The 51,118-nt window shown below is 48.2% G+C and overlaps 2 protein-coding genes across 2 annotated transcripts; both read right to left on the bottom strand.

Moving 5' to 3' along the window:
* Positions 1 to 11,830: 11,830 nt before the first annotated feature.
* On the bottom strand, positions 11,831 to 30,848 carry ACTR5 (actin related protein 5). Its single transcript, XM_037501626.2, has 9 exons — positions 30,450 to 30,848; positions 29,140 to 29,369; positions 26,878 to 27,047; positions 23,766 to 23,983; positions 22,931 to 23,113; positions 19,258 to 19,374; positions 18,396 to 18,535; positions 17,276 to 17,408; positions 11,831 to 13,965 (listed from the first exon to the last, which is right to left on the bottom strand). Exons 1-9 carry the CDS (start codon positions 30,846 to 30,848, stop codon positions 13,708 to 13,710), a joined length of 1,848 nt encoding a protein of 615 aa, XP_037357523.1. The 3' UTR covers positions 11,831 to 13,707.
* A 6,036-nt stretch (positions 30,849 to 36,884) lies between these two features.
* On the bottom strand, positions 36,885 to 41,589 carry SLC32A1 (solute carrier family 32 member 1). The gene is made up of 2 exons (XM_037521422.1): positions 40,966 to 41,589; positions 36,885 to 38,808 (listed from the first exon to the last, which is right to left on the bottom strand). Exons 1-2 carry the CDS (start codon positions 41,356 to 41,358, stop codon positions 37,621 to 37,623), a joined length of 1,581 nt encoding a protein of 526 aa, XP_037377319.1. The 5' UTR covers positions 41,359 to 41,589; the 3' UTR covers positions 36,885 to 37,620.
* Between the last annotated feature and the right edge of the window lie 9,529 nt (positions 41,590 to 51,118).

Raw genomic sequence — 51,118 nt, 5'->3', positions numbered from 1 at the left:
TCCCTCAGCGCTGAGTTGTAAAATATTCTGTAACTCCACAGCCCAGGTGGCTGCCAGAGCTCACTGCCGCGCACTGCCTGAGGCAAGAGAGGAAAGGTCTTTCTAGATTCTAGAATCTAGGCCTGCAAGATAAAGAGGCAAAGCCTGGTGCAAGAAAACACAATATTTACCCCAGAACAACAGGTTGGTTGAGGAAATACTCAACTTCTGAATTATTAGGAAAATGCACATTAAATATCTAGGAGGTAAAAAATTGAAGTCATCTAAAAGGCAGCAAAGGGTCTGTGGATATTGGGACAGGCCCAGCTATGAAACAGAAACCCCTTGAGGTGGGGAATCGGGGGGCAAATACCGACACAATCACTTTGGAGAGATATTTGCCATTATTTAGGCAACTTTGCTTGTCCGGTGATTCAGCAACTCCACTTGTAGGAATATGCAGCTTGGAGAAAATTCCCCACCTGGGCAGGTATCATGATAAGATTTGTATGATAAGATTTGTATCATCCTGGCAAATGCTTACCCCTCAATGAATTAAGGGGTATTTTAACATGATGGAATTCTTAACAATAGGGACAATGGGCTGAAATAAAGCTGCCTATATCAACACATAAATCTGGGAAACACAGTGTGCGTGGGGAGAAGCAAGTTGCAGCTGGACACACTGATGGTACAGACACTTGGGGGTGCAGCAGAAGGCCTGGCCCCTGGGGATCCGGATTCAGATCCGCGTGCCTTTCCTACCTGCCCGGCTGCACTGAGGGATAAGCTGGACAGATTCCTCATCCTCCTGCTTCTGGGAGGGTATATCCAAAGGGGCACACAGCAGGCATCAGAGGGAGGAAGACAAGAGTCCCCGTGAGCTGGCGGTGCCCCTCTCTTGAAGGCCACAGCTTCTGTGCTTGGGTAACTGCTGACAGGCAAAACTAGCAGGCAAAAGATAAACCTGAGACATTCAGCAGGGGAAGGGATGGGAGAGGGACCAAAACAGGGGTGGGAAGAGCATGAGAGACCAAGGTGAGGGTGCACAGGTGACTTGGTGTTGGGAATTTTATGGGGACTACACCTGAGAGGAGAACTCAAACATTGTATAAAAATGAACATATAGTACAGATAATTTTTTTTTTTTTTTTTAGTACAGATAATTTTTTTAAAAAAGAGGCTCTTGAACACAGTGGGTCTTGCATTGTTTCTACTGACCACCAGGTGGCAGCAACAGCACTCCATCCAAGTTGGGGAGCACGCAGAGAGAGGGCTGTGCTGTTTGTGGGAGCCAGGCTGGTGATAGCTGCTCTGCAAGACCCTTTGGGAGTTACTGTATAACAAACTACCCCAAAATGTAGTGGAATAAAATGAATTGTGTGGGTACAAAATTTGGAAAGGGACATCTGTCTTTGCATGCCTTGGGCTCACTCCCGCTTGGGAGCAGGCACCATCTAAGAAGTCTCATGGATCTGACCTGGGGAGGGGGGGCTAGCTTGGACTTCTTCCCAGCACGGCAGGGGCTCCAGTCTGACCTCCGTCAGCTTGGAGGGAGAGGATATGGACCACCACTGGGTGGGGGCACGTCAGGACCACAGTACTTATTAGCCAAGGCTGCCATGACAAAATACCTCTGCTTGGACCTCCCTGGTGGCATGAGGGGTTAAGCATCAGCACGATGAAGTAATCTGCACCTACTAGAGCACCAGTTCAATCCCCGGGCAGGGAGCTACCCACATGGCACAGCAGACCTCTCCTGTCTCACCCACTGCTCCGCTCAGCAGTGTATTTCAGTAGATCTGCCTCTTCTGCTCCCCACTTTGTCTCTGGTGAATCCTCTCTCTCTCTCTCTCTCTCTCTCTCTCTCTCTCTCTCACACACACACACACACACACACACACACACACACCCGGCACCTCTGGCCTGCACCCCAGCTCTTGTATGCATAAATAAGTAGATCTTTAAAACAAAACAAAATACCTCAGATTGAGTGGCCTAAACAATGAAAATGTATTTCCATAGTTCTGGAGGCTTCTGAAAGTCCAAGGTGAAGTTGGCAGGTTTGTTTTCTTCTGAAGTGTCTCTCCTTGGTGGCCCTCTGGCTGTGCATGCAACTCTTGTGTCCTTGGTGCCTCCAAATTCCCTCTTATAATGTTTCTAGGAATAAATATGCATTATATATTGATGGAGGAAATTATAAAGCTGTATAATGCATGACATTGAAGATTTATATTTAATAAATTTTCATAAGAACATACACAGAAACATCCCATTATCCAGCTAGATGAGTGATATGAATGGGAAAGGCTCGAAAGAAATGTGAATGACCAGAAATCAGAGGAACATTCCCTAAAACCACAGGGAGGATTTATTGATCATAAGAAAAATATTTTTAAATTGTAAATATGCAGGATTGGTCAAAGTGTGGGAGTATGTAAATTGGTATTGTTTTGAGACAGCAATTTAACAATACCTGACAATATTTTAAAATATTTGGTCCTACAATTTCCTCTTTAGTGCTGTATTCTTACCAAATACATGTGGGTGGAGGGCTATTTACTGCAGCACTATTTACAATAGAATCAATGGGAGACAGATTTATTCAAATGCCATTCAAAGGAGGAATGATTAAATAAATCATGACATGAAACATAATGGAATAATGTTCAAATATATAAATGAATGAATATATTCATTCATTTCAATATAGGAATATTCCAATATTCAATATTCAAATATCCCAATATTCAACATAGGAACTATATGAATAAAACTTTTTAAAATTTATTTATGCATACAAGAACTGGGGTACAGGCCAGAGGTGTGTGGGTGAGAGGATTCACCAGAGACAGAATGGGGTACAGAACAGGCAGATCTACTGAAATACACTGCTGAGGGGAGCAGCGGGAGAAACAGGAGAGGTCTGTTGTGCCATGTGGGTAGTTCCCTGGCCAGGGATCGAACTTGTGCTGCAGTGGCTACGGATAGCTTCATAGGTTGCTTGCACCACCAGGAAGGCCCTGAATAAAACTTTTGATGTCTGTTAGGTGATATGAAGTCCCAAATAAAAATTTAAAGGCACATTCCCATTTTTGACTAGAAGAGCCAATAAAGAAAAGATACCATCTTTCATCTTCTAATCTATAATAATCTTAATGGAATGAAAATAAGTATTCCAAGAGGATTGTTCTAAAATTTGAGAAATGGATTTGAAAGCTCATGCAGCAAGGAAAAATCAAGAAAAGTCTAGGAGAGAGAGAGAGAGATCTGAAAAGATAGATTCTGCCACATCTTAAAGTGTATTTTAAGGTGAGAGCAATAGTTCATTATGAATTCAGGAATAGATGGGGATATGACTGGAACAGATGAGTGAGTCTGGAAGTAGATCAAAAATATGAGGTCACTTAATAAATAATAAAAGTGGCATTTAAATCAGTGGAGAAAAGATGGATTACTCAATAAATTTTGTTAATACTACTGGCTAGTCATCTGAAAAGAAATTCAGCTGGAGCCGTACCACAAACTTACACCAAGATAAATTCCAACTGGATAAACTAGTGATGGTTCATGTTACAATAAAACACTCTACCACAATGAGCATGAATGAACCCTGGCTACATGCAACATGGATGCATATTAAATGCAACATTTAAGGATGTCAAAGTAGGTTGCAAAACCATAAAGAGATGGAAATATTCTAGAAGTTGCCGTGGTGGTTTCTTACAAGAGGAAGGCAGCAGCAGGAAAGACAGTGCTGGGGGCTGCTGGGTGTTCACTTTGCAACTTGCTAGGTTGCACATTTATATTTATGCCACCAGACATGTTGTCATTGGCATAAAAGGGCTTAATAGAACCAAATATATGAAAGTCTTTTTTCGTTACTGCAGAGTAAGTAAAGTCTTTCTAAGTATGACCAGAAACCCAAAAGCAATTTTCATAGGCTGCTTGATTGAGTCCATAATCACCCCCACTAAGTCAAAAGGCAAACACCAATTAGGAGATATTAGCAGCTCTTGTCACTTTTCCTAGTACAAGAGAGCAAAAGGTTGGAAGGGGTGTTTCGTGAATGTGTTATCTACTGCACACGATATTAAAATAAAGAAGGGAAGAAGCTGTCTTCATATTAATGTGGTGTGGTCTGCCAGAAATCTTGTCCTACTGTGCATATCTGCTGCTGTTTGTGTGAGGAACAGATGTCTGTGTCCCGGAGAGCCCAAGTGTCTTCTCACAGTGGGGTTCTACCTTCTGAGAAGATGGGAAAGAAGCCGCACAAACATCACGGCACTGAATGCTATCCAAGACATCACCACAGAAACAAGGCTGGAGGAGAGGACTGTATGTTTCAGTTTTTTCACGGAAAACTTCAAACACACAAAAGTAGAGGGGTATAATGAACCCCCATGGGCCTAGTCCTTGTATTCATGATAATGAACATGTGGCCACTCTGCTTTCATCCATAGCCCCTTCCCACTCCCCTTGTTTATTTTGGAGCAAATCCCAGACATTCAAAGTCAGTTAAATCTGGAAGCTTGATCAGATTCAGATGAACATTTTTGTAACAATACTTCATAGATGATGCTCAATGTTCTACTCTATCACCTTGTATCATTTCACCTGCAAATATGAGAATGCTGCAGAATCAATAAGCATTTTCCCCTCCTCTCCCCCTTCCCCTTCCCTCCCCACCCATCCTCAAATCACACCTAAGATTAAAAGCCTATCAATGATTTTTTTAAAGATTTATTTATTTATGCATACAAGAGCTGGGGTACAGGTCAGAGTTGCAGGGGGTGAGAGGATTCACCAGAGACAGAGCGGGCAGCAGAACAGGCAGACTGAAACACGCTGCTGAGGGGAGCAGCGGGCGAGACAGGAGAGGTCTGCTGTGCCATGTGGGTAGCTCCCTGGCCAGCCGGGGATGGAACTCGTGCTACAGAGGCTGCGGACTGCTTCACAGTGCGTTGCTTAACTCCTTGCACCACAGGGAGGCCCACAATGATTCTTTTGTATCATCAAATTCCAGATGGTTTTCAAATTTCTCCAGATTTTTCCAAAGGCTTTTATAACCATTGATTTATTAGAATCGGGACCCAAGCAAGGATCACACTTTGTACTTGTGCTATGTTTCAACTGTCTTAATTTACAGGTCTCCCTTCTTTTTAACACTTTTTTTAATTTGCTTGATGGAAGAAAATTTAAAAGAAGGTGGTCTTTCCCGGAGTGTTCTGGATCCTGGGTTTCGCTGAAGGCATACCCACGATGTTATTGACCTGGTTCTTTACAGATTTTCCTGATTTGCCCCATTCAGTCCTCCTTCCACCCTATTCTGCCCCTGGGAGGCTGACCTGTGTACACTATGTCAGCCAAGCTTTCTTGCTCTGCGGCTTCAGTTGGGTTTGCACAATAGGGAGCCCTGGTAGGAGTGGGAGGGAGGGAGGAAAATGAGGTCAGAGTGTTGATTTCCCTGGCTCCTCCTGGCAAGGTCGGCTTGGGTTAGCTGTGCTTCTTGACTGAAGCTGACTGTTCACTCAAGACGGTTTCTCTCCCAGTTCCCTCCCCTTGAGGTCATCTCCCCTTACTGGTAAAGGCTTTTCTGGTGCTTGTCTCAGTGTCCGGCGGCATTATCCTTGCTCTCTGCCTTCACCTTCAAAATTAGTCTCTTCTAATAAAATTAGTCTCTTCTAATTTTGCTAGTCTGAATGCACCATCCTGTCAGGACCCTAATTTATATAATGTGTCTCCGTCCGGTATTTGCAGCAAACTGGCACTGAAATCTGGAGGCTTGGTCAGATTCGGGATAACATTTTTTGTAAGAATATTTCATGGGGGCTTCCCTGGTGGCGCAGGGGTTAAAGCTTCAGCACTATCAAGCTGTCACCAGCCACTGCCAGCTATCGCCAGTCACACAGCTGCATGAGTTGGATCAGGAGTTCAAAAGTGGTGGTGTTCTCATGCAATTTGCAGCAACATGGATGGCGCAGGAAGGGATCATGCTCAGCGAAATAAGCCAAAAAGAAAAAGAAAAATACCGGATGGTCTCACTCATAGCAGGAATCTAGAAAACTTAAATAAGGGACCAGGAAAATGAACAACTATAAGAAAGCGAAAATCAAAATCAACAAAAAACTATGAACCAGAGACACTTTTTGGGGGGTGAGGGGCGGGAGGGGAGGGTCAGAATGGGGGGGTTGCAATTGTATGGGGAATATAAAAATAAAATTTATTATTTAAAAAAATAAAACACACAAAAAAAAACACAAAACAAAACAAAAACAGGGGAGGGAAGACCACAAGGGATGGTGAAGATGGATCACAGATGCCATGGTAGTGGGAGAATTATGTCAACAACACCTAAGGGGGGAAATAAAATACTGTCCAAAAATTAAAAAAAAAAAAGTGGTGGTGTTCTATCACCTTCATGTTTGGGCTGGAAAGCCTCAATAAAGAAGTTCTCTTACCTGTCTGGTTCTTGTGGAGTAGAGCTGGTACTAGAAAGGCAGCCTCGATGCTGCTTCTTTTCCTTCTTTCCCTTTCGGTTTTCAAAATAGCAAGCTGATTCCTCTAAATGAAGAACGGGGAATTCATGGCTATGAATATTGGATGCACTTGCATCCTCTGATTCTTTCTGGTGTTCCATCTGTCCCATTCCTTGACCAGTGGGAGCCACCGAATTATTTTTATATGATCCCAGGCATTCTCAGTGGTCTTTGGTAGTCTCCTTGCTTTCTGATGCAACGAGAGAATCCAGACAAATCTTGCGTATTTCCTGCCACAGAACTAGAGTCAGTCATTTCTCTAAAGACCCCCTGGTTCCTTTTAATGGGAAGTAATATTTGAGAAGGCACATGGGGGCACTAGATACTCCTTGATCATGGGCTACCCATTATATGTAAACCACATTGCAGCTAAGAAATTAATGCTTTTAGAGATGAAATCCATCATACTGATATCTGCCATTCAAATTCAAAATTTTAGAATTTTCATTTAATATTTCATTTTATATTTTTACATCTTGTATCTTAAACTGAAAATATTCATTCCTGACATTAACATAATTATTTGCAAATATGTGTATATATCTTCATAATGATCATACCAATGTTTCTGACAACATTACTGAAAACAGTAATATTTCTTTATAGTTCTTCTCTGTTCTTACACTATACCCCTCTAAAAACTACCATTCTTTTCCCACCAGAGAAAAAGGTCACTTAAAGTTATCCAATTAAGGTCCCCTAATTAAAGACTTAAAAATAAGTGTTCTCTGTGTGAGTAAGCTACAAATTCAGTATATAATTATGTTCATTGGTTTCACTCTACTTTGATTTTTAAGGATTGTGTTTTTGTTTAAAACTGGTTTGTTTCATAATTGTGTATGACAGATACATGATTCCAAAGCCTAATATGGAGAATATGTACTGTTAATTTAAAATCAGAGCCACAGGAGAGAGAAGAAGCTGTTACATAGCTCTTCTGGCTAATTCAGATAACTTACATCCTACCTTCATTTTTTTTTTTTATAAATCTTTTTTTCCCTTATATATATATTTATTTTTTAAAATAATAAATTTTATTTTTATATTTCCCATACAATTGCAACCCCCCATTTTGACCCCAATCCCTCCCCTTCCGCCCCCCACCCCCCAAAAAGTGTCTCTGGTTCATCATCCTACCTTCATTTTTAAAAAGAGATATCAAAGGAAGCATTACCACCAGGGAAACATATAATTAAGGCTACCAATTTGCTAAAGATTTTTTTATTAAGATATTAAATTTTGGAAGGCTTTTATTCTAACAACAGAGAAAATGGCAATTGGAAGTTTTGAGATTGTTTCCAGAATTCACAAGGAGCCAAACCGGGCTGCCCAACCTACACCTGTCCTTTGTCATCCAACCAGGCTCTGCTGGCAGAACCTAAATTTGGCCCTGCTCCAAAATCAGCCCTGTATTCAGAAACGCTGGCCTTTGCATCCATCTCTACCATCCTCGGTGCTTTCCAGAGAGCCACTAGGTGGCACCAAAGGGCCTGTTCACTCACCCTGTTGCATCGCCCAGAGTTTGCCACACACAGGAGGGACACTGGGATTGACTGGGTGTGCTGGGTACTTCTCAGTGTAGCTCAACAACCTTGTAGGAACTTTGCTATTGTCGGACCTAGAGTGTGGGGAAAGCTGTCAAGAAAAAAGAGGGTAGATCATCCCTCCTCCTTGGAGGCTTTGTCAATATTCTGGTCAATTTTATTCAAGCTTGCTAGAATATTTTTAGCATTTGGGTGTACCTTCTCACGTAGCTAAAGGAATGACTGACAAAGGTTGACAGAGGACAAAAGGACTTAGCTCACACTCTCGGAATGCCCTTTCATAGTAACAGTGAGCACAGGATGTGGATACTGCTGGTCCAAATGGGAGGCCTTACGGATTTAATACATATGACGAAAACCAGACCAGATTTTTCCCGAAGTGCCCCATGCTGGGGAATGATCAGCAGGAAAAGCTCCTCCCCCTACAACTAAAGATAGAGTTTCCAGATGTTCGTCCAGGTGGGGGGATGCCCATCAACCTTGTCCCCAGGCAATTCCTGGGTGTTTGCCCAGCAAGCGACAGCCTGCCTCTGCCAGGTGTGTGAAAACATTACTCAGGCTGGAAAGGGCCAAGCAGCTGGCACGTCCCAACTCTCAACTCTCGTTGTCCAGGCTGACGACTGGCTGCCAGGAGAATCCCACAGCATTTCCCCCCCCCCCCACCCGGAACATTTCCAAAAAGCTGTCTAGCAGGCGCCAGCCACAAGGGGAGACTCCTCCCACATCCTATGAAGCATTCCTGAGAAGAATATCCAAGCTGAGACCGGAGCCAAGGAAATGTCCTTCTTCCACCCCCCACTTTCCTGTACCCAAGAGTGGATGTGTAGATAAAAGGTCCTTTTTAGATTTCTCCAAATTATGGACTAGATAAGAAATATTAACAATGCATTGTGAGATTTATAACACCGCTCAGAGTAAAACATAGGACACCAACAAAGGATCCAAGAGGGGAAATTGAGTTATTTGTGGTAACGTCCTCACGTGGCATGTATGTGAGAGAAATCACTCATGGCACTGTGGTAGGTGAAAGGTGCATCAAGTAACCCCTACAGCAACCCCACAAAATACCACAGACGGAGCTGCTCCCCAATGAGGAGGTAAAATGCAATACTAGGAGGTCACACAAGATAATGCCAAGGCCATCTGAGTAGGGGTGATTCAAGCCCTGGATGGAAGCTGCTGGAGCCTGGGCTTGACTTTCCATGTTTCTTCCAGACTTTGTGTTAAGATGGCAGGACCAGAGGATGGTGTGGAGCGACCACGTGGAATGATGCACCCGCAGCTACACCCACATCCTGACATTTATCGGACACATAGCCCCAGACGTAAACCTTGTGTAAAGCCTCTGAAATTTTGATGTTGGATGGATACATTTGCGTACTTTCGTTTTTTGTGCTGGTGGATTCTGTTCATAAAGATCTTACTTGAGCTGTTGTGGAGCTTTTTTTTTTGTGGGTTTTGTTGTTGTGGTTGCTATTCTTCAGACTGGTCTATTGTTTGCTGTCAGATTTTGATAACAATATTATGCTTACAAGTAATTTAGGTGATTTGTCTTCTATGCTTTGAAAAGGCTTAAGGAACATTGGCAGTGTCTGGTCTGTAAAGACTAATAGAATTTTGTGAATTCAACTGAACCTGGAACTTGAGGCAATTCAGTGACAATTTCTTTAACTCAGCTATGGAAATGGGTCTATTTAGACTATCAGGGCCAGTTTTGGTAAATTACATTTTCTGAAGCAATTGATGACTGTATTTCATCAAGATTTTCCAGTGTATTTTCAAAGAGTTCTACAAAAAAGTTACGATTTTTCTTGTTTTGGAAGTTTTGTATATTTATGCTATTTTGATCATTTTCTTACTGTTCCATACCTGTGCTTTCTCTATTCTTTCTAGGTAGTTTTAAATTTTTGTTGGTCTTTTTCTAGTAAGTTTTCTAGCAGCTTTTAAACTGTTTTTGTTAATGTTTACCTTTTTTGTTTTCTAATTATTCAATCTCTCATCAACTTTCTAGTAGGTATCAATGTTAAAATTTGGTATCATCTTGGGCCTCCCTGGTGGCGCAAGGGGTTAAGCACCGCACTATGAAGCAATTTGAAGCCTCTGTAGCACGACTTCGATCCCCAGCAGGCCAGGGAGCTACCCACATGGCAAGGCAGACCTCTCCTGCCGCGCCCACTGCTCCCCTCAGCAGTGTATTTCGGTTGGTCTGCCTGTTCTGTTCCCCACTCTGTCTCTGGTGAATCCTCTCACCCCCCACATCTCTGGCCTGTACCCCAGCTCTTGCATGCATAAATCAATAAATCTTTTTTAAAAATTTTGGTATCATCTATTTTTCATTATTAAGTAAGTCATTTTGTCTTTTTGCTGGAGGCTCAGAAATTCTTTTTTATTAGGATGTTTCCTAGAGTTGACATAATTATTAGGACTTTCTTAGAATTCTAAGACACTTCTAAGCTAATTTCCCTCTGCATGCAGTATGCCTTTACAGTTTTTACTTTCAGGGCATTTTCTTTTGGGAGAAGGTAATTTTTATAGAATCGCCATTTTAAATAAGTTTGTTCCATTGTTTTTCTCCTTCAATTTAAAAACTCAACGTACTGACTTTTCTTCAACCATATTCAATGTGATTAGATTTCCTTTGCATCTTTCCTTAACAACTTTCTCTTAATTTGGTTTCTCCTTTCTTTACTTCTTCCAGGATAAGTATCTTGCCTGTTGTGCATCTTGAATATAGGTTTCTGGGTTCCCATCTCAACACCACCCCATCCCTCAGTCAACGATACCCAATTTCCCATCATTTCATGGTGTTCTCACACTTGCACTAGAACGTGTATTTTCATTCATGTCGGAAGGCTGCATTAGCATTTTTGTGCCTGTGGTGACTTTTCTTGGTGTTTTATTTGCTAAAACATTTTAATTTGATTTCTCTGCTTTTGGTCTTTTCTTACAGTCTCCCCATAAGGAGTTTTATTAATGCTCTTATTTGAGTAAGTTAGATTTACCTCAATGACTTGACTATAAGCAGTAGATATGAGTAAGAAGTGGGGCAGGGAGAAGGTCTGGGTGGTTTCCTTGTGTCTCGAGGGCTCCCCCACCTGGCGCTATAGTGAAATCAATTCTGCAACATTTGGCACATTTTTGTGGGCAGGCGCCCACTGATGCTCTCGCCTGGGGGAAAGGCTTTGCTGTCAACTCCAATCTGCCATTACTAGGATTCCTCCATCTTATGTCAAGGGATTTGCTTCCTTAAGCTTAACCCCTTCCCATTCAAACTCAGTGGCCAAGTAGGGATGTTGGAACAAACTACGAACCACTTGGTGCTGAAAACAATAAATATCTTCTCACGGTTCCAGATACCAAGTCCTAACTTCCTCCTGAAGTTTTCGTGGAAAACCCTTCTGCCTCTTCCCATTCCCAGTGAATATGGCTTGTGGTGGCACCACTCCAATCAACTTGAAGTTCCCTTTGCTCTGCCCAGGGCCTGCACTCTGCCAGGCCTGGAAGCACCAGTCCCACCTTCTCCTGGATGTCATCATCATGGGGGCTCCCAAATACGGGCATGTTTAGGGGACACATCCTGAGAAATGTCACTAAGCAATCTCATGGCTGTGCTATCACGAGCCAGGTGGCACAGCCTACTCACACCCAGGCTGTACACAGGCCCATCGTTAGACAAAAGGTCGTTATGTGTGACCTGTAACTGCACAAACTCTTCAGGCACTTTTCATGTGCCAGTTTCATTCAATGATTCGGCCAACTTGTGCTTAATATAGTTTGAGGCTATTTTAAGGTGTCTCAATGAACAGGGCTCCTGGCAGAGGAGGAGTCCTCAGCACGGCCTCCTGAGGTGTTCCTTTCAATGGAGTGGACAGACTGTTGTCACATTTCCTTTATTCACAGTCATTTATTTACACAACCAGTTGGTCATTCATTAAAATTCCTGAGAGCCTGCAGCACCTCCCAGATCCAGCACTGGGCTGTGTGTACTTCAAGCTGAACGAAACCTACTTCTTGCTTTTGGGGTATATGTTACAATTCAGAAGAAACCATCCCAGGGCAGAGATAAAAGCCCAGAGCATTGTGGTGGTTGGTGCCAGGGGCTGGGGATCCCACGGGTAGCCATTCCTGCCTGTGTGCCGAGCTAGGACGAACAGAACAGATGCCTGAGAAGCGCGCCTGCAAAGGTAGGTGGAAGGGCTGGGAAACAGATGAGATGAAGCAGCTGCACTCAGGTTCACTCCCCTGACCGCTATTCACATTATAACCCTCCACCTAGGTCCCCCAATCTACAGGAACCCTGAGCAGGTCCAGACTCACGCTTTTTTGATCACCATGCATCCCAGCTTACTTGCCCGCCAGGGTTCCTCCCATCAGGGGGTGACCTCTACAGCAGTCTTGACCTCCCCATGGCTGTTCAGGCTTTTGGAGGCGTTGCCTCTGGGAGAAGGCCTGGCTGCAGTTGGCACAGTTCCTCCTCCGGCAACGTGGCATGCAAACACCACCCGTGTGCAGGCTGGTCCCACCTCCTTCACACCTACCCTTTCTTAGTAGTGGGTGCTGGTCACAGGCTCATGGCTCACAGTTCATGGCAATGCCCTGGGACTTCTACTGTAACCACCACCACTGTACCCCCTTCCAGTCTCCAGTATCTAAACCCCTGAGTGCTGGTGAACAGGTGATCAACCTGGAAATTCATATAAGCAGTTTGAGGTGGTGTCTGGGGTGGCCTTATGGGACGGCAGGCTTGAGGTTCCATGGACTTAAATGTGCAATCCTGTGACAGAGATGACAGAGTTCAGGGCCCTTCTGAGTCCAATGACAGGGTGTGTTTGAGAGTGAAAATTCTCACAAGCAATCTACACAAGAGAGGGGCTGTCTGTCCAGTTAAGATGGAGATGCAAAGGTGCAGGGAATGTGAGCTTATGGCAAAACTGCAAAGGCTACCTACAGCACTAACCTCCAGCCTATTTCTTCAGAAAGGCCTGAGAAAGTTAAGCAGCCAACAAACTCAGAGTCAAAAATCAGAAACTGGTAGGAAGGCCTCAGACGTGGAAAAGTTTCCAGCAAAGCAGGTACGATCAAAAGTTGGGACACCAGCCTCATTTCTGCCCCTGGAGAAACAGGCACCAAGCAGGGCCCTGGCAGAGTGACTGGGGAATAACAGGAGGAGGTTGCTGTTTCCACCACCACAAAGTCTGTGGGCAACTGCTTTTGTTACATGAATAACACCTTTTTCCATGTATGTGAAAGACTTTTCTGCCTGCTGGGCCTTCACGCAATTATTGAATAAATTTAGAAAAATACCTACATTGACAATATAAAATTTAAAGGACTTTACAAAACAAAAACAGAGACTTTAAATGCAATAAGAAATAAGCCCCGTGCATTTTGCACCTCCGTCTTCCACCCTGTGTTCACTTACTGCAGCAGGAAGCAGCTGCCACAGGTAACTTGCGGTTCCAGAGGGCCATGTGTCCTCACCGGAGAAGCCCCACACGCTCACTGTCCTGAAGGGTAACTCCCAGTTTCCCTGAACTGTTCTCCCCAGGAGAAATCCATCTTGCAGTCAAATGTCACTAGCAGATTCCGGCTGGACACACCTGGCAGTCACTGTCCATCACACCAGCCGACATGGCCCCTCTCTGCTACGCCTGCTCGCCAGCACCACCTCCACTGGCCCCAGCGCCTTTGCCAGATGCCTGGGCTTCTGAGGAGCGTGAGGCCTGCTTTGGCAGGCGGATGGGGACGTAGATGTTTGAAGCGCAGTGCTCCTTGAAGTACTCCCCGCCCTTTTCTTCATAGTCTTTCCTGGTGATCCAGACTTCGCTGTCATCCAGGTGGTCCAAGGCCCAGTCACGAGCGCCGTACCAGGCGTCCAGCACTGGGTTGGAGGCAAGCTGGACCTGCAACACGAGCAGAACGTTCACCACAGGCCGCCTCCCACCGGCGCTCGGGGAGTGATGTGCAACAGGCCAGCTACTCCCCAGAAACATACAACGAAGGCTCCCACAATTCCAAGCAGTGCAGGACTATTTCCGCACCTTCCCAAAGCTGAACTATGATGCCCCAGATTTTCTAAGAGGGTACACAAGAATGCAGAGCACCCTACACTCAACCTCACTGAATACATTGTTGCCAGCTATTTCACCAACACAAAACCCACCTCTATGGGCCCGAGTGAGGCCAGCTGCCACGCCTGCTCCACAATGCCTGTTGTCAACCACAAATTGTCAGAAGAGGGGAAGCAGAGCTGGCACTGGACCTGGAGGAAAGGTCTTCCAGGCCCTGGAGTCCCTGCTGCCAGAGGGAAGCAGAGGCCATGATGGCAAAGGGGTCTGAGGAGAAATGAGAGCAGAGGATGACCTGGCATGTTCCCCAGGATGCAGCCAGAGTGGGTTCCATTGGTCATTATTGGGCTGAGGCCAGGGTCCGTCCGCAGCTCTGAGTTAGGCCAGCCCACTCATTCTCAGGGACGCGCTCACTAGTTCAAATCAGGTTTCCTGTTTTCTGGTTCCCTCCCTCACCCAACCACCAGAGCTCCAGGTTAGAATAGTGGTGTCAGAATTTTCTGAAGTTAAGGGAAGATGACACAAATGGCATCGTGTTGCACAGAGAGAAAACGATGAAGCAGGTAAACCCATAAGTGGAGGAGACTGACTGCCTGAGATGACAGATGCAAAGGAATTGTGAGAATTGACTATCGACAGAATTAAGATAACAAGACCCCTTCCTGCTCTGGCCTAGAGTCATTGAAAGAATGAATGTATGGTGCTTGATATACTCCTGGCATAGTTAAGGATTTAATAAATGGTGGTTACTATTATTACCAGTAAAACACAATAAGATATACAGAACATAACAACGGAATATTATACAGCCATAAAAGGGATGCATTGGAAATATACTTACTGATATAGAAACCGATACAATAATTTGAAAAGTGAAAAAAGTACAAATTACAAGACAAGCTATCAACAATTTTTTTGTTTTTTAGTTATATTCAAATACTTGAGAAGAAAGTGACCTGAAGATATATATATAAAAACATTGGTCACAGTAGCTGAATTGTTTTTTCTGTCTTCACTTTTGCTTGTTTAAATTGTCTGATATTTCAGTAATGTTTTTATTTTTTTTTAAGATTTATTTATTCATGCATACAAGAGCTGGGGTATAGGCCAGAGATGCGGGGGGGTGAGAGGATTTACCAGAGACAGAGTGGGGAACAGAACAGGCAGACTGACTGAAATACACTGCTGAGGGGAGCAGCGGGCAAGACAGGAGAGGTCTGCTTTGCCATGAGGGTTTCTCTCTGGCCGGCCGGGGACTGAACTGCAGAGACTGCAGATTGCTTCACTATGAGGTGCTTAACCCCTTGTGCCACCTGGGAGGCCCTCAGTAATGTTTTTAAATGGTGGTTGTTTAAATGAGAAAAAAACAACAGAAACTTTACATTTTCAACAAAGCATATAAAAGTTACACACATCTGAGGGCGTTAAACATTCATGTTTGAGTCACTGCTGTATACATAATCTAAAATCTCAGCATGACACACTTGGCACATCAGCAGTGTGAAAGAAGCAGGCAAGGTGGGAGACATGCAAGTGGGGCTCTGCCTCCTGAGGGGAAACAGCTAGAAGACAGGGCTGGGATGACCAGAGACCTGGCAGCAGCGCTCCTACAACCAGTGCTCACAGATTCACAGGAAAGACTTCAGGGAATTTTAAGAAATCAATCTTGAAAATCCTAACAGCTATTATTTTCAGTTATGTCATCACAGGTCAACCCCACTCCGTGTGCGCTCATTCTTTTTACCATCACCCACGGCTCGGCTACTGCTCTCCCCCCGTACCTTGCCCGCTGCCCCCACAGCCTCTTTCTTACACTCCTTCCCTGGCACCTCCATCCTCCCACTGCCCTTAAATGTTGGTGTTATTTAAGGCTACTCCTGGACTCCACCTACTCTCCCTAACAGTGCCCGCTGCACATGCATGCTGAGGGACCCGACACTGCTGAGGGACCCATCAGCTGCTATGAGTCATCCCTCCTGTGGATCTCACAGGAGACTTAATCAGCCCGCCCCGGAAAAGGAAGTCATTATGCTCCCCCGCAAGCCGCCCCCTTCCTCTCTTATTTCCTAGTCGAGTGACTAGCATATTGATCTAACCAGTTGCCCAACCTAGAACTCAGGAGTTGTCTTAGGTACCACCTCTCTTCCCAAATTCAATCTATCAAACATGTGATATATCATTACACATTCTTTGTATGTGGATCTGTATTAGTATTGTATGTGTAATACATCATACAACAGACAGGATCAAGGTCGAGCCTCTTAGTGGCACATGCAGGCTCTGCCTCAAGTGAGCCCTGCTGACTTCTCCAACACTCACTGCCCCCCCCCACCCCCAAAGCCATGTGTTCCTGCCACACAGCTACTGCCGACTCCTCAACAAGTGCTTGTCCCCTGTTCTTAGCTCATGCTAGCTCCTGTCCGGAATGTTTTCTCCACCCCAGTGTCTACTCCACACTGTCTACATGGCAAATACCTCCTTCACCCTCAGAAGATTCAGTTCCTTGGAAGGGTCCCTGAGCTCCAAGACTGAGATATCCGTCACGCCTGTATGTCCATCAGCTCAGCTCATCACAGCCTATTTACTTGGCTGCAGCCCTCTTTGATAGCAAGTGGCTTCTATTTAGGGGCTCGGCGAGGACATCTTAGCAACCCAAGGTGCCTGGTATATGATGAAGCTCAGACCATGTTTCCTGGTGATCACAGATTTGGTAGATAAATTATGGGGCATTCATAACTTACAGTCATAAAAAGTCTTTTAGAAGAATAAGGACATGGGAAAATGTTCACAACAAGGGAAGGAAATTCAGGTTATAAAACAGTAAACACTCGTATGTGAGGAAAGTCTGTGAAAGGAAAGCTTTGCCAGCAGGACAAGCATCTTGGTGAGAACAGCTTATTCTCAACGTATGCTCTTTTGTACTGTCTGGATTGCATTATATGCAAGTCTCTGTCAATTGAATAAAAACAAAGAAGTATATAAAACGATTTCCATTCTGCTTTAAAAACTAAACACAGACTAAAAACTGAAAGGAAAGCCAGGAAAATGTGAACAGTGGCAATCTCATACACACTTTTTTACTTTGTAACCAGAAAAAAATAATCAATGCCAAATATATTCAAAACAGTAAGTGAACAATCAGTACCTGAAAAGAAGACCGAAAGGGTCTCATCTCCAACAGCTCCTTCTCGATTCTCGCTTTCATCCCAGGATACATCATGTTCCCGCCAGTGAGGAAGACGTTCTGAACCAGCGCCTCCTGGATGTCCTTCGGGTACCTAGGAGAGAAACAATCCTTCTGGTACAGTCCCTCCAACTTGAGTAGCAGAGAATGAAGATAAGGAACTGTAAGCTCTTAGTGTAACACAGAAAACGGTTACACAGAATGCTAAAAGAGAAACTTCCATTTTTTCATTTGTGTCTTTACAGAACGCCAAATAGCTAGTCAATACATCCATTTAAATGGTCGATTCCTTTCCCTTGCAGTTTTGTGCCTTCCTGAGATGTTTTTCAAAACCTGATTTTATTGAGGACTGACCTACACATATTTTGAAGAAGTCTGACAATGTATGTAACTCAGTAACCATGACCACCATCAAGGTACAGAACATTCCATCACCCAGAAAGTCCTGCCTCTGTTTTGAGGGCCCACCTCTCCACTGCCGAGTTTCTTTCTTTTTTAAAGAAAGAAACATGCTTGGTTACTTCCTCAGCCATGGTTAAGACAAAGTTCAAAGCCAATCAAAGCAGCCATGACAAGTTTGTCTTCTTGCTTGGTGCAAGTTTCCATTGTGTTTTAACCAACAGTAGCCAGAGCGCTAGGAATCATGTTCTCTAAGCATCCAACGTTGAGTGATGAAAATGCTTTAGTGCAGGAAACTGCCTGTATAAAGGACGGCATGGGGACATGTCAGAGAATGCCTCTTAAACAGAAAGCCTGAAGAGAAAAAAACTTCTCAGCACTGCAAATTTTTTAGTGTGATTTTAAATGACCAGTCGTTGGCAATGTGAAGGTTTTAGGAAGATCGACGCACATCACCGTGGTGCTCAAATGTGAAAGGAATTCTTAAAGTTCCTCAAACCAATTGAACATTTATGTGTTAAGAGGAGAATTACGGATCTCCAACTATGCGAGGGTAAAGGACACCATCCGAGCATAGCCGGGCAACAGAAAAGAGAGGAAGCTAGAATTCCAAAGGGTTGGTTATCAAAGCTACCAAACAAATGGTTCTGGGAAACAGAGGGAAAATACCTTCTAGTCTCACCTGTCCAGAATGTACTGAAGAGTCTCTGCTACCCCCGCCTGCTCTTCTCCTATGAGAGACGGCTGGAAGATAATTTCTGGAGCTCGAATTCTTTCTGTCCCAACAAACAGCTGATGATATGCTGCCAAGTTAAAGACGGGCTTTAAAAACCCAAGGTTTAGAAGATATTTTTAGGACATAATGACAAACACCCCAGTTGCCAGTTTCCTCAAACTCCATTCCTTATTCCAACATTGCTTCTGTCCTTTGTTCATGCCAGAATAACCTCTCCCCAACTCTCTTGATTTGAGAATTCAAATTTCTACCCTTGTTCAGCCTCTGAATCATAAATATCTATGAATGGTCCCTGGGAAGAGCAGCAGGAGAAAGGTCTGGCACTGGAAGGCAAGGTTCCTGTCCACTGCGTGCTCAGCACTCCCCGTCCCTGCACAGCCAGAAGCCTCCTCCCAGGCATGTCTCTCACGCAGGTCAGTTGCTCGGGTCACCACTGGAATGCCAGAAGCAAAGACCCACTGAGGTCAGCATAATGACACTGGCTTAACTGTAAATGGAGCCAGTTTAAACTTAAATAAAATTAAAAGCTAGCTCTTGGGTCTCAAGTCCGCAGTTACTTGATCAAAATATTTCTTTCTACAGGGAGACTATGTCCCAGAGATTCACAGATCTTGGTGCTAGACCCCCAATCAATTGCCAGAGAGGAAAAACCTCTGACTTCAGAAGTTTTAAGTGTTGTTATTGCCCTCTCTAAAGAACAGAACTGGAAGTTTTTGGAAAAAATATTCCTAAAGGAGCAGACTAGACCAGACCTGCCGCTTAGGTCAAGTGTCACAGCATGGACACGGCCAGGCTGCGGGAGTCAGACCTGGACAGTGGTGACCGGCTTCTCCACCTCAGGTGTCTCCTCGGAAAACAAGGGCTCAAAATCATTGATGCTTTCCACGTCTTCCAAAGACGGCTCCAGCTGCTCCAGGTCAGGGGTCTAAGAAGAGAGTACACAAACCAGACCTGTGACTCCAGGAGGACTTAGTTCTACTAGCTCACTGATATGAAAAGTATCGGGACCTTGCCTGATGTACTGACCCTTAAGAAAAACCACAACAATTTTTCTAAGTTATTAAAAAAAAAAAATCAAAAGAACACAGGACTCTAAGACCAAAAAACCAGGAATGAACTTTGGTCGTATTCCCTCCGTTTTCTGTTTACACAGCGTCACCCACTCCCACCCTCTGTCTGAAGCCTACTGATGGGCCAGCTCAGTCCTGGGCCCAGGGGAGATGGGCTGCATCCTCACACACACACAGAGACCCCTGGGGAGGAAGAGTGGCAGCTGGAGACCTACTACGCGGCTTAGACTACCAGCTAGATTGAATAAATCTCTTAATAATTAATAAATATCTGTGCCAACACGAGGTCCCTTCCTGCCTCTTGTAACACACAGACCTTCTTGTTCACATTTCTCACACCAAACAAGCCATGCTTCCAGCACACCGGGCGCTTCCCACCTCACATGCCTTCTCCCCACAGTCATACCTACTGAAATCAAATCATCTTGCAGGGCCCAGTTCAGATATCCCAATCTGCTCTCAAAAATCCATCTACTTTACCACACACATCTGCCACCACACTGGTAAACTTTATTACAGCTTCTATGGCCCTATTTTTTTGCAGGGGAGGAGGGCAAGGACTGTACCTCAATGCCTCTGCACCCTAGTCCTGGCATACTATGCCTGGCACTGAGTGGTGGACCCTAGGGGACACCCTCCAGTTTCCCTGGAATAGAGAAGACTAAGATGTTTGTTTTCCAAGTCTTCTCCAGCTACAAGAAAATGCCATCATCCACTCCATCTAGCTATATTCAAAAGCACGCCATGTTAGAACTAAGGTGACTTCTACACATCATTAAAAATGTGTGAAAAAGACACTTTACTTATCCTATTCCTATGATTCACAGAGAGGAACAAAGCTAATAATGTCAAGGCAGGCAATAGGCTTCTAATACGGAACAGATTTTTCTACCACACTGGCCTCGCTCCCTCTGGGGTTTGCCAGGTCTCCACATGTATTGTGTGGCATTCAGGAACACAGACGGGACTGCTCTTTTGGAAGGGAACAGAGGGAGTTTGCCAAGCACATCGCAGAAGACGCTGCCTGGTTCCCTGCAGCGTAAAAACAAGCAGGGATTGGCTCTGAGCTTGACTAGTCATGCAGGAGAGCTTTCCATATTTGGCCCAATGTGTCTTCCAATAAATGATGGTGCTCTGAAATTGTGCTCGCCCCTCTACCCCCACTGCAGGGATAGAAAGCGAGCATCTTCTACTTTGAAGATTTCGTGCTAACAGAGCCTACCACACGACAACCTCATCGGGATACCTGCAGAATAGCAAGGCCAGAATGTATCTCTGCAGGGAAAAATGGATTTTAGAAAACATTGCCCAGTGAAAAAAGTTTAGCTGTTTTAATTCAATTCAGCCATTTCTGTTTACATGGCATTTGAATAAGAGCTTTGATCCATGTAAATCTTTTCTCTCCACTTAAAGTAAATACTGCTGGAAAATACTACAAATGTTTTTTGAAACACTGGCCAATGTTATGGGTCTAGGTAACCCCATGAGTGTTACTGTAACGAATTCTAATCACTAACAATCATCCTGAATAAATGCTGACTGATCATTAAAGCTTTGGGGAAAGATCAGTTCATCAGACTGGTTGTATACAGAAAGAAACCGTTTAAAGTCCAATATGTCAAATCCCAAGCCCAGAGAGGTTAGAATATGGAACCCCAGAGCAGAGAACAAAGTAGGGACTGAGCATCCACTGAATGAAGGACTGTTTCATTCGCAGCAAGTAACAAATGCAGAAAAATGAACACAGAAAAAGAAAAACTAGTTCCCCAACTGCTCAGGGATCACTTTCATTTCTGTTTGGGATTTTCAACCTCAACTCTCCCCCCTGCACATGGCTTAGCGGCACACTGCTGGCATACAGATGCTGAGGTCCTGCTGACATGCTCCATCTGATAAAAGCTTAAAGATGGATGAATAAGCAACGAAGACAACAGGGTCCTGAATCCCAGTACAGAGCTCTAGTCTGAAACACAAACCTGAAACTGGGAGAAGCAAACCAGTTCTAAAATCTGATCTGGGATGTTGTGGAGGGGGAGATGGTAGTAAGGGTCCCTGGCCCAAGAACTCAGGAATCTGGTCCACTATGTCCAGGAAGTCTGCCTCCGCAGACGCTTGATCAAATGTGCACGCTGTCATCATCTCGTCTACGGCCTGTCATGGAGCGAGGGCCTCGTGACTGAGAGCAGGAGTGGGAGTGGGAGAGCGGCCTCCTGCCAGGACTATCTCTGCACAGGTAGGATCATGCTGAGCCAAGGGCAGCACTGGAGTCACGGTCAGCACCCACTGCAGCCAGCACCAAAGCAGATTTTTCCAGAGTACTGTTCCTTCCTAAAAGCATAGGCTTTGTAGAATTAAAAAGAAAGTTGATTTAAAAAACAAAACCCCCTATAAATTATCCTGGTTTGGTTAATTATTTGCCAGAGGATTAAACAAATTTCTTTGCTCTGGAACTCTAGAACTGACAGAATCAGGAAAAACTCACACATTTATTAACGCTTTTTTCCAGCTCTAAAGACAAGAGAGCCAACCGGCGACTTGGGACGAAGGTGATTTGCAAGCAGCCCCTTGACTGTGCAGGGCCAGGAGTGCTAGGGTGGATTACTCAGGGCCCGATCTCAGCACTGCTGCCTGGCAGCACCACCCCTCCCTTTTTTTTTTTAAAGATTTTTTTTTTATTTATGCATACAAAAGCTGGGGTACAGGCCAGAGACACGGGGGGGTGAGAGGATTCACCAGGGACAGAGTGGGGAACAGAACAGGCAGACTGAGTGAAATACACTGCTGAGGGGAGCAGCGCGCAAGACAGGAGACGTCTGCTGCACCATGGGGGTTGCTCCCTGGCCGACTGGGGATTGAACTGGTGCCACAGAGGCTTCGGAATGCCCCACAGTGCGGTTCTTAACCCCTTGTGTCACCAGGGAAGCCCCTTGCCAGCCCTTTTGGCCACATCCACACTTACTAACAGTCAAAGAGTTGTTAGTAATGAATATGAGGATGATCTTAAATCAACTTAACATTTTATTGAGCATGTCTACAAGTGGCTATAAAAGTCATAAGTTTCAGGTGAAACACGATCCCTGTCCTAGGGAACATCAAGACGGGAAGGAAGGAAGTGAAAAATCAATCACGACATACTTAACAAGACATTGGAAGAAAGTTAAAGGAGACTTTGAACTATTGCCAAATAACCTGCAAGGCACAGGCACAGGCTCAAGACAGCACCAGACAACCGGTATATGAATGTCCTTCCTACTCTCACACGGACACACACACCCCACACACACACACACGCTTTCCCCTCCCAAGGGAACAGTGTCCCCACACATGCACCCATGGATATCACTCATCACACCGTTCTCTAGTTCCCTCTAAGTGCAGTCACCACGGGGCCTCCCTCTAACACTGGGTTACCTCTGGCTTGCTGTCCACCACATCCACCTCGAGGTTGACTTCTGCTTGAAGGATTTTCTGCTTTGCTTGCTCCACTGCTGAGCTGAGCTTTTGTATGTATGACTGCAGCTCTTCTGGGGAGTCCATGTTCAGCTCTATCAGAGCTTTGTGAAACTGATCCATCTGGCCATCTTCCAGAAGCTCCTGAAACCGGAGCAGTTACAGTCCATCCTCAACTACCAGGGCAATCACAGACAGGAAGGTAAAAGAAGTACCTCAGAAGCTCCTACAGCAGGAGAGGGCTCCCACAGCTCCCCAGCTGGTCCTCCCTCAAAATCACACTTCCTGCCAACATCCCACACAGCTGCCCTCTGCCCAGCACCCTATCAGTGACAGCACCACCTGCTGAGGTAAAAGGAATCTATGGGACAGACATCAGAACATCATTACCTTTCGGGTGGCAGAGGTGGAAAAGCTACTAAGAGGAGATGTGAGGGAGGCCTGGGGAGTGGGGGGGCAAAATGCTCTATTTCTTAATCAGGATGGCAGAAAACGATTGTGAAAAAATTAACCAAATTGTACTCATAAGTTGTGTGCACTCTGAATCATGTTTGCTATACTTAAGTTAAAAATGAAACGAAAGGACATTCTAAGGCAAAATTAAAGCAGTAAAGTCAGAGTCCACAGCTCTTTCGGGAACACTGCTGCACGTCCTCCACATGATGCTCCCCCAGACTCCTGGAACCAAGCGTGACTTAGTCAATGCATCTTATGTTGAGGAATCATACATGGAAGAATATTTCCTGGGACCACCCTGTGAAGCAGGGTAGGGACCCATCCCGGGGAGGGCTCTTACCTGCACATACAGCAGTCTGTCCAGTCGTTCCTGGTCAAGCTGCAGCTTCTCCTCCCGCCGACGGGCGTTGAGCTCCTGCAGCCGCCGCAGTTGCTGCTGCCGCTTCTCCTGCTTCTCCTCAGAGGTCAGAGTGCTACCGAGGAGCTTGTTGGAAAATGGGAGCTGCATCTTGTGGACATTGTCTTCATAATAGTCGGGGCACCGCCACTTCTGCAATTCTTCACAGAAAACAAAGTCATGAAATGGAAACATTTGTCAGGAAGTTAATGCCAGAGCTCCTGACCTGAGTGAGGTGGAGAAAACACTTGTCACTCAACTTCTGACTCAACCCAATCAACAAAAGGCAGCTATAAAGTCTATACATGATGCTACAGAGCTGCTCTGAGAGACCTGCTAAATGATGTTCTTCAGAGAGACATGACACCAGAAGGAAACGTGGGACATCAGGAATGGAGAGTAACAGAGATGATGAAAATCTGGTGAGACATCACAGCCTGACCTCCTCTTGAATCCTTTAAATCATGTCAGACAAACCAAAGAACCACAGAGCGTCTGACATGCCTCCAAGGTGACAAGACATAGTGTTAGACAAGGCCAACTGCAGGGGGCAGGGGAAAGCAGCCTCGGGGTGCTTGAATTTCCATATTCCACAGGACCTGATGAAACAGTGATGCTAAGCAGACATGGAAAGTATGTCTATGCAATCTCTAGGACAAACTCTTCAAAACATCACAGATACAGCAAAAAACGCAGTAGATAAATGAAAATAAAATACCAAATAATTTAAATGTCCAAATAACCCAAAAAGAAGACAGAGAGGGAAACAGGAACAAAGAGAAGGAGCAGAACAGACAATAAGATGATGCCCTGAACCCAAGCACAGGAATGGTTCACTAATGTAAACGTCCTAACATGCCAATGAAAGGGTAAAGCCTGCGATAAAGACCCTAAGATTAATGAATGTAATGATACAGGTAGGTTAAAAGGATGGAAAGACATATCACACAAGCATCCATCAAAAGAGAGCTGGAGTGGCGATAGTAAATACAGCCAGACTTCAAAGCAAGGAAAATTACAAAGGATACAAAGGGACACCATGTATGATAAAAGGTCACTCTGCCAAGAAGACATAACAATCCTTAATATGCACCTAACAAAAGAGTTCAGATACTTGAGAGCAAAACTGACAGAACTGAAAGGAGAAACAGGAAAATTCACAATTATCCCTCGAGACTTGAACACTCATAATCAATAGAGCTAGGGCCTCCCCTGGGGGCACAGGCGGTTGAGTGTAGCACCTCTGCAGTGTGGGTTTGATCCTGCCCAGCCAGTGAGAATCCCACATGGCGCAGCAGACCTCTCCGTTCTCGCCCTCTGCTCCCCTCAGCATTGTATTTCCTCAGTCTGCCTGTTCTGTTCCTAGTTCTGTCTCTGGTGAATCCTCTCATCCCCTGCACTTCTGGCCTGTACCCCGGTTCTTGTATGCATGAATAAATAAATTGTTAAAAAAAATTAAAAAAAAAAAGAAATCTTTAAAAAAAAAAATCAATAGAGCTAATTGACAGAAAATGAACAGGGATATAAAAGAACTGAACATCACCATCAACCAGCCTAATCGATAGTAGAGAACACGCTACCCAGCAACTGCAGAGTACACACTGCTTTCATGTATACATGGAACATTTGGCAAGGCAGCCCTTGCCTGGGTCATAAAATAAAGCTGCACAAGCTTAAATGATATCAAAGAAAGTCCTGTGACAATAATGGAATTAAACAAGAAATATCTCATTGCCCGGCCATCGGCGAGGATCCCACAAAAAAAAAGAAAAGAAAAGAAAATGAAATATTTCAGTGAAAGATAATAGGAAAATCCCCAAAGACTTGGATAAGAATAACGCATTTCTAAATAATCAAAGGCTCAAAAAATAAGTCTTCAGAGAAATTAGAAAATATCTGAATTCAATCAAAATGAAAATATAACATCAAAATTTGTGGAATTGTGAATAAGCTTCCACCTAAATAGATTAGAAAAAGAGAGCAAAGTAAGCCTAAAGCATGAAGGAAATAAAAAGAAAAAAAAATAAGAGATTACCTGAAGTCTTATATCTATGAAAGAAATTTAATTCATAATTAAGTCTTCCGAAAAAGAATTCTCCAGGCTCAAATAGTTTCACTAGAGAATTCTATCAGATATTTAAAGAAAAAAGAAAACTTCACATATTTATTTGATCTTTTCCAGAATGTAAACTCATCTAACAAGACCAGCATCCCCCGACACCAAAACTAGACAGATACAGTGTAAGGAAACTATTGAACAATATCCCTCATGAATAGATATATAAAACCCCACAAAATACTACCAAATCAAACCCAGCAGTATATAAAAACAATACCACACATGATAAAGTGGGGTTTATAAAAAAAATCAAAACTAGAGTTCAATATTCAAAAATCATAATCTCCACATAAACCATCCAAAGCTGGAACACCACAGGAGTGTTATCAATTGATGCAGAAAAAAAAATTTCACGAAATTCAAAACCAATTCATGATAAAAATGCTCAACAGAACGAGAAACTGAAGGGAATTTGCTCACCTTGATAAAGGGCATCTGCAAAAACTCCAAGGTAGAGCCTCCCTGGTGGTGCAAGGGGTTAAGTACAGCACTATGAAGCAATCTGCAGCCACTCACAGCATGAGTTCGATCCCCAGCCAGGGACGTGACCCACATGGCACAGCAGACCTCTCCTGACTTGCCCGTTGCTCCCCTCAGCAGTATATTTCAGTCAGTCTGCCCGCTCTGTCTCTGGTGAAAAGAGAGACCAGAGACACACCTCTGGCCTATACCCCAGTTCTTGTATGCATAAATAAATAAATTTAAAAAAATATATGGGCAAGCTGAACCTAACATTTATACGGAAAGGCAGAGGAACCAGAATAGCCAAAGCCATATGAAAAGGAGCCTACACTTATAAGCTATGAGTTTATTAAATAGTTTGTTAAGAGACTAAATACCCAAAGAGAAAGGGTTAGCTGAAAGACAGCCATCCTGGGAACAATTTAAGGAAGGTGGACACCATCCAAAAGCCACAGCAAATGTCCCCTTCATCACCTTCTATGTAGTCCTCAGCGATGTAGCTGTGCTCGTGCAGGATCTCCTCCATGCGGCTCAGTGTGATGGCGGCCAGGTGCCCAGGGTACTTCAGCTGGAGGAGACGCTGGAGGTAGCCAGCTGCTTGGCTTCCTCCAAGGTTGATGCGCTTGCAGTTTTTAGCATCTAACCTACCACCAAGGAACAGAGAGGAAAACTGAAATTATTGGCATCACAAAAAAGAGACTATGGAGAACCTTGAGGGGAAAAGGGATATTAATGCAAAAGAATGAGGAAGACACAAACCAGCTGGGGGAACATTAAACCTTACACTGGGAAGGAACTTGAAAGTTCCCTTGCTCCAGCCACTTAACCAACGCAAGAATTCCTAGTCCAGACCAGACCACAGCCCTCTAACTTCTGCCAAGAGTCTCAGGAGGAAGCGAGGTTCAATGGGAAGAACACAGGCTCTGAAGTCAGACCCTATGGACTTGCCATGTATCTCTCACTGTGGTCCTGGGACTAAGCATCCTCCAAGTAGCTGGGGAAATGTTAAACATGTTCATTTGTTCTGGGGTGGGCTTGAGAATATTCCTTTTAAGGAGCTTCCCAAGAAACTCTAGTATAACCCAGTTTGAGAACCCATCCCCCAGACACTCTGACTGAAGCAAACACATTAAGTAACTGCACATATATGGGCTTATTTCAGTCTCCTACGAGTATCAGATCCACTCACGTGAAATGAAGGGGAAGAGAATTAGAATAACTATTTCTTAATGTGAGAAAGCGAGCAGTAGAGCACTAGAACTTCCTGTTAAAGTGTCACTGCTGTATCGCAACTCACCAGCAGATGCCAGTAGAGAACAGAACATGTTCCAACCAAATCATTCCTGATCTTTCAGGTGGAAAAAAAATTTCTCTCAAAATGGCATAAAAATAACGTGATGCTATTTTTAGCTTCTGCATATTTTGTTTACATAAATAGCAAACTCCACTCACCAGAAGTGTTTGGCAATATCTAAGAATTACTTCTTCCTTCATATTGTAAAAACTTCCAAGAGAAAAAGCTCACTACAAGTCTCAAAAAATTCAACAGCATTTATTCTGACTTAAATTTTCAAACTGCTGTACAGTTTATAAAGTGCCATCACCTACATCATCTCATTTCATCCTTGGGGTAACCCTGAGAAATCTATTTTTCCCAATTTTACATGTTAGGGAACTAAGGGAAGAAGTTAAGGAGCTCATCCTTAGGAGGGCTGCAACTCCAGGTATTCAACTCCAAATCCAACTCCTTTCCTATTATACAACCTCTTACTCAATGAGAAATCATTTCAAGAGAGCACAATACTAGCCTAGTCTCTTGGCAGATTGATAGAAACTAACCTCAACTTTTATTCAGCTCAGAAATATTGGATAAATACCTATTATGTGCCAGACACTGTACCTGAAAAGGTCTAAACTAGAGTGATTAGGGAGCTTTAAAATAAAAAAAGCAAGCTCTTCATAAAAAAAGTGATTCCAAAACACAAAGATCTAAATTATTCAAAAAAGGGCTTCCCCGGTGGCACAGCAGGTTGAGCACAGCACTATGAAGCTAACTGCAGCCTCTGCAGCACGGGTTCGATTCCCAGCCGGCCAAGGAGATTCCCACATGGCACAGCAGACCTCTCCTGTCTCGCCCACTGCTCCCTCAGCAGTGTATTTCAGTCAGTCTGCTTGTTCTGCTCCCCACTCTGTCTCTGGTGAATCCTCTCACACCCTGCATCTCTGGCCTGTACCCCAGCTATCGTATAATTAAAAAATAAATCTTAAAAAAATTTTTTAAATAAAATAAAAGAAATTACTCAAAAAAACATTTTTATTGGGCCTCCCCAGTGGCGCAGCGGTTGAGCGCTGGGTTGCGAAGCTGCCCGCAGCCTCTGCAGCACCAGTTCCATCCTGGGCCACCAGAGGAGGGTCCTGCATGGCGTGCAGACCTCTCCTGCCGCCCCGCTGCTCCCCTCAGCAGTGTACTTCCTTGTTCTGTTCCCCACTCCGGCTCTGGTGAAATCTCTCACCCTCCCGCGCTTCTGACTGTACCCAGTGCTTGTATACATAAATAAATAAATATTAAAAAAAAAAAAGTGACTGACCCATAATTAGGTGGGTAGGTCAGAGCTAAGCCCACAAGTGCTTAACAGTCCAACATGCTATTATCACTCTACCTTTTAAGTAGGCACTCAGTAAATGTTTCCTGAATGCTTCTCAAAACAGTACTCAAATGCCATAAGCACAACTCACCTCCCTTCTAAGATGGGTAAAATATGTGTACACTGGTATCCAGAAGAGATGATGAGCCCAGTGGAAGTCAAGTTCTTTGGCTTGTTGTGGTAGAAGCTGAAAAGGCTATCGATTCCATAGGCAACCTTGGGGATCCCGTAGCACTCAAAAAGGAGCTCAGACATCATTTGTCGTGAATACAGAGGGTTGCACACAGCTTCTGTCAAAACTATGGGGTGATCAACACAGCCCTACTTTGAAAGAAAAGAAAAAGTAAATGGGTGATAAAGGAATACACTTTTTAAAGAATGCAAGAAACCAAAATGCTTATTGCAGAGACTGAATTTGCTTTTGTTCTCCATTCAAAAACGTGATCAGAAGCAAAAAAAAATACTCATCTCATCCCTACTGGAAGCTGTTTCAAGAAAACATAAAAGTACGGAAAGTAGGATTAATTTAAGGTTAAATCAAGCCCCATGCCAACTGTCAGTAATTCAGATCAGCTCTATTGTCAAAACTATCTCCAGAATCCAACTGCTTCTTACCACATCCCTGGATACCTCCCTCGTGTAAGTCCCCATCACCCCTGGGCAATCCATCCAGGGCAACCGGTCTCCCCGTTTCTACCCTATACTCCATGTTAGCAGCTATAGTGTACCCTCTGGAACATAAGTCATAGCCCGCCACAGCTCAACACCCTACAACAGCTCCCATAAAAGCCTATAAGGTATGTGAGTTGCCCCCTCATTACCTCTTTGACTTCCTCATCCCCTTATTACTCTCCCCCTCATTCTGGCTGCCCTGCAATTAGAATCTGGGCACACTCCTGCCTCAGGGCCTTTTCATTGTCTGTTACCTTGGTCTGGATATTATGTCTCCAGATGATCAGTGTTAGTTCCTCAATCATCGTTAATTCCCTGCTCAAACATCACCATCCCCAGGTCCTACCCTGCGATCTTATTGAAAAAACTACAGCCCTCTCCTTTTCTTCTAGCTTGCCATAGAATCTACTGAGTACTACTAATTCTACTGTTGTCTTTTCAAAATACGTCTTTCCATACCGGATCTATAAGCACAGAAAGTTCTGTGGACCCATCACGGAGGTATGCCATACTCCTGGAAAAGTGCCCAGCACAGAGTCGGGGCTCCATGCACATTTGTTAATGAGCGAATACATGCTCTAATTAGAATGACATTATTTTTCTTAATTGCTGTAGTCCATGCGCCTAGCACAGGGCTTTCACACGTTAGGTCCTTAATACCTGAGCTCTGGGAGAGCAGACAGAGCGAAGACAGAACCTTCCCTAAGTCCAGCCCACCCCGCCCCTCACCTGTGAGGAGACTCCCAGGTGCTGGAAGCTGTAGTCCAGCAGCAGCTCCTGCAGCTCCAGGTTGACCGGCACATTGCGGTCGAAGGGTGAGCGCAGCATCCAGCGCAGCGGCTCCAGGCTGCCCAGCGCGTTGCCCACCTGCGGGCCGGCCCCGCCCCGAGCCCCGCCGCGCCCGCGGGCGCAAACAGCGCGGAACTGCAGGCGCGGCTCCGGGCCGGGGTCCGGGCCCGGGCACGCCCAGCCGGCGCGAGCCTGGAACGACCCATTGTCCAGCACCAGCGGCACCGGCAGTGGCCCATGCGCGACCGGGCCGGCCTCTAGCACCGGGTCCGGCGCGGCGCGGGCGTCGCGGAACGGGAACACGTTCGCCGCCAGCCCGGCTGCACCGGCCGCCGCCATGTTGGGACGCGCGCTGGCCCCGCCCCCCGCCGCAGCGGCCGCCCCGACGGCCCGAAGCCCCGCCCCTGCGCGTGACGGGACACCCCAGCTCTCCCCTCGCTCAGCCCGGTCAGCCTCTGCTTCTGGACTCGCCCCGCGGGGCCCAGGCCGCCTTGGAGATCGCCAGGCCTGGGCCTCTCAGCGAAGTCCTGGGCAGTTGCCCACGCTCGCTGGCCTGGCCACGCCCCCTCACGCCAGCCGCGGTCTGGGCCGTAAGCCCCGCCCCCAATGCGTCAGCCAGCAGGACCCGCCCCTTCCTGGTCTCCGCGGCCGGGCGCCCTGATCGGTGGAGCCCGCCTTTTCGCCCAGCCACGCCTCTTTTGAGTCTCTCTCCTTCAAACGCCCTTGGCTCCGCCCCCGCGTGGTTACGTCGCCCTTAGCCTGGCTGTCAAGGAAACCCCAACGCTGGGATACCGACCATGCTCAGTTTCTTGATTTGGGAGCTCGTTCGGCAGGCCTGTCCATTTTGGGAAAATTCATCAAGCTGGCCACCTATGGCCTGCGCACTTTTCTGCATGTATGTGATGTTTTATCAAACAATATGATGTTTCAAAATGTATTTGTTAAGGGGCCTCCCTGGTGGCCCAAGGGGTTAAGACTCAACCTATGAAGTAATCTGCTGCCACTGCAGCAGGAGTTCGATCCCCGGCCAAGGAGGTGACCCTCATGGCCCAGCAGAGCCCGCTGCTCCCCTCAGCAGTGCACTTCATCGGTCTGCCTCTTCTGCTCCCCGCTCTGGCTCTGGTGAATTCTCTCACCCTCCCTGGCTTCTGACTGTACCCAGTGCTTGTATAAATAAATAAATAAATCTTAAAAAAAAAAAAAAAAAGCAAGGAAAGGGAGGAGCAATGGAGCAATCCATGGTTTTGCTTGTATATTCATGCAGATCAACAAGAAAGGGTTTACCTGCAAAGGGAGGGGATCACATGGGTGGGTCAGTGTGGGTCAGGTGTGCCACTGCATACTTCTTTATATACTTTTAGTTTAATAGCCATGTGAATGTATCACTTTTTTAGAAAAAAAAAAACAAGAACAATGTACAGGTGAGGTAGATTGGATTATTGTCAGTTCTTCACTCTTCTAATAGGATTCTACATCTACTCTGTCTACTCTAATTTTATAAAGCCTCTCACTATAGACCTTGATATTGGACTTGGCCATGTGACCTGCTTTAGTCAATGGACTGTTAACTAAATGTGATCTGAGCAAAAGATTTAAATGTGCCTGTGCCTGTGTGGTTTAAACTGCTCTCTCATATTCCTGCTGTCATAAGAACATGCCCCAAGTCTAAAGACCATGAGCGACACATGGAACATACCTGAATCCAAACTGCAGCCTGGAGCCAAGTCCAGCCAACTGTAATTTAAAATTGAACTGTCCTGTGGACCCATGAATAAGAAAAATATTTATTCCTATAATCCACTGAAATTCTGGGGTTACCCTGCAGCATTATTACAGGAAAAAAATCATCAATACACTAGATCCACTCTACTTTCTGCCTGATGGAAATATTCTACAGCCTGTGATGCACTATCCACTAATCACAAGTAACCATCAAGCACTTAAAATGTAAATAGTGCAGCTGAGGAACTGAAATTTTATTTTTAATGTTCATATATGACTAGTGGATACTCTGTTGCACAACAAAGCACTAAACAAATGTGTGTCTGTAATTATTTTCCCATAGAAATCACCAGAGAAAACAGATCAGAAAACACAAAGAAATTGAAAGATATTCCATGTTCATGGATCAGAAGAATAAACATTGTTTAAATGACCAAATTACCTAAAGCAATTTACAGGTTCAATCCAATACCTATCAAAATCCCAATAGAATTTTTCAAGGAGATAGAGCAAACAATTCTAAGCTTTGTACAGAACCACAAAAGACACCAAGTAACCAAAGCAATCCTGAGAGAAAAGAAGAAAAATGGGAGTATTCTATGCCCCAGCTTCACTCTATACTACAAAGTGACAGCAACCAAAACAGTATGGTATTTGGAGCAAACGTGACACATAAATTAATGGAACAAAATTGACAGGCCAGAAATGAACTCATACGTATGTGAACAGTTAATGTAAGACAAAGGAGTTAGTACCATACAATGGAGAAAGGAAAGCCTCTTCAATAAAGGGTGTTGGGAAACCTGGACAGTCACTTGCAAAAAAAGTGAAACTAGGTCATTATTTAACACCAATCAGGAAAATTAATTTAAAATGGATTAAGGACTTGGCTGTAAGACCAAAAGCCATATACAAAGAAGAAAACAGGTGCTACACTCCTGGACAGCATCCTCAGATGATGAATGAGTGAGCGGGTAAAGAAGTTGTGGAATATTACTCAGCTATCTAAAAGGTGAAATCTTGCATTTTGGGACAATGTGGATGGAATGTGAGATGATTACGCTAAGCAAAATAAACCATCTGTGGAATATAAACAACCAAAGGGAAAAAACTGGCAAGATACAATAATAATAACTCATGGATTTTGTGAAAATTGTGATGAATACCAGAGGGGAAGAGGGAGAGGTGTGGAAGCAAAGGCATCGGTGGTCAATGTGATAGCGTGATGGCATTGGAACTTTGGTGATGGATGAGTGGACCTATGCACATATTGAGGTGTGGAGCTGTGTCCCCAAAAGAATAGTTTTGTGAACATATGATAAATCAATAAAGACTGATCACCACCAAAAAAAAAAAATCAGAAGCTAACTCTATTAGCTTCCTAGGGCTACTACAACAAAGCATATAATATGACTCAAAGCAATAGAAATGTATTCTCTCACAGTCCTGGATGCTACAAGTCCAAAACCAAGGTGTGTCACCAAGGCCATGCTCTCTATAAGGCTTCAGGGGAGAATTTATTCCATGCCTTTCTCTTAGCTTCTCCTTTTGCAATTCTTGGCTTGTTGAAGGATCACATCACAACATTCCCTGTCAGGTGGTATTCTCCCTGTGTCTACCTCTCTCTGTCTCAGCATCTCATTTCTTCTTGTAAGGACAAATCATACTGGATTAAGGGCCCCCCTACCTCAGTATGACTAATTACATATGTGCATCTACAACAGCCATTTTTTCCCAGAGGTTCCATTAACAGGCACGGGGACTAAAGACATCACAATATCTTTTTGAGAGGCACAGATTCAACCCTTAACATCTATTACATGTTGCGGGAATAATATTTCCTAAGAAAAATCTGGATTCCTGCTTTTTTAAGTATTTGACCCCTAAAGTAACTCTATAATCCTCTGCTTGCACCAGGAGAATGCTGGTGCCCAGGCTGTGCCCCAGTGAGAGAATGCTCTGCAAGACAGTCCAGAGGATAATAAGACAACTTCTCAGAGGGCAAAGCCAGGAGCCGCTTGCATTATCAGTTAATTCAAATTTCCCTTTTTAACACAGCATCTTACTGTGTTTGGGGAAAAAACGACCAAAATCCACTCTTGAAATATGGAGGACCTGAAATGGAACACTAGAGATAGGCAGTAATTATCAACTGGAAGGTTGAGGGGGGAGGTAGGAGGGAATAAGGAGGCAGGAAGTACTTCGGAATCTGGGGTGTGCGGGAAAGAGAAGACCCTAATTCCAAAGGCAGGAACCTTCTTCGGAGGCCCCGCAGCTGGCTCGCTCACCGCTGGGGGGCGAGGCAGGGCCTTCTCGGGTCTGAGCGGCGGAGGATCCAGGGTTCCTCGGAAGTACAAATTTCCTGTGGGCTCCGGACGCGGTCCTGTGCTGGGTGTACCCGCGCGCGGTTGTTGCGGACGCCAGTGGGGATAGCTTGCAGCGTCCACGGCGCGTCTCGCCACCATTAGCTGTAAGAATCGAAACTGGAACTGATGGAAATTCAGGTCCTGAGGAGGATTCGACCCCCGTATGCGACTCGCAGGGTCTGTCAGCTTCCTCGACCCGGACGTCGAGCTCACTGCGAAATGGAGAGCTTGGGGGGGGGGGTCTCCTCTCAACTTCTACCTGTGCACTTGGTGCTGGGTCGGGTGGGGGTGTGCGGAGATGGGTCCCGTCTATTTCTGCTCCCTATTTCTCCGGGCAGCCTGTTATGAGTCTGGCGGTGGGGGTCCTACCGACGAGGGTGCAGGGTTTCCTTTGGAGACGGTCTACCTCCCCCTCTAGCTCCAGCTCCGGCTCCAGGACCCCCTGGAAGTGGCGCACAAAGCCCGGAGTTAGGATTCAGTGGAATGAATCCAGGCGAGTCCCAGGAGGTGGCAGCCGCTCAGCCTGCTATCTCATTTGTCCTTTTAAAGATGGGAAGGATGGAGCAGGTGCAAAGTGAAGCTTCCACCTTCCTTTCCACTGCAGAAATCCGCCCTTCCAGGTGACACTCTGCTCTGACTCAGAGGGTGTCAGGGGATCCACACCTGAGGAGCTGTGGGAGGCAGGACTGGGGGAAGGTCAGTCAGCTCCCCAGGCCTGGGAGACCTCACTGGGTGTGAGGGGAGGAACATGATTATCTGGACACCTCCAGACTCTGACCGCTGGACAATAGTGAGAAAGATGTGGGGGTTAGGTGGATGACAAGGGACGTCTCAAAGAGCCTGTTTAAATGGTCAGGGATGTAGTTTGCGGAGGGAACTGGATCGCATCCCCTTTCTGCCCCCACTTGCTTCTGTGGCTGCAGAATCCCAGTGGTGTGAGTTCACCTCTCTTGCAGGCATGCCCACACAGATGTTCTGTGCACACACACACTCATGCACACACACTCATTAAGGCCCTCACACAGACATTTCCTGGTTCTTTACTGAACACAGACGGCACCTGGAGATACAGTTTCAAATGAGGCCTCTGCCTTAGTGATAGAGACCTAGAACCTTCCACATGGCTTCTATGGCAGTGAAGAGGAGCCCATGAATGCCCAGTAGCCCTCCTGGCTCCTGGCTAGCATTTGCAAGGTACCTGAGGACCCAGTCCAATAGCCCCAGGGACTGGCCCTCCTGGAGGAGGTGGAGGGCTGGTAGTGCTCCCTTGGAATTGGATTTGCGGGGAAAAAAGGACTGGAAACTGGGTAATTCAAGCAGAGGAATTATCCCTAGGGTGGGTGATTCTCCACATATTGGCAAACAGGTTACCCAAAGGGATACTGGAGTGCAAGTGTCTGGCAGTTGATTCAGATAGGGCCAGATCTGTTTATTGTAGGGGGGCCAGGAAATACACAATTCTTGCGGACTCTCTCGATAGTTCTCCTTACAGAGGGGCGGTAGTGTTATGGATTCCTTACTGCCCTCTCCTCTACTAGACAGTGAGTTCCAACAGCTCAGGACTGTCTACAAATGTCTGTTGAACAAACGCATAGAGCTTTTATATATAAAAGGTTTTTCCCCCTTTTCTTCCTTTCCTTTTTTTCAAGATTGATTTATTTATGCATACGAAAACTGGGGTACAGGCAAGAACTAGGGTGCAGGCCACTGGGTATGAGAGGGCTCACCAGAGACAGAGTGGGGAAGAGAATAGACAGATTGACTGAAATACTCTGCTGAGGGGAGCAGTGGGTGAGTCAGGAGAGGTCTGCTGCACCATGTGGGTAGCTCCCCCATGGGGGATCGAATTCCTGCTGCGGTGGCTGCAGACAGCTTCATAGGTTGCATCTTAACCCCTTGTGCCACCAGGGAAGCCCTCCTTTTTTTTTTTTTTTTTTTAAGAATTGGAAGCTGAGAGACTCCCCCAAATTCTAAGATGAATCCACCCCTGGGAAGGGAGAGGTTCAGAACAAACCTTATCCTGGTGGCTGAGGTCAGAGGCCACATCCAAACTGCTCCCCAGGATGTTTGCTCCTTTCCATGCGTCTCCCAAACATCAGGAGCGCGTCTTCTTGGTGTGAGCCACCTGTGAGCTCTCTGCAGCTTTCCCGGAGCCCTTTTGCCAAAGCTGCTCCTCCACCCCCCGCCTGTTTCACGAGGCTGGGTTGTAGCGAGTACCCTGCTCTCCAGAGCGCGGGGATCCCTCCCAGCGCGAAAATGCAGAACTGACAAGAAGCCGCGGGCACCTTTTGGAACGTCTTTATTTGCGGATATAATTATGCACCGCACTCTAAATTAGAGATAGATTTTTTTCTGATATACATTTCATCTTATTCACCACGAGCACACCACACGCACAGTAGAACAGTTCCACAACCTGATAAATTGCACAAGATGAGTTTGAATTCCTGAAAACCGGCAGGCAAGACGGCCCACCTAGGCTCCTGTCTCCCTGCTGCACCGAAGGAAATCGCCACCCGAAAAGGATTTCCCGGCCTGCCTTTCCCGCCGCAGGGTTGAGCTGTCTGGGAAATGGGAAGCACTCTTGCTGGAAATGGCTGGACGTTGCAGATATTCCGAGCACTGGACGACTGTGAAATGTCCCCCCTCCCCAAGGTCAAATTTCTGCGCCTGCGGCTGCTCCCCCTCTCCCTCCCTTCCCACCCCCTCGGAGACTGGGACCAAAGGGTCGGGGCTCCTCCTAGATGGACAGAAATGCCTGCCCACAAATGCGCCCGCACCTCCCCCGGAAACCTGGGTGTTGTGGAAAAGGACAACAGAAACGCAGACGCGATGGATTGTGGATCCCTATCCCTCCCACCCTCCCCCCCCCATCCCCAATAATCAGAAACTAGGAACCGGAGATGTTTAAAGCTTGGCTTCCCAAGCGCCACGGCAGGGAGAGCGGGGCTGGTGGGGCGGGGGAGGGTTGGGGAGGGAGCGCGTGAGCGCCCTGGAGCGGGGCCCCGGCTCGCCTGGGCGCGCTAGTCCTCCGAGTTGGTTCGGTAGGCCTCGATGAGCCCCTCGAGCGAGTGCACGAAACCAGACACGCTGCAGATGCCGCCGATGACGAAGATAGCCACGTCGAAGAAGACTTGGTGCCACAGCAGCTTGCGCCAGAGCAGCCGCAGGTGGAAGAGGCTGGGCAGCAGGAAGCAGAGGCCCGCGCCCGTGAGGCTGCCGGTGAGACCCATGAGCAGCGCGAAGTGTGGCACGTAGATGGCCATGAGCAGCGTGAAGACCACCAGGGCGCAGCGCAGGGTCAGCCCCCACGATTTCAGCCGCCCGTCCCCACCGTAGCAGGCGGGGAAGAAAGCGCGGCTGCCTTCCTGGAAGAGGGACTTCTCCAGCACCTCGACCGCTGCGAAGAAGGGCAGTGGGTAGGACAACAGCGCCTTGGCCACGAGGAAGATGTTGACCACAGCGCGGATGGAGCCGGGCAGGTTATCGGTGATGACCTCTTTGGTTTCGTCGGCCCAGGTGAGGTAGGCCACGAGCGCGAAGAGGCCTTTCAGCACGCAGGCGGCGATGTGCGTCCAGTTCATCATGCAGTGGAACTCGCTGGGCTGCTGCATGTTGCCCTCCAACGAAGGCAGGAAGATCTGCGACGTGTAGCTGAACACGATGATGCCAATGGAGATGGGGAACTTCTTGACGTCGATGTAGAATTTGACCTTCTCCCAGGCCCAGTCGCGCGCCCGCGACAGGCAGTAGGCGATGACCAGGATGTTGATGACGAAGTGAGCCAAAGTGCACAGCAGGCTGAATTTGGACACGGCCTTGAGGTTCTTGAGGAAGGCGCAGGGCAGCAGCACAGCCGTGGCGATGATGGACCAAGACTTCTGCGACACGGGCAGCCCCGGGAAGCTGTTGTACATGAGGTTGCCGCTGACCACCACGTACAGGATGCAAGTCATCACCAGCTCGATGATCTGCGCCACGTTCACCACGCGGCCGCCCAGGGTGGGGAAGCGCGGGGCGCAGCAGGCGTTGGCGATGGCCACGTAAGAGTCCCGCACACGCACCACCTCGCCGTCCTCGTTCTCCTCGTACAGACAGGCGATGAGGATCTTGCCAGTGTAGCAGCACACGACGGCGGCGAAGATGATGAGGAACAAGCCCAGGTAGCCGCCGTGCAGGATGGCGTAAGGCAGGCCCAGCACGAACATTCCCTGCGGGGCAGAGAGGCAGCCAGAGGCGGGCGCTCAGCGGAGTCGCCTGGGAATCGAGGGTCTGGGGAAGAGGCTTAAGGCTACAGCCCGAAGGGGGCGCTAAGGGATAATTTGGCCTAAACCTTTGACAGATGTGATAAAAACTGGAATGGGGGTGGCGGGAGGCCTCATGGGGAGCTTGGGTGCTGAAGGATGCAGAGTGGGGTGTTCGAGGCCGGAACAGAGAAGGAGAGGTGACTTGAGGGCTGGGAGATGGGCAGAGACTGCGGGGTCAGCTCTGAGGCGGGATGGGGTAAGTGGAGATGCTGGGGGGTGGTGCAGGGGGCTGATTCCTGGGGACTAGGGAGGAGAACGGAAAGGGTGGGGGGCCAGGGCCTGAAGAGGTTAAGAGATGGGGAGCGCTGGGCCCCAGATGCAAGGAAGAGGGGCCCCGGAATTTCAGGTGGAGCTGGAACGGGTGTAGGGAAGCCAACGAAGGAGGTGTTGGCGCCTAAGGGCCAGCCCAGGGGCACAGGCGGAGGTAGGAGAGGGTGAAAGTGTGGCCAGAGGCTCCGGAAGGGGAAGGCAGGGTCCGACGTAGGGAGTTTTAGGGCAGGGCCAGAGTCGGGTCAGAGGGTCCTAATGTGGATTGAGCAAGCCAGATACCCGCCTGGCCTGCGTAGACAGCGCCAGTGCTGCGTTACTGGAGAAATCCAGCAGGAACCTAGGACTAGAAGTGGAGGCGCCGGCGGCAGAGCTGTGAAAGGAGAGGCTAGAAGCCACAAGGAAAAGAAACGATAACGAAATTCGGGGTCCCTGTGACCTGCAGACCTCCAGCTCCCCCACCCGGTCTCTCTACCCACCTACTGAACGCGCCCTTCCCGGACCTGCCTTCCTAGACCAGGCGCCGCCGGCAACCTAGGCGCGCGGTCCCAGAGCCCCAGTCACCGCTGGGAGGTCTCACCAGGCTCGGGAGTCGGGGCGCCACGGGTGTGGCCGCTTAGTGCGCAGCCCCCGCGGGGCCCTGGTCCCCCAGCAACCCTTCAGCGGCCTCCAGCTCCCGGGAAATCCACGTCCTGCGCCGCAACAAGCGTGCACTTGAACGACGCCAGGGGAGCCCAGCCGCAGGGCCTGCGGGCAGCTTGGGCTGAGACCTCCTCTGCAGGGCGGCCCGGGGCCTTCCCGCCTCAGCCTGCTCCCCGGGTCGTTGTGCCCACCCCACACCCGCTCGGGGCTCAGCCCGGCACCGCCTGGTGGGCAGTGGGGAATCCAGAGTAGGGTTGAAGGGGCGGTGGGCCCGGCACTAGAGGCGGTTCCAAGCATCTAGCTGTGGCTTCACCAGGGTCACGGGAAGAGAAGCTAGTAGCCTCTTTGCGATGCAACCGGGATTTCGAAGGAGAGGGATGAGTCTGTGCATTGGGAGCGCTGGGGGACCACAGACTGTGTGCTTGTGGAGGCGCACGTGTGTGCATACGTTTGTGTGCGCCTAGATGTCCCCTGCAGGGATGGACCCGAGGAAGGGGGCCCGATCTGCATAACCTGTCTGCATAACTGCATATATGGGTGTGTTGTGTTCAAACGGGGCTGTGCGTGTGTGCTTGGTATGTAAAGGTGTGTGCTTCTGCGTGCAGGGAGGCGTAGTGATGTAGGAAGGTGACTTTTAGGGGTAATCCTATCCAACTCTGATAGATGCATGTCGTGCGCACATGCGCCCCCGTATTAATTCGTGGGGCAGTGGGGCTGTGCCTGCCTGTGTACGGCGTCAGCTGCTTTATGTGTGTGTCAGAGGCGATTCCCAGTTTAGCGTTTTGGCCTTCTCCCTCCCTCCAGAAAATGCAGCTGTGAATCCATTCCGGAGTCCCAGGGATACAGTTCCCTCCAATCCTGATTTTCTCTCTCCCTCACTCCTCCTCTCTCCCCCCACCCCCGTTTTTGCGGGGTCTCTGGGCTCCCATCTCTGGTAAAACCTCAGCCTAGCAGTCCGGCGGCTGAGACGGCCTCGGGGTCGGGTACCGGGACCGCGACACCGCCTGGGGGCGTAAATCCTGGCAGAGGGCTGGGCCCCAAGGGGGACGGGGACCCTCAGGTTGGGGAGGGGGGACTTGACAGGGGATAACCCGGTGCGCGGAGCTGGAGGGGTTGGAGGGTGGCAGGCAGACATGGGAATCCCGGGCTCACCTGGATGGCGTTGGTCACGTTCCAGCCCGCCTCCCACGCCGTGATCTTGGGCTTGTCTTGTCCCCCGAACTCGCCACCAGCCCCCATGGCCTGGTCCTTGGAACCCGAGGGCGGCAGGGGCGCGCCGCCCCCGCGCTGGTAATGGATATCTCCTTCGACGGGCGGCTCGGCGCCCTCGTCCCCGCCCGGCTCGCCCTCGGTCTTCAGGATGTCCATCTGCAGGCCCTGGCGGTGCTCAAAGTCGAGGTCGTCGCAATGCGCGAAGCCCACCGCCTCCTCATCCGTGGCCGCCTGGAAACCCATCCTGGCGAACATGCCGCTCACCTTGGCCTGGGACTTGTTGGACACGGACGTGGCCACATTGGACAGCTTGCTGCGGAGCAGGGTGGCCATGGCGGCGGCGGGGTCCGAGGAAAGGACAGAAGGGTCTGGGGACGCGGGAGACGCGCGGCCAGGCGGCTGGGTCTGGGGGGGCGCGAGGTCGCTATCTTCGCTCGCTTTCTGCGCGGCGCCCCGGGGCGCTCAAGCTCATGACCCTCTCGGGGGGCGTCAGCGGCTCGCTCGGGGCCCACCCGGCGGGCAGGCGGCCAGTGGGGCTGGCGGAGCGCGGCGGGCGAGTGCACTGCGGAGCTGCCGCGGGGCGCGGGCTGGCTGCGGAGGGCGGCGGCGTCAGAGCTGCTACGCGAAGCCGGCGCCCCCGCCCGCGCGCAGCCCCGTGCGCTCCCGCCCCTCGGAATCAGGCGGGGTTGGGGGGGGCGGCTGGGGGACGGAAAACACCCGAGGCAGGGGGCGTGATGGGGGGGCTAGGAGAAGGGGTACGAAGGAGACTCAGGAGAATTGAGGTGGGAGCAGAAGGGCGCCCGAGGGAAGGCGGCGGGAGCCAGCGCGCGAAGGAGGGGTTCGGAGGGCAGGGTGGGGGCTGCAGTGCTGCATTTCTCGGGGAGGTGCTAAGCTCGGATCTTGGCCCTTCCCACCTCACAGCTGCAAGGAGGGAGGGGGGCAGAGCGTGCAGATTCTCGCGGTCCCCGGTTCCCGACTACCCCCTCCGGAGTTCGGGAGCCTTTCTACACCGGATCCTCTGCCCGAGGACTGGTGCAGGCGCCCTGAAAGGCGCGCAGTTACAGGCCTGCCGGCGCGGGCCGTCTGGGCGTCGATCCGTCTCCTTGGGACCCATCGTTTGCGCTTAAACCTGATCGCAAGCCTCTCCTGAAGGCAGAAGTGTCCGCGTGGACCGGACCGGCTCTCCAGGACGCTCAGCCCAGGGCCGCCTCTGTCGATGGGGCTGTCTCCAGCCGTCCAAGATCGCCACGAAGGAAGTGATCCTGTGGGTCGCTCGCCCCAACCGCTCTCCAAATCTGTGCGAGAATGGAGGCGAAAGGTTGGCTTTTCGAAATTCTTTTGGTTTGGGGGTCTGGAAGGAGTAGGACTTGGTGACGGGGACTCCGGACGGCCTCGCGGCCAGTCTGCGAATGCCCGCGGCCGAAGTGGGGCTCAGCGGGTGTGGAGCACAGAGGAGAGAAGGGTGCGCAGCAGGCCCAGGGCGCGGAGGCGCTCGGTGCGCTCCAGCCCTGCTCTCACCGCGGCGAAAACCTAGTTTCTGCAGAGCGCAGAGCGTGCGTGTGCGCGCGCGAGGGAGGCCCAGAGACAAAGACTGATTCTGTAGCACATATTGCTACGGGCTGGATCTGGGTGGACTTCGAAGATGGGATTTGATAGCCGGGATTGTTCTGTAAATGGCTGGGATTGTGCGCATTGAACCCAGGAGCGCTCGGAACTTATGGGCTGAATTGTGTGCAAAGGCGTCGCCTGCGTTTTGCCTGTGAGTCCCATTACAGTTCTGTTCTCCTGCGGGGCGGCTGCTCTGTGTGGGTCTTTACATATTTCCCCAGCTGGGGTGCTGCCTGGATCCTTCTAAGGACCCAGCATAGGTGGAGGAGGAGGAGCAGCTGTCTTTGGGGCAGGGGTGAAGTGGTAGGAGAGAAACTGAAGTCCAGGACTGGAAAAGGGTGCCCAGGCTCCCCCTTCCAGAGCTCCTGCCTTTCTGAGAACCCCAGTCTTCTGCTGTATTTCGAGATTAGCTCACCTCATCACACCAGTAGGGCGGCCTGGGGGCTTTGATAAGCAAATTGGAGCTGGCAAGACAAGACTGCTTTCACCCCCTTAAATTGTCCTCCCCAACAACTCGCAGTCTCTTGGAAGCTGCTCTCCAAATGGGGAACCTCCCCTACAACGGACAGAGATGCTCCCAAGCCCTCCCCAGGTAACCCCTTAAATTCTCCTGGCAGAAAACCAAGACAGATATGCCCTCCCATCCACTATGAAGGGGGGGGGGGGAAATCCTATAGAGCCCTTCCCCAAACAGAGACCATCTGAGTCAAAAGACTCAGAACAAAGGATAGAGATCCTTCCTTCCTAAACACAGAGATCCTCTCCCCCAAAAGGCTCAGAAATAAGACTGATTTCCCATCCCAGAAATTTGCCCTATAGGAGACCTTCGCTCACCCAATCCCCAGATGCTGGGCGAGGGATCCTTTCTCTGTGATTCCTATAAACAAAGATCTCCTCCTCCAAATCCCCCTCCCTTCCCTTTCTGTTCCTGGTAAAATTCTTTGGGCCCACCAAAGATATCTAGGAAGAGACTAGGGTCCCTCAGCCCCCTCTCTACCTCCATGCACACCAGACCTGAAAATGACCATTGGTGTCTTCTTTGACAAGTGACTCCATCACATATATGTCTCCGTTGGTCATTGTCAATTCACGTGCAGATTTTTCTAGGGTCCAAAATGCTTCTGCTCTCTTCCCTTTTCTCTTATGATGTTCACTGCTGTAGGACCCAAGGTGGGCTGTGGGGGTCAAGCAGTGGGGTCATTCATTCACTCAGCAAATCTCATGTGCATGTGAGTCTCTTCTGACTGTTTTGGGAATCACCTGAGATGATCCATGGTCTTGATCTATGCTCTACACCCCAATTTTGGGTCTGGGAGAGATCTCATCTTTTCTATAATGCTTAGAGCACCCCCACAGAGCCTCACTTCCATCCTCAGTGTCCAGATAAGCAAGACCAGGCACTGCTGTGAGGTGTCCTGCTCAAGGTCATGCAGAACCCTGGGTGGAGCCAGGCTAGAACCCTGGAATCCATGACCTCCTCTTGTCCTTCCATCCCCTCTTCTTTGTTGGTGTTTGGTATTTGGCCACCTCACATCAAAAGAGATGAAACTCAAAACCAGACCCCAGTGCTTCTGGCTCTAAGTAGATGCCAGCAGTTGCGGGAGGAGTGCCTCTTTCTCCTTCCTTTCCTGCTGTTTGCAACAAATACCTGCCTCTAGACTGAAAGCTGGTGTGGCAAGCTCCCCAGCAACCTATACCATTTTGGAGAATTCCTGCTTTGTCATGTGCTAGCTGTGTGACTCTTGATACTTGCTTAACTTCCCTAAGCTTCCATTTCATCACAAAATGTGAAAATCATGGCAATAACAGTCTCATACAGTTCTTGTGGGAATTCAATGAAATCTCTTTTAAAAAAGAGTTATTTTATTTATTTATACATACAAAAACTGGATTGTAGGCCAGAGGTGTGGGGGGTGGGGTGGGGGGGTGAAAGGATTACCAGAGACAGAGTGGGGAGCAGAACAGGCAGATCTACTAAATACATTGCTGAGGGGAGCAGCGGGTGAGAGACAGGAGAAGTCTGCTATACCATGTGGGTTATCTCCCTCGCTGGGGATCAAACTTATGCACTTATGCGATAGCTTGATAGTGTGGAGACTTAATCCCTGCACCACCAGGAGGCCCTCAATGCTGCTGATGCTGTACCCAATGGCCATTTCTCATTGTTTGGGGAAAGGTGAGTGTATAATAAAAAGCCTGTGCTTGGGTCTGAGAGGCAGAGTGAGTTGGGAGTACACTCTTCTGTCTTCACCCCTTCTAGTCTGTGAGGCAAACAGGACAACCTACGTAGCTGATAATGAGCTAGGCTGTGCTCTAATGAAGCCATCAACCTCCAAATTCTCCTAATAACCCCTCTAAGGGCACCCTCTTGAGAGGAATTTGCAGCAGGTTGGCCTCCTGAGTTGAAACACAACACACACACATACACACAGAGAGTGACAAGCCAAGTGACAGATGCACAAAGACATGAGGACCAACACACAGATTCAGTGCACGAGCAGATTTACACAGATTGACAGAGCCACACGCATGGGTCAAGGAGAGGCCAGCGCACATGTGAGATTTGTACCAACACCGCCTACACACAAAGAAACCGGGGGGGACAGACACCCATGGATCCATCCTCTTGTGCAGAGTCACCCCAAATACAGGGTGAGAAACAGCAGTATAGGGAGGCATTCATATGGAGAGTCACACTCACTCACTTGTGCACACACACCCTGACTCACACCGAGACCAGGGTCTGTTACCCACAAACACAGGATACCCCTATATGATCACTGAAGAGGAAAAGAGGAGAGAACAAAGGGAGAAGACATAAAAGGAACATGCTAGAAGAGGGCAGCAGGGAGACAAAGCAGGACATGCCAGCTAGAGGCACCAGCCAGCAGAACACAAAGGAGGCAGAGGGACACAGCCTTCCTTTTGGCAAAGCCAGAACCCAGATCTGTGAGAAAGGAAGTGGGGGCTGGAAGGGGATGAGGGGAGACAGGAGCTGTCTGTCCTGGAAGCGGAGGCAGGGGGCACGTCTCCTAGTGTCACACAGTACCCACTGTCTTGGGGGACTTGGGTTGCTCAAGAGGGAGTGGATGTGGGGCTCCCAGAACCTTTGCCACACCCCATGAAGCAAGAACTGGATGCTGAAGCCGCCTGGGCCAGGTGAAATGCACACCCCCCTTCCAGCACCAGTTCATCCCTGTATTCTTGATGTCTTCAGTACCCAAAGGGTTAAATGCCTGGCTAATGGAAATGGAGACCACTTTGGGGGAATAAACAGGGTTAATTAGGACTAGGCTTATCTCCCAGAGCAGGCAGCAATGTGGGGGTGGGGGGACAGAGTCCTTGAATTAATGGCCTGGAAAGCCAACATCATGAGCATCATTTCGGGGCTGAATGATCACAGACAGATCCCCCTCCTCTTCCTTTCCAAAAGCAAGTTCTGTCTGTGGGCCTTTTCCTGCCGAGGGGGCAGGTCCTGGCTCTATAAGTCACACTTCCCCTGCCAAGCCGAGGTCTCCCTACACTGGAGATTGCCATGCCTGCCTTGCCCATATCCAGAACCTGGTTTCCTAATGCTGTGCCCATGGGCACAAGAGTGGAGGGGTCAGAAAGGCTAAGGGCTCCAAGTGGGCAACCCAGGCGTGAAACAAAGACCCCCTGACTCTTCTGCCTTCTGTGGGACAAATCAGGTGGGGCCCGGGATGGCATGGGAGCTGCTTCTGCTACTTTGGGGTAAAACATATTAAAAGCATTGATGGCTGTAAATATTAGGTTTGTCCTTGCTGGCACGGGGAGCCTCCCATCTCCTGAGGCAGGCAGATGCATCCCGAGGATGTGTCCAGGAGAATCCTGCCTAAGGCCTTGCACTCAGCAGCATTGGAAGCCAGCAAAAGTCCTGAACTGAAGGAGGAGCCCTGGACCTGCCTGTGGGTTAGGCCAGTGGTTCCTGCCCTTCCTGAGAACACAGTTCTCTTGTTCTTTCATGGGTCAGGAAACAAGGTGAATCCCAGTGCATAGAAGACACTCAATAAACATTCATGGGATTGAATTAAACTGATCTCACAAACCATCCCCCACCCCACCGCAAACTTTTAGCAGCACTGGTTGAGAAAACACACCTACATAATAGTCAGAATCCACCTCTGAATTCTATAGTTCTTTCTGAAGGATTGTCCTTTGTGATCACAGCACACTTACATAGCTGAAAGCACCTTTAGAGAGCCCTCTGCATGCCAGGCACTGTGGAAAGCACTCTGGGCATCATCCCTTCAATTCCCCCCAATCCTTGGGTTAGTCCACTGTCATCGTAAGAGGCTTCATGCAGGGACTGCAGGACTGGACATGGGGAGATGGCTTTGTGTGGGCACAGGCAGGGGAAGGAGGACGTTTGGACAGGATCATGATGGGGGGTGGCGAGTATCAGAATGGCCGTTGGGGGAGTAGAGAGTGAGGCTGGTTAAGAAGGATTAGCCTTTGCTGGTTAAAACCTTCCCACACCCAGATCAAGAACACCCCCCCTCACTGAGGGATGTGGACCAAATTGCATCCCCACAAAAAGCCCTAAACTTCCATGTGACTGTACTTGGAGTTGGAGACTCAAAGGAATAACTAAGGTTAAAAGAGGTCATTGGGCCTCCCTGGTGGCACAGGCAGTTGAGCACCGCACTGTGAAGCTGTCCCTGGCCTCTGCAGTACGGGTTCAATTACGGCCAGCCTGGGAGCAACCCACATGGCACAGCAGACCTCTCCTGTCTTGCCTGCTGCTCCCCTCAGCAGTGTATTTCATCAGTCTGCCTGTTCTGTTCCCCGCTCTGTCTCTGGTGAATCCTCTCACCTTCCCGCGCATGTGGCCTATACCCCGGTTCTTGTATAAATAAATAAATCTTTAAAAAAAAAATAAAAGAGGTCATAAGGGTGGGGTCCTAACTTAATGGATTAGTGTCCTTCTAAGAGGAGGCAGCTGAACTCTGCCATGTGAGGACACGGGGGAGAAAGACATCGCAGGCCGGCAAGAGACTTGTCATCAGGAACCACTCCACCAGACCACAATCTTCCAGCCTCTAGAACTGTCTGTTGTATAAGTGACCCAGTTTGTGGCATTTGGTTATGGTGCCCATGTGGGCCACAACTCTGAGTACCTCTGGCCCCTGACCAGCACCAACTCAGAGACTGAAGACTATTGTGGGAGCCCCTTTGGGCATCTGATGAGGCTTAAGATTCTCCAGAAACACACACTAAATGTTGCAGAGGGTTTCAAAGCCCCTAGAGCCTACCCGCAGTGAGTCCACAGACTGCAGCAAAAGAGCCCAGTCTAGAAGTTTCTTTCTCTTGCAGTTCCACTAAGAGCTGGAGTCAGGTAAGAGCTGAGTGTTCACAGCTAACAGACTCCAATTCTATGCCAGCTTCTAGGAAAAGTGCTTTTCATGTTCTCTCCTGGTTGCCCCTGAGACCTTGGCGCATGCCCATTTACACACAAGGACACTGGAATACAGAGGGTAAGTAACTTGCCAAGGTCTCACAGCTAGACAGTGGCACATCCAGGATCAAATGCAGGATCAGAGTCATCCTTACAACCTCAGCACTCTCCGTGGAACTGCCAGGAAGTTTGGGGCTTGAGGTCCGGGAGAGGATCGCACACTGGCTCCAATGACCAAACAGGACTCCAAGTCTGCTCTCAGGCCCTCTCCCTGTACTGGCCAGTGATCACATCCCCTCTGGCCACTCATGTCTTCCTCTTGACTACAGGGCACCTCTTTGGGATAAGGAGGTGGGGAGACACAGGGCAGGGATACAGCACATGCTCAGAAGACCTTGTGGATTTCACTAAAGTCTGGGTTAGGTCTGGGCATGGAGGGCTGGGTTCTGAGTCCTGCACTTCCCAGCCTTGAGAACACATGGCTCTTTCCCACAGGATGACTTGCCCCAGCACAGCTGACAAGGCTTCCCAGGACATGTAACTTGGGGTGTGTGAGCTCTTGACTAGCATGGGTTAATTTTATATTATATTTAGTATTTTATATTTAAAAAATCTACCAATAGATTCCAGATCTTCTGGATGACTGAACACTGCTTTAATTGTCTTGGGTCTCATGACAAAAGAGCAGAGGGGACTAAGTACTGAAGCATAGAGAACCATATTCACAGTGCAAATGGCGATTTAATTTCAGCAACACATCATCCATCACATTATATTAATCATGTTATTTTGAAATTTCTGGTTTTGTGACTTGCTTTGTATCACGCTAGCACATGGTCTTGCTTTTCCAGTTGTATAGGGCTGAAAGGATAAGGATGTATACCCGGTTTTATGTTTGGACACATTTCAGTAAAATGGTAATAAAGATAATTTGTCAATTGCTGGGAGGGGGCTATGATTTTTTTTCCTCTTTTAAAGTAGCCTGTGTGGTACTCACGTGTGAGAAGCATGCGTTTAATTCATTCTGACCAAGTAGAAAATAAGCTTCACACATTGGTGCCCCCCTCTCAGCCCCTGCCACCTGGACAGTCCCCGTCCTCGGTTCTGCTCCCCCACTGCTGCCTTCGAGGGGAAATATGACAGCGTAATGAACAGTTGTACGACGTGCTATAAAAAGGCAATTAAGGGAACTATTGGACTGGGACAAGCCAGAGTGACCTGGTTAATAGCTCTGAGCGGAGCTGGGCCATGGGGGAGGCAGCAGGGACAGAGGGGGAGGGGGCTTGCTGCTTACAGTGAGGGGCTGAGGCTGTTCCACCAACTGCCTGCCCTGCCCGGGGTACTAGGGGCACACAGACTGGCTTCCTGGCCAGTGGGTCCAGGGACAGTCTGAGGAGTCTGTTGGTCCAGAGCTCAGCCCTGTAATCCACCATGCCACTCCTGGTTGAGTGGCCCTGAGGAGGTGACTTCTGGTCACTCAGCTTCAGTTCACCCATCTGTTAAATGGGGATAAAAATAATCATCCTAGAAATATGTTTCAGCAGTGGGATTATTAAATGCTTTATTATTAAATGCTTTAAAATTTAAAAGTGTTGGGGTTGCTCATGGAGCCTGAAGGAAAAGGTGGAACAGACTTTTACTTTGTGCTCAAGTAGGATCTGTCTGGACAACACAAGTTGTGTGTGTGTGTGTGTGTGTGTGTGTGTGTCTGTGTGTGTTGTCTAATCAGCTCACCAAGAGTCCTCATCGTTCTTGGGACCAGACCTCTTGGAGTCATCCATGGGGTCATCCACATGAGGCCACCTCTCCCTGTGGCCTCCCTCTCCTGTCACCTCAGACCCTGTTTCTCTCTTCTCCCCAAAGACCCCTTTTGTGAACCATCTTTGGCATATGCCAACCTTCAGCATGCAGACGGAGAGATGCACTTCCTGCAGATGCTCGGATGGAGGATTAATGAGACAGCTCATGAAAAGTAGGTAACAATGCACCTGGTACATAGTAAATGCTCAATAAAAGCTCATTATTGTTACTATTGTTGTCACAAGTAGAAAAGCTCTGGATTTACATCAACACAGTGCCTGATGTGGCAGGTACTCGATAAAGGTTGGTTGAAATAATTAATGATGAAGCCTCCCTTGATCCTATTATCTACTGAGACAATAGCCCTCCTCTGAGCCTCAGTTACCCTCAGTCCCAAAGGAATGTGAACCTGCCCCACACTTGGAGAGACACCTTGCAAATTGTTAAGTCTCACCCACCGGTTCCCATTCATCTGTGTCTGGTACTTGGCTCTCTGGCTCAGCTCCCACATGTGTTTATCCTAAAATAGAAAACCATTCTGCCTACCCCCTGTTTCCCCCACCCACCCCGCTGCCTGGACAGAAGTGGAGCTGAGAGCCAGCCCAGTGACAAAGGAGCAATCAGCCGCTATTATGGCTCATTTAGGGTGGGCTTGGGGATTGGAGGAGCATCCCCCGCTTGCTCCTCAGCTCCTCACTCAAGATGAAAAGGGTCTGAGCAAGGCAGCTGGAAGTGCAGTCCCCTGGCTCCCCCTCTCCATCCCCTGGGGGGCTGTGAGAGCCAAGACGGGCTCAGAAGGAGACCTAGCTACTCTGGGCATTGATGGCAGTCCACGCCTAAGTGTGAGCAGCCCCAGCCACTGAAGGCTGCATCTGTGGGCATGGTGCCGACCGGGTACACTTCTCAAGTCTGTGTCTAGAGCACCCAACTGCCATCACACTGAAATTCACCCCCTCCCCCCCACCGCCATCATAACCTACAAGCTCAGTGTGTCCAGACCCCAGCGGGCTCTGAGGCCTCCTCTCCAAAAATTCCACTGGAACTTTTTGCTCCTGCTACAGGGAAGTGACCTGATTCTCACCCCTCTTCCCATTTACTCTCATTTCTGGGTTCAGAGCACTCACTTAAAGGGGAGAGGGCCGAGTTCAAATCCTATCTCCCTCAATGCCAGGAATTCACAGGCCACCATCCTCCCTGAGGCAGGAGGTCCTCTCTGGGGTATCTCTGAGTCTAGATTCCCACAAACACGGAGAGATCCTTGTGCCTGGA

Source organism: Talpa occidentalis, unplaced genomic scaffold (genome assembly GCF_014898055.3).
Source record: "Talpa occidentalis isolate TD23 unplaced genomic scaffold, MPIMG_talOcc4v2.1 talOcc4.10, whole genome shotgun sequence".
NCBI classification, from domain to species: domain Eukaryota; kingdom Metazoa; phylum Chordata; class Mammalia; order Eulipotyphla; family Talpidae; genus Talpa; species Talpa occidentalis.
This window is presented reverse-complemented; position numbering and strand designations above follow the sequence as displayed.

Excerpts from the sequence above, each read along its gene's own strand:
- ACTR5 (XM_037501626.2), bottom strand. The coding sequence starts at position 30,848 with ATGGCGGCGGCCGGTGCAGCCGGGCTGGCGGCGAACGTGTTCCCGTTC. Across the intron at positions 27,048-29,139 it reads TTACCCATCTTAGAAGGGAG|GTTAGATGCTAAAAACTGCA; the intron begins GTGAGTTGTGCT and ends CCTTGGTGGTAG. Across the intron at positions 18,536-19,257 it reads AGCCGGTCACCACTGTCCAG|CCCGTCTTTAACTTGGCAGC; the intron begins GTCTGACTCCCG and ends GGGTTTTTAAAG.
- SLC32A1 (XM_037521422.1), bottom strand. The coding sequence starts at position 41,358 with ATGGCCACCCTGCTCCGCAGCAAGCTGTCCAATGTGGCCACGTCCGTG. Across the intron at positions 38,809-40,965 it reads ACGTGACCAACGCCATCCAG|GGAATGTTCGTGCTGGGCCT; the intron begins GTGAGCCCGGGA and ends TCTGCCCCGCAG.